The sequence below is a fragment of the Patiria miniata genome, unplaced genomic scaffold (assembly GCF_015706575.1).
Source record: "Patiria miniata isolate m_02_andy unplaced genomic scaffold, ASM1570657v1 HiC_scaffold_1, whole genome shotgun sequence".
Classification (NCBI taxonomy): domain Eukaryota; kingdom Metazoa; phylum Echinodermata; class Asteroidea; order Valvatida; family Asterinidae; genus Patiria; species Patiria miniata.
In genome coordinates, this window is record NW_024037047.1 from 32701907 (window position 1) to 32773995 (window position 72089).

The window sequence follows — 72089 nt, forward strand, 5'->3', positions numbered from 1 at the left end:
CAAATGGGAAAGACACTTCGGAAACATCCAATCAGTTTGAATATGCTTCAAGAATTTGTGAATAAACGAGCACATTTTTAAACAGTATTTAATTACTATTATATTTCGATGTATTGGAGGTGGGGGGGGGGGTCGGCTGGGGGAGGGGGGGGGGGGGCTAGACAAAAGATATATCAGAAGTGGCGCAATAAACCGACAGCGGGCGGATTTTGATTAGGGTTTCAAAAATGTCTACGCGAGTCGTTTATTTACACAAAAAGTGCCCCAACAATTTTGTGGAAAAAACGAGACCGTCTAGTTTAAAATCGGTGGAATCGTGCAAATATAGCCGAGGTTCATCTCCCTAGCTTTTGGGCTATGATCTAAGAGCAGATTTGATAAAATTAGGGTCCACAAATGGGTCCTATTTGCATGAAAAAATGTAGGGATGCCATTGGTAACTTTGGAAGTATGCAGGCTCAGAATTACCGGCAGGCTTCAACCCCATTACGGACACACTCTCGCAAAATGTGCTTCTGCAGCTTTCTATACATAAACCTCGTTGGTTTGGGGTTTTGTGCGTATACCTTATCAGTCAGCCGATCTCGCTAAATTGACTTCGGCCAAACCGCAAGTCCCATCATAAGGAATAAGTTAACCGGACCATTTTTTTCCAAGAGTGTGTCTTTAATGGGGGTGTTTGGTGTGTTTGTTTGTTTGTTTAAGTTTTTTGTGTTGTTCCCATGCAGTACAGAAAACCGGCTGGACAGAATGCTTGCCTGACAAATCATAAAAAAGGTCCCTTTTGGGGGCGTGCCACACTTTTTTTCATAAAAGGGGGCATATTCTAAAATTGGGCCTGCAGGAGCCCATATGCATTTCAGGTATACATTCTTTGAAACTCTCAGGATCACCTATGGACACCTCAAGGAGTCAAGGCTTAGTCCCATTTTTTTCCCAACGCCCCTGGGTTTGCCATTTTGAATTTCCAAATGGCAGCCATTTTAAACATCTGTCCTACATATTGTACCAAGGGCGGATCCAGGAATTTTCGCAGGGGGGGGGGGGTCATCAGCCAAAAAAATCTGAAAATGTACACAGGTTTTTTCTCCGGACACCTGGTCACCGTAAAATCAAAAACTGGATTACACAATGGTGTACCGTATTTTGAACAGGCGGACATTATACCTGTACAATTGTTTTAGGGGTGTCACAGCGGGGGGGGGGGGGGGGGGGGGGGGGGGGGGGGGTTCGACTTATTTTTTAAGAATTTGTATGATAATTTTTTTGTAAGAGCTTTTGGGCGTTGGAAAAAATGGGGCCAAGCGATTTTTTTTGGTTGACTTGTTGATGTGTCCATATGTGACCCTGAGAGTTTCTAAAATGCATAGCCTATGGGCTCCCGCTTTTAAAAATGTGGCCCCACCCCCGAAGAGGCAAATTTCTGGATTTTTTCTAGTAGCTCTTGGGTGAGCTAATTAGCTAATTATTTTCTGAATCATTTCTTTGTTCACGAAGGCCCTCACTTTTTAAAGTCATGACCCCGCCCATAAAAGGGCCAGAAAAAAATGGCATCAAGTGGTTTTGAACTCCTTGAGGTATCTGCAAGTGATCCTGTGGGTTTCCAAAGAATGTACCCGAAAATGCGTATGGGCTACCGGACCACAAGCCCACTGACTAAAAACAGTTTATATGCGATTCACAGAACATATAAGGAGAGAAAGGGCTTTCATATGAAATGCTGAATAAGTTATACCTTCACAGTGGACTACTGTAGTTTGAACATATCTTGAACAATTGTTTTGAGAAATAATGTTCTCAGAAACATATAGCTAGGCCGGTATATCGTTTTTTTTTAATTGAAGCTAGCTGCAAGTATAATGTATAACACTCTCCCCAAAGAGATCTATAGTTGCATACTATTTTCATTACCAAACCCTCTATAATTGTTTTGAATATAAACAATGTTTGATCGCAACATGGGCGTCGCGAGGGCGGTGAGTCAAGGGGGCGCTCACCCCACCCCCTCATTCCTAGAAAGGAGAAGAAAGGAGAAGGGGGGGGGGGGAAGAAAGAAAAAGAGGGGCGAAGTCATATTGCCGTTAATTTAACTGGGTGGGGGGGGGAACCTATCACCGTTAAGGGGGTAATTGTACTCGATGGATCCGTGCACTACAAGCTTGTTCTTTTGTTTCATCATCTAGAGATTTTTTTTTATTTTCTCGGCAGTGGCCAAAATATACACGTTTAGATGATTAAACATTTACGATATTTGATACTTCCAACGCTTAAGTTACTGGCCTTGTAATGGATTCATCGACCTTTGCTAATGGTCATAATTATTTCATATCCATCGAACCTTCAGCTATAATGATCATAATTATTTCATATTCTCCACGGAAGGTGTTATGTTGTTGGTAAAAATGCACTTAAAGAGTTAACCTTGGTATTGGTGTCCTCTTTGAACAATTTAGAAGCCACTTACGTGAGCAATTACAGGCCTAATTGACGATGTTTTGTACCAGTTCCTAACGCTTTGGTCTACACAAAAAATAACAGCGCTGTCGTGTGTAGGTCGTCTATCCGTGCAAAACGTGAGCACTCGTAGCCAACACAAGCCTGCTAACACATCTTGCTTTTACATATTAGAATCACTGAGAATCACAGACCATCTTAGAATACGAAGGATCATATTAGAAAGTCAGGCGAAAATGATACCAACGCCACTGGTGGGTTTCCTGGTGATTTGTGTAGGTGAGTACAATGCTGTTACAATTGTAATGGCGTAGCAAAATTATACTAAGTTTTCTTGGCTATTTTTTTCTGTGGAACTTCCACGATACAGGTGTAAAGTTAACTAATGAAAGCTACATTGTTCTCCGAATGCTGTCATTCAGGAATTGCTGAGAGGAATTCGATCTGTATTGACAAATCTATTATTGATCAAGTACCAAATAGATACATAACTAACATGATTTTGCTCAAAGCATGTCAAATTCTTCTCGGACGAATTTGAATTTACATTTGGTAAATTGAAATGAAAAGGTTTTCAACTTATAATTACCATTAACTTTTTTTGTCAGCGTCACACATCTTGATATTGAAATTAAAACATTTCAAGCGAGTAACTGACAAGTTCCCCACACTTTTTTTTTTTACAATGGGGGATATCATAATCGTTGCCCTCAACCTATATATGAATCTCATGGCTCAGAAAAGGTAATACAAATAATCAAAAACTCGACAATTATGTTTCAATGTTTTTGTTTTTTTTTTGGCCAAAAGAAATTGGTCAAATTTGGTCAGAAATTACCTCAGATCGCACTACAGCGTCTAGAATCCCTAAAGCGGGCACCAAATTTCCCCACCCCAACCCCACTTTTTTCGTCTCCAAAGAAAAATTGCAGCCTAAATATAAATCTATAGCTCAGATAAGTATTAAGTTTTGCCCAAAAAAATGGTTTAGGTGGTCAGTATTGCCTCATTGCAACAAAGAGCGTCAAAAATCCAACATCATTTCGGGGCCCTTAAGCGGGCCAAAACCCCACGCCGTTATAGTTCGCGCTTCGCGTTCGCATAAGTGCTCATCAAGGTATCCCCCCCCCCTAACTCCTGAGAAGCGATTGACGCCGTTAAACCTGCTTATGTTATAAATGCCCGTTAATGTTTTTGCTCCATGCTCGGGTGAGGCTTAGCAGTTTCCATTGAAATGCAAGTCCCGTTAAAAACAAGGTTTTCAGGCATGCGTTCACAAATCAACCTAATTGCGTTTTCTTTTTCCTCCTACTTTCTTTGAGAAATTCACCTCACCTCTGCGAGAGTATGTTACTTTGGCAGCGAGCCGGACCCTCAGCGGGAAAGCAAACTTCGCTGGGTGTTGCGTTCTGCGTCCAACCCTTGCGAGTGCACCAGTATCGTACCCGGCGGATTGAGCAATCCTAAGTTCGCGCTGCCTGCAATACACCAGTTCCCCAATTCCGAACCGGTCTTGTTTTCAACGAACAAGACGGAGATTCGTGAACGGCTCAACTGCCCAGGTGAGGATCCAACTGTTTGTTTATTTTTGTTCGTTTGTTTTTGTTGGACAAGGAACAGTTTTATTGGATTTAATGGGCACGATGGTAAAGGCACCATGCCCTCTTTTTGGCCAGTAAGATGAGAATAAATGAACTTAAAATGGATCAATTTAATTATAAACGGGACCACATTTATCGTCAAGATGTATCTGTGCTCAAAGTGATTTGGGTGTTATGAATGCAGACGAAAAGTCCCATCATAAAAAAACACATCTACGAAACAAGAAACTGTATTTTAAAAACAGGAAAATGAATCAAATTTTTAAGTTAAAATAAATCGGCTGAGTTTCCTAAGTTGTGCATGTATTTGGCTGGCTGGTACTCTTTAAAGGGGCACAAGTCCTGACATCCCCGAAAAATGTCATGTAAAACGCGCTTTGAGCGATGATGTTAATCGGAAAGAACATTTGAAAGTAGGATATAATCATACACACATCCATCCTTTAAAAACCTGGCGTTTGTGTGTTATTTGCGCCCTCTGCCTGTAGCGATGACTCAGTGTACCAAGGAGACCAAGAGAACATCAAAACACGTGTTGACTTTACCTCAGTGATTTTTTTGTGATTGACAGAAACGTAATTCGTCGCATATCTGACGAACCGACGAATAGGCGCGAATACGCGGAAACGCAATTCTGAGAAAAACGTGTTTAAAGTTGAACACTTTTTACTTGTCCCTTTTCGATGCTACTTTCCCCTTTTGTACATTCTTAATTTATGCAAGGTAGTTATTTGATTGTTAAAATACATCTATTAATTTGTTTTTTGCTCGTAAGAGTAAAGGTTTGTTTAATTTTTGCTGTGAAACTTATTCGTCACTTCGCGAGATAGCAATAAACGTCATTGTGCTTATTCGCCACGTAAAATTGTCTTATTCGTCACTTTGTAAGATAACATCTTGACTGTGCGCGCGTTTTCGCATCACAAATCCATTGCATATTCGTCACTTTTTTACAACACTACGCGCATTTTAAAAGAAATGTCTTTGTTTTACAAACATTTTCTATTTTTTAAGGAATAAATATGGTAACACTTAAACCCCACGTTCAAATCCAAGTACTTGCTATAATGTTTTAATAATATTCAGTAGCCTAATAAAAAAGTTATTATAAAGGAAAATATCTCGAATGGACGCAACAAAATAATAGGAACACAAAACTGTGAATGCGAACTAACAACGAACAACACGATTTATTCATTCATTCATTCATTCATTCATTCATGTAAGACAGCAATTGTTTAAAAAACAATCAGTTTTGTTTCATAATCCCATAATTATTGTCTTCCAGTGTACAATAATCTCAGTAAAGGCTCGTTATCATTAGGCATTCTGCTTTAATTAGCCGCTTAAAGGGCTACGTTTTCGAGAATACAAAACCTGGATCTCAAAATGCAGTATTTTGGGTTTCCTATAAAACGTCGTCTTTGAAAGAAAGTGTACTGCACACGTTGACAATTTTATATTTTTATTTGATCTTCCTAATCATCACTCACCAGCTAGGGCACGCGTTATTTCAGTATAGGCTCATTCCAATGAGGTTTCCTGCTCTAATTAGCCACTTAAAGAGGCTCCGTTTTCGAGAATATCTCGAAATGCAGTATTTTGGGTTTCCTAAAAAACGCCGTCTTTAAAAGAAACTCTACAAATAAAACATATTTTATGTCATCATCCTGAGTATCACCTTCATGGGCACTCTTCATTTTCGTTATGGGCTTATTCCCATGAGGTCTTATGCTGAAATTAGTCACTTAAAGGGGTTCCATTTTTTGAGAATATCTCGAAATGCAGCATTTTGGGTCTTCCATAGAACGCAGTCTTTAAAGAAACTGTACCGCACATGTTTTGAATAAATAATATTTGTATTTAATAATCCTATGTTCACCTTCTAGCGTGCACTTCATTTCAGTATTGGTTTATTCCAATAAGGTAGTCTGCTCTAAGTAGCCGCTTAAATGGACTCCGTCGAAATGCTGTAAATAAGTTTTCCTATAAAAAAGCCGTTTATGAACGAAAGTGTACCGCACGCTTAAAAAAAATCCTAGTTTTCATCCCTTAGGGGGCACTTTATTTCAGTATGGGCTGATTAAAATGAGGTTTTTAGCTCTTATTAGCCACTTAAAGGGGACCGTTTTTTGAGATTTTTTTCTCGCAATGCAGTAGGCCTTATGTGGAATTCCTATAAAACGCCGGTTTTGAAGGAAAGTATATCGCACGTTTTAAATGAATCCCAGTCTGTATAAGCCTATCCGTCGTGCAGTCCTTTCCTAGTTCATGTTGTACTCCGGTAATTTTAGGATTACAACTCCATACACAACATTACATAAAGGTGAAGTAGTAACGGTTATCTCTTTTTAGAAATCATTATAATGTTGCAGCGCCGTTAGTTTGTTTTGAAAGCTGACGGAAAGCGCGCGAAACAGAACTTCCCTGGTTCCCTCATACGCCATTCAATTATTAAGACGGGTGTGTGCGTAACCAATGAATAACTGGTTATTCGTCACTTCGTCAGATACTGAATGCGCACTGTTCTGATATGACCAAGCGTCGAATAATTTATTCGTCGGTTCGCAAGACAAAGTTTTTCCAATATGTGCCGATTCGTCACTTAGTGGGTTTCGGAACAACAAAAATGAAGTGTTTTCATGAATTAAAAACCTAAAAATCTGAAAATTCGAATATTTTTAACCCTAAAACTCAATTAATAAAAAAAACTCCAAAATGACCGATTCGTCACTTCGTCAGATATGCGACGAATTGTGTACATTTTAAGTCAAATAAAGTACTCCTCCTCTTCCATCATTCCTACATTTTCTATTCAGATCCTTTCAGATTTGATACAAACATTTGTAAGTCACCTCTGAGGCCGAGGGCGCAAATAAAGATGGCAACGTGGCCATTCCACAGAAGTGGTGTTTATTCAATACATACTCCGATTAACATCAGGAAAATTCACAAATTCAAATAAGAATTATTACAAAAATAAGTTTCGGAGGTGCCTTGTAGCGCCCCGGTCCAGATAGGATAAACTGTCAAACCTCTTGGTATTACTTCAACTTGACCACTGCTGACCCAACTGCAGAACCAACTGTGGGTGTCAGGGCGCCTGACTGTGAAGCCCTATATGAAGCCGGTGAGAGGACGAATGGTGCCTACACCATCTACCCGTCGCAGTATCCAGAGGGCTTACGGGTCTACTGTGATATGGATAATGAAGGCTGGATCGTAAGTTAATCCCATTCCCCAATCAATGATATTTCGTCACTGTTTGAGGGTACTTAATATAGGTTTTCCCGGTTATTTTAATACTTGTATCACAAGAATTCCCTATATAGATACTTTAATTTCGTCCCCGAACATCGCCAAGCTCACTTCTCAATTTGAATTTCAAAAAGCCACCACTAGATTTCATTTAAGGTTCAGTATAATTCACATTTTTAGCATACCGATTCGTCCTAAATTTTTGAAATTCGTCTCGTGTAGCAATCGGCGTTGAATTGACAAAGCAAATTCGTTTTTGTCATTAACTTTAACGTTTCGGTCATTTAAATTCTCCGCATTTTCTAGACCATGGAGGCCTATAAATTTCGGGGTATTTCTGATATGTCTTGTCACTCGTTGTTGAGACTCGGTCGGGGAAAAAAGATGGCTGCCAATGGAGGGCTTCAAAGAGGCCGATACAATAAGGTTTCAAACGCAGACAGAGGTCACATCATAGACGCCTTTGAAGGAGATGAACACGACTATCTGACCGTTGCTGACACCCTTGGTGTGAAGTGCCAAGCTGCTCGCAGCATCGTCTTAACATACCTTCGTGAGAACAGAAGAGATGCTCTACCAAGAGGAGGGAGAAGACGTTCAAAAACGGATCAAGAAATGAAGGATTGCCTTCAACAGTTACTAGATGAAAACCCCTTGTTAACCTTGGGCCAACTAAATGAAGGACTTCGACAAAGGCTGCCTGACAAGCCACGTATTGCAATAAGTACATTAGCGCGGACTATAGATGGCATGTTGATCACGCTCAAGCTAGCTCAGGATGTACCCGAAGCCCGAAATGCTGACAGAGTGATCCGACAGCGGCAAGAATATGCCAACTGGTTCTTAAGACATGGCGTCGTTGGCACTGTATCTTCATCGATGAATGCGGATACAACATTTGGACGCGACGTTCATATGGGAGAGCAGTTAGAGGACAACCTGTTCGCAGAGTGGTGCACAACCAACGTGGAAACAACTGCAACGTTACATTAGCCATAGCTCCTGAAGTCGGACTTGTCCATCATGCCATAAACTTGCACACCACAACACGTGCGTCATTTGAAAACTTCCTGCAGGAAACAGCTGAAGCCTGCCAGGAAATGTTTCCAGAAGAAGAGAACTTGTACTTCATCTACGACAACGCAGGGCCTCATGTTCGTGCTGAACTGCCACCAGGGAATGAGAACATTGAACTGAAGCGACTTCCCCCATACTCCCCATTTCTCAACCCTGTTGAAAATGCACACTCCTGCTTCAAAGCTGGTGTAAAAAGACTCATAGGATTTCCCGAATGGCAAGCAAGGGTATTCTGACCACCAGGCTGCTGCGAGAGAAGGCTTGACCATGCAGGGATGGAGAGCACGCCTACTGGTGGAAGCAGCTCAGCAGAATGTGGATGAGATGACACCCGACAAGTGCCAGAGATGGTACAATCACTCCCAGACGTACCTACCAAGATGCATGGCCAGAGAGGAGATTGAAGGCTAAAAAATGACATTATGAAGCTAACGTTTAATGTCACATTTCTCAGTTTCGTGTTACAATGCAAATACTGATAAAATAAAAAAACATTACATTTTCCTTTTCCCCTATATAATTATATAATGCGTAAAACCACAGAAGTTAAGTTTGTATATCAAAGAGCAACAACGAAGGTGTTTGATCTTAATGCTTAATTTTCAAGTCACAAGTAAAGAACATTAATGTGAAAGGTATAGTCCTGATTCTAATGTTAATTGTGAAACACAGAAAAAAAAATTATAAAATTATAGTTTGACTACTTTTATTTACTCATATAAGGAAATATATGTTGAAATTATAATTTTAGTAATGCGTACACTTCTTCAAATAAGTCCAAAGATTGGACACATTTTCTAATCGTAACGTTTTAATTCACTAGAAACGAAAGGTAATGACAGCAACTTTAAAACGAATGACATAAAACGAATTTGCTTTGTCAATTCAACGCAAATTGCTACACGAGACAAATTTCAAAGATTTTGGACGAATCGGTATGCTAAAAAATTGAATTATACTGAACCTTAAATGAAATCTAGTGGTGGCTTTTTGAAATTCAAATTGAGAAGTGAGCTTGGCGATGTTCGGGGACGAAATTAAAGTATCTATATAGGGAATTCGTGTGATACAAGTATTAAAATAACCGGGAAAACCTATAGTAAGCCTATGCATCACAACGTTTAAATTGAAATTGCTAACAATTGAAAAACTACACTTTCTTGTCACTTCAATAAACAAGAACAGTCGAACACCTTTATAACAAGGTTCTTGGGACTTGAATAATTACCTTGTTATAACAGTTACCTTGTATTATCAGTAATGGATAACGAAGAAAAACAAAGGCTTGGGACCTAAAATTATGCTTGTTATAAGCAGTATCTTGTATTAACAGTGCTCTTCTTATCAGTGCTCGACTTGATGCAACACACATGGTAATGTGCATGAAAACAAGATGAGGTGAATTTCCACTGCACGCTTCCTTTAAGTTCGAATGCTAAAATCAACGCTCTTAGGCCATCAGCCTTGGTCCAAAATTTTGGCAACCGGTATCAAAATGAGGGGAATATTCGTCATAGCCATTTTTGGCAAGGTATACACCTCCAGAGTTGGAAAATATGTGATAGCATTGCAGCGGTGACAGCTTTTTAGGTGTTATCATTTTTTTCCAAAATATCCATCAAAATGCTTGTTACCACTCTTGGGGCGGTATACCTCGCGCATGCGCACTATAATCATTTTATAACCCCTGATTTGATACCGACCAAACCCCTAAGCTGATGGCCTATCACTCTAAACTCTGATCTTGGTTCTTTTGGCCTCGGGCTTTAATTTCCGGGTCAAAATGACGCAAGAAATCCTATGAAATATGTATAAATAGCGGTGATGATGAAAGAAAGATGGCAATCTTACAGAAGTGGTGTTTATTCAAAATATACTTGGATTAAAATCCTGGTAATAAGAATGGTTACAAAGAAAATAAACGATACTTTCAAATGAAACGTGCAGCAGTCCTAATGAAGTCTTTGTTTTCATCGTAATTTTTCTATTCTTTTGAAATCCATTTGATTTGCATAATAGTTATCTTGAATGCGCCAAGTTTAGATTGCACACGATCAGACGGAAAGATAAGTCAGAATCTATATTCCTTGCTGAGGATCTGTTGTTTTGTAAAACATTGCCCAATCGTTTTCAATCTATTTTTTTCTTTAGGTATTTCAGCGACGCGTGGATGGATCGGTGAATTTCACCCGTGGCTGGGCCGATTACCGTGATGGCTTCGGTGATCTGATGGGGGAGTTCTGGTTGGGCAACGAGGCCATCCACCGTCTGACCGACAATCCCGGTCAGACCTGGTCTTTGAGAATGGATCTCCGAAATGACGTTGGAAGCACCGGGCGTGGAGAGTATCAGCCTTTTAACATTGGGGCTATTACGTACGAGCTGCATCTTGGAAGTTCGTACTCTCTATATTACATAGGTAATTGTTTGTAATTGTCATTCATAAATACCTTTAACAGTTTACCCAGGTTTACGTACCCATTCCTTTTGTTGGAGAGTCCGTCACGTTGCCGGTTTTAAACCGTTGATGAAGTGACCGGCTGGCCTTTTTTATACACTGTTCCAGTGTCACATGAAATTTTGACTCCTATGACATCAAGCCCTTGTTACTGTTGTATTGGTTGAATATTCACATTCTCATGCACGTAGGCAGCGCAATACTGCCAGTGAGTCCATATTTCATATTCCTAAATTCACAATACACCAGCACAGCTGCCTTATGCGCCACATCGCGATAAGGAGTTGTTTACGACTTTGCGCGAGATGGACATTCCATAATTATAGTTTTTCGAAAACTATGAAGTGAAATAGGTGAACGAAATCATTGAAAATTCAGAATGACTTGCGTTTACTTCTGGACCGAAAAGTTTGATTTTGGACCGGAAAGGTATTGATGAATGGGTTTGCCGAGGGTAATTATCAGAGAAGTAATTTAAGACTCAGACCGGTCTTAAACAAAGTATTTAAAACCAGTCAAGCACACATTTCGTCACCGTCACCACGAAGTGACCCTATTAACCCCGCAAATTGGCAAATGTGTGTTTCGAGATACAAACGATTAAGTTGACCATGTTTCTTTTTAGCCTAACAAATTCATATTTTGCTACATTATATAGTACGCGACCTATATAACTTGGAACAAACAGTCATCTAATCACGCCTTTTTCTTTGATTTTTAGCTAATCAGGTATCTATCACCGGACTAAATGGCCAGCCTTTCTCCACGTACGATCAAGATAACGATGACGAGTCCATGGCGAATTGTGCACAGCAGGAGAGAGGCGGTTGGTGGTTCAGCACCTGCAGCGGCAGCAAACAGAACTTGAATGGCGAATACCAAACCAGCATCCAACGTGGCATCGGATATGGCACGGCAGCGGCAGGCCGGAAGATCGTGTGGTGCGAAATGAAAACCCGGCGTGTGTAGGCAAAACTCCAAGGCTTTTAAAGACTTTTTGATAGCACGTTGTACCTAAAATATATACTGTATACCGCAGCAGAAAGCTGAACTTATGGTTAGCATTTTTCACAGATATAGGTTTCCCAGCTATTTTAACACTTGTATCACACGAATTCCCTATATCGATACTTTAATTTCGTCCCCGAACATCGCCAAGCTCAATTCTCAATTTGAATTTCAAAAAGCCACCACTAGATTTCATTTAAGGTTCAGTATAATTCAAACTTTTACCATTCCGATTCGTCCAAAATCTTTGAAATTCGTCTCGTGAAGCATTCGGCGTTGAATTGAAAAAGCAAATTCGTTTTTTTTGTCATTCGTTTTAATGTTCTTGTCGTTACATTTCATTTCTGGTGACTTAAAACGTTACGATTAAAAATGTGCCCAATCTTTGGACTTGTTTTCGCATTAATCAAATTTAAATTTCTAACAAATATTTCTCATAAATGAAAGTGTAGCTGTAACTTTTGAGTTTTCTTTGACAATTAACATGAAAATCAGAAATTGAACTTTCACAATATGCTCTTTGCTTAGCATATTGTGGCGGGAATATCTGTGACCCGATCCGTAGTCCCTTTACCCAGACAACCTAGCTAGGATCAGTACCCCAGCAGCCGGGAATGCAGGCCCATTTGGATGGAAATATACCGCCCTATACGCGTAGCAGCACTCACCCACGCCCCTCAACCTCCAAGATGGACAAGGACAAACAATTAAGTACACAACAGTCAATGACCTCCATTACCGATTGATTTATTTACACAGAATCAATGTTATATGATGGACCTCTCGTTAAATTATAATGTTAGCCTCTAATAAGTGATTGGTCTCTGAGCCTCTCAATTATCTCTGTAGGGGTAGCCTCGCATTAGCCGCTACGGTAAGGCAGTGCTGGGCAGCACGGCGATGCCTAGCTGGGGATAGCCTCTGTATCCCGGTTAAGAACCGTACGCCTCTAGCGTTCCTGTGCGCCTCCACTCTCCCGCCCTCCACCGTTTCCAGTCGCGATCCTTTCTCGAGGCGGCGGGTAGATGAGCGCGCCCTTCCGGCTCCGTCACGTTACAATCGGCAGATCGCTGTATGTCGCTCCGCCTCCAGTAGCCTCCGCGGACTCCGTGCCTCCTTATGCCAGCCTAACTCCACCGCACCACCCAGCACGCCGTCAGCGCGCGTAATAGCGTGAGCTCTTATGAGGGCTGTGTCTCCGTCTGCGTCTTCATGTACGTTTCCTCTAGCAACTGCCCCGCGGCCTCTTATATAGGGGCCCGCAGCCGCTAGCGCGCCCTCTTTAGACTCTGCCGCTATAGTAATTTTCGCCACAAAGCCTCCTTCTTAGCATGAACGTCCTCGTTCATAACAGCTAAAGACCTGAGATTTAAAGCAAATTACTATAAAAATCCTTATCTAACTTTTAATCAAAACGACGACCAGGTCCATACTTCAACAAGTCGGCGCCTCTTTATACATGCGCCTTATAAAAGAAATATAGTTTACTTAAGTTTATAAACTTTAATAAAACTGTTTAGGAAACTTGATGAAACCTTTTTGGCAAACGTTAAAGAAACTTTATATAAACTTTATAGAAAACTCTTTTTAAAACTTCAAGAATGGTTGCTTGGATAAACGAGCCTAACTCATAGGAAACCGTACGAAACATGTTGCCTCTGTACTCTTCGGATGCGCTGTTACTTCTTGCGGAAATCTTGGTCGAACTGGACATCGTATATACCCTCTCCAACCGCTGCTCACGAACCTTCACACACCCTTGGTACTCAACGGTAGTCGATACCTCCTTCAGCCGCGGGTAACCTTGCCTCTCAGTACCCCCTTCCAGAGGTGTCACGTGAATTGGGCGCAGATCCTCTCGGCTGTGCGCAGCTGTTGCGTTATTGGGCGCTGAGTAGTTTGGCTGGCGGTTCCTTTTTTGGCTGGGTATACGTAGCGCCTCTGCCCATGTCCCAGTATCTCCAAGATCCTTCACCTTCCGTCCATCCGGTCTCTTTAACACCGTACCGTCTGGTCTCCTTTGACTTGTTTTCTCCATCCGTACGTCGCCTGTGCTCCCGCTCTCTAAGTCATTACGTCTTCCTTACTGCACCCATGTCACGTCCTGGGTCAATTTGTGTGTCTTCCTCTACTTTGTTTAACCCGCCTCTTCCATTGTTTGGTCTATCTGTTGTTCTATGGCATGCTGAACGACATCCTCCGCGGCGTCCTCCAGCACCCTACATTTTTCCATTGCCGAACTTGGGCCCATTCCCTTGACCCTCAATTTTCTCGACGTTTTCAGTTGCTAAGGCTGCCCGTATCGCCTCATCAAGTGTAGAAGGGTTGGCCCGGAATACCCCCTCTCGAATAGACTGACTAGCTATCGCATCAGAGAAGTGTCCTCTTGCAAGGCGGTCCCTTGTGGTTTCCGTAAACTCCGGGTACAAAAATGACGCCAATTCACGTACCGCCTGGCCGAGCTCCTGTATGGTTTCCTTCGGCTTCTGCCTCTTATTCCTTAACTCCAGGAGAAAATGTTCTGCGCGCTCTCCAGGTCCAAAACGCCCATCCAAAAGCTTGAGAAGTTCGCTGTATGAATGCCTCTACTTCTCTCCGTCCCCATGGTGAAGAAGTATCTTTAGTGCCGGACCCTGGAGGCTCGCCGACAGAAACACCGCCGCCTCCTCGTCATCCCATCTATTGGCTATTTTACATGACTCAAAGTGTTCCTTGTAGTCTATCCACGGTTGTTTATCTCCGAAGCGGTCTGGGACAATCCTTGGGCGACCTGAGCTCTTAGTCAGCCTCTCTTGTAACTGCTTCTCACCGATTATTTTTTTATCTCGTTTGAGAGGCCATGGTGTCTCCTTATTTGAGGCTCCTGCGCCTCCTATTTCACGAGCTGGCTCCTCACTTTTCTCTAGTTCACTTATGACCTCCACTGGCTTCGGTAACTCCACGATTGCCTCCACAGGTGGTGTTGTGTCTCCTCTAATGCCAGTAGATTGTGCCTGTGGCATCCAAGACTTATTCTTCTTCATGATACTCCTTGGAGGCGTCCAGTTACCTCCAGTAGCCTCCTGCTCTATGTCCTGCACCTGGGAAATGGAGGCAGTTCCAGTGTGTACACCTGAATCCAGCGAAGTCCCCTGACCTATGCTCTTCCAAGCATCCTCTAGTCGAGATATCCTACTCATTAGTTTCTCTATTGTAGCCTCCTGGCGTGAACTCTCCTCCATTGAACGCTGGAGCTCATCCTCCCTTCCCTGGAGGTCCACTCAGAGACTGTCAACCTCCTTCTGAAGTTCCTTAGCAGTCTGGTCTGTCATTATGAGTTTGTGTCTTCGTCTTAGTTAAATTAAGGGTTCTATTTATTAATTAATAATTGTCCTCGCCTCCCCAAGGACGAGAACGTGGGCAAATGGTAGCTAGGCGTATAATCCCACTTCTGACACCATTTGTGGCGGGAATATCTGTGACCCGATCCGTAGTCCCTTTACCCAGACAACCTAGCTAGGATCAGTACCCCAGCAGCCGGGAATGCAGGCCCGTTTGGATGGAAATATACCGCCCTATACGCGTAGCAGCACTCACCCACGCCCCTCAACCTCCAAGATGGACAAGGACAAACAATTAAGTACACAACAGTCAATGACCTCAATTACTGATTGATTTATTTACACAGAATCAATGTCATATGATGGACCTCTCGTTAAATTATAATGTTAGCCTCTAATAAGTGATTGGTCTCTGAGCCTCTCAATTATCTCTGTAGGGGTAGCCTCGCATTAGCCGCTACGGTAAGGCAGTGCTGGCAGCACGGCGATGCCTGGCTGGGGATAGCCTCTGAATCCCGGGTAAGAACCGTACGCCTCTAGTGTTCCTGTGCGCCTCCACTCTCCCGCCCTCCACCGTTTCCAGTCGCGATCCTTTCTCGAGGCGGCGGGTAGATGAGCGCGCCCTTCCGGCTCCGTCACATTACAATCGGCAGATCGCTGTATGTCGCTCCGCCTCCAGTAGCCTCCGCGGACTCAGTGCCTCCTTATGCCAGCCTGACTCCACCGCACCACCCAGCACGCCGTCAGCGCGCGTAATAGCGTGAGCTCTTATGAGGGCTGTGTCTCCGTCTGCGTCTTCATGTACGTCTCCTCTAGCAACTGCCCCGCGGCCTCTTATATAGGGGCCCGCAGCCGCTAGCGCGCCCTCTTTAGACTCTGCCGCTATAGTAATTTTCGCCACAATATGTAAAGCATTAAGATCAAACACCTTCGTAATGTTGCTCTTTGATATATGTACATGTATATAAATAAAACAACAGAAATAAGGTATGTCTATCAAAGAACACCATTAAGAAGGTCTTTGAACTTAAAGCCTAGTGTCAATGTCATAAGTGCATATTGTGAAATGTCAATTCCTGATATAATGTTAATTGTGAAACACAGAAATAAAAATTCATACCTTACAGCTAACTACTTTTATTTATACATATAAGGAAATATATGTCGAATTATCATTGTTTTTATATGCATAATTCTTCAAATAAGTCTCAATCTTGGGCGCATTTTCTAATCGTATTCAATTTAAGTCACCAGGGACGAAATGTAATGACAACAACATGAAAACGAATGACAAAAAACAAATTTGCTCTGTCAATTCAACGCCGATGGCTTCGCGAGACGAATTTCAAAGATTTTGGACGAATCGGAGTGCTAACAATATGAATTATACTGAACCTTAAATAAAATCTAGTGGTGGCTTTCTGAAATTCAAATTGAGAAGTGAGGATGGCGATGATCGGGGACGAAATTAAAGTATCGATATAGGGAACTTGTGTGATACAAGTGTTAAAATAGCCGGGATAACCTATATTTTAAAAGAGGAATAAAATGTTTGCTAATCGCGTACACCTCAGAAGTACCCCCACCCCCATTTGACTTTTAATTAGAATGTCGCGCACAAGCACCGTTCCAACACGAAACAAATATTATTCAATTAAAATTTAATCGACTGATGGTCAGTAACATAAAACGACAGATCCTGTCCATGCTTAAGAATGGCCTAATGAGCGCTAAAGTGTTTGCCGTCAATTAGAAGTTCGAGTACAAGAGCGGAACCTTCACTAAAAGCTAATTGAGCCGAATATACTGCAAGATCCACAACTGCTTATTACCGTGCATTATGTGCTTACGAACGAGTAATCATGCGCTCAGAAATTATGTTTATGCTTAATTAGAACTTGAGAACAATATATCATTCCATCATTAAACTGTATAGTGAAGGAGGCGGTTTTGGCAAAATGTCAACTTAAGAATGGAAAATCTCATGCAAAGTCTACTTCAGAACGGCAGGTCTTACCACTAATTACAGTTGCACAGTACGGAAGCATAATTGTCATAAACTTTTGTCATAAGTATTTTAACCTTTCTTTAATAATATACATAATTTTCAATGCATTGTGTACCTATTGGTGGTAGAAAAAGTGCGCTATATAAGACTCCGGTATTATTGGTCCATCAACCTCGATTTAGTGCACTTCTAGTGTTTAATTTTGTCTTTTGTCAGACAAATTTCAAATTCAGTTCAAGCAAACTAAATTAATGAGCAGGTTTTCGTCCAGGAGTATTCGATTTCGTCTCGTCTACGCCAAACCTTGTTATTGACAAATCAAATTCGTTTAATTGATTTATAAAAGAGGAATTCGATCTATGATTGCTGCTATTCGGCAACAGCTTACACGAATTTGATCTGTTATGACGAATATTCTTGACCCGGTGACTAAAAAGGGTGACCAAACTTTGAAATTGAATGGTAAATGACTTAATTGGTTTTGTTAAAAGCGTGTGAAATTTTTCTTGGACGAATTTGAATGTTAGAGTTGTTGATTTTGAATAAAAACCGATTTAAAATAGCCGGGAAAACCTATATTAGATTCATGTGCCAGCTTAGCTCACCACTTATTCAGGAAACTTGGAAACAGTGCGTTATTGGCCTTTGTTTTGAAATCCATGGTGCTCGGTCATCCACGGCTGAAGAGATGCAAATCAGATACCAATGAAAAGCTAATGACATACCCTTTAAGATGGAGCCACTTTGACCGTGTTTAAGTTCATAACTTTTGCGCATTAACCCATCATGTTTAGTAGATCTTGTACACTGGGGTAAATTGTTGAACAACTTTGGCGTCGGGTGTTGGTGACTAAACATTTAAAACTGGATTGATATTGAATATTCAGCAATAAGTGGGGACCGATCAAATTGAAATTGCCCTATATAGGGAAGAACAAACATTATACAGGTAAATATTATTGTGTTGCTGTTGTCAGTTATCGCACGCCACTGTACATGTAGTTGAACTTGCACACTTCAACATTCGCATACCATATTTATTAATCTGTACAGTGTTGTAATCTTAACAGTGTTGTACTCCTAATGATTTCAAGGTTTGTCATATAATTGTGCCTTTAACAGTTTTGCTGTATAGTAAAGGAATAACGTTTATAATTCACCTTGTAGTAGAAAGGGCGTGTCTGAGTGGAAAGAGGAGGGCGTTTCGGCCCCTATTTTGCCAAATAATACTCTTGATTATAGTTGTTATAGTAGTTACAGTAAGACTGGTACCTTATTGAGAAGACTTGCACACAAACAAAAACCAACAGAAACCCTCTCATAACCCCGTTAAAAATACTCCCCCCCCCCAAAAAAAAAAAAAAATAAAATAAAAAAACGTTTTCAGCATTTTTCGACGATAGAATTCGTGAAAGCATTAGGGATGTGACCACTGAAATGTCTGCTTCTGACCAGTATTTTGTGTGAAACTATGAACAATAAACTGTCTCCTCATTAAGTTGCCATTTCATGCTGTACTAAGGTACCATTTCCTGTTGTAATAGATTGCAGGTATCAAACATAGTTGTTTAAATAGTCTTGACAGTTGACTTTTTGTACGTTTTCACATTTCGCTGTTTCAATCCGTAATTAACTATGTAATGAAATCATTCTATTAAGTTCATTTTGTACATACGTCAGTAGAATTTAAATATTATAGTTAGTTAGGCCTAATATTATAGTTAGCTAGGCCTGACCCGACATTTTCTGTGGAAATATCACTATTTTAAAATGGTCATGACTAATATGTGTTATTTCCGTACAGTCGGGCGATTTCTTTCAATGTTTGACAGTGTGCACATTCATGCCCTCAAACTCTAAAATCAATACATTGTGAACAATAATTATATTACAAAAAAATGTTGATGGTAAGGTGGTACAAAGATTTATATTATATAACAAAAAATGTGTTCCTGTTAGCATATTAGATTGAATATCATGTGTAATAGTTTACAAATAAAGAATGTTTGTGAGTGCAATGGTGAGAATAATTTCATGAGGTGACATATGAAATGTTTTATTCCACGAGGCGAACATGGGAGTAACGTTCTAGCACATTGACACAAAAGGGGACCTAGGTCCTAATCTTAGTACGGAACACTCGAAATGTGAGGATGCGTCTTGTTAAACATTCATTATGTGTATACCATTCCATAGTTCAGATCAGCAAAAAACAGCATTGTACATAGCTTCAAAATAAGTTTTTAAACTATAGATATTTGTTGTTTGTTTTAAGATTCTGAATAAATATTGTTGATCTGCAGACTGAAGAATATACCGTAGCCAGATCTCCATAGTTGAGAAGGCTCTAATTTTATAGTAACGCTGGGGAACTATAGGTCTATCACGTTTCCTCGGCGTTATAGTAGAACTACAAAAGGCACAGACATTTAAGAAATTGCTAATTCCTCGCCCTGCCTAATTCTTTCAATCTTCGAGTTGACTTAACCAGTTTTACGAAGAGAAACAGGCACCACGCCTTTTTTTTTGCTTTGGTGAACTCTCATTTGTCATCAAACTCGGGGCGAATGGCGCTCCAATTGATATACCTGATGCTGTCCATCGCCATATACGTCTGCGAAATAGAAAGGGAAACATTAACCGTTGAATAATCTTGGCGTATTGAGTGTTGTTGCCACAGTACTTCTCAATAAAGAAAGGGGCACTATTTTCAGTATTTTGAAACCTATACAGTTAAAATGCTCGAAATGAGCCTTCGTGAAGATGCTGGCTATTTTGCCTACTGGTTATGGTAACAGTCTTGTTTATTTTAAAGGTCGCATGTGTTTAAATGGGTTAGGACGTGCTGGGATGGACTGGAGAAATGAGCAGCTCCTCTCCCACTGAAATATCCCATTACATAGCACAGCGTCTCAACATGAGCCTCTCCTAACCAAATCCTACTGTCTGGCTTCTCGCGCCAACCCTGTTTTTTACTGAACGGCAGAGGGTGTCAGCGTGTTCCTGGCGCTATAACCAGGTGCTCCGGGTAGGTGGAGCTCGTAGGCTTGGTCGCCAGTCCACCTAGGAGAGGGACAACTCTGATCTCAAACCCGGGTAGGTAGAACTCGTCAGCCTAGGACGGCTGTCTGCCTAGGAGAAGGACAACTCTGATCACAAACCCGGGCAGGTAGAGCTCGTTAGCCTTGGCTGGCAGTCTATACCCGTAGCTGTTTGCATGCGACAGCGGCCACATCTCCGGCAAAGTAGTTTCAAAGGATTTAGGGTATGTCAGCCCTAGCATGTGAAGACTGATTCCCGGCAGAGTGAGCGGATGAGATCAACAGTGGGTCCAACGGTCGTGAAGGCGGTGTCAGCAAGTGCTTGTGGAGCGCGTAAGAGCATGGACGTGACACATAGTAAGTCCTGGTCATTCACTGCAGCCTGGCAGTCTCCAATTGTAACGGCTTTTCGTGCCATTGGATCTAGACTCACCAGGCCGAGAGAGTGGGATTACCCCCGTGCAACGATTCTCCCACTATAAAACACTCACGCACAGGTCTGTTATGCAACTCATCACCGATCTGTCGTCCCCTTAAAAAGTCCTGCGGCGATGGGCGAGTGGCGAAGGCAACAGGTGTTTGGTGAGCACTGGCAGTTGTTAGTCACAAACCTGCACGTAGGCGGCCTTTGGGAGAGTGGTCGCTCTTCTCCTGAACTTTGAGGGCAACCAGGAGAGCTCGGCAGCACCCAGGGCGACTGGGCAGCCTCTTTAGGTTAGCACTGCCCACCCTCGCATGAGGGAGGGGGTTAGAAAAGGTACCCTAAACAAATGCTTTGCCCTCTTAAGTCTGGTCAGCTTACCGCGGTTGACAGACTCATCCAATCTGCGGTCGAAATAATAATAAAGAAAGTAAAAAGAAAAGAAAACTCATCATGGGAGCCTGGAATGTCAGAACACTCCTCGACCGAGCTAATACCAGCAGACCCGAGAGAAGAACCGCGCTAGTGGCTAGGGAACTCCAGCGCTACCGTGTCGATATCGCTGCACTCAGCGAGACCCGCTTTGCTGACGAGGGATCCCTGAAGGAAGAGGGAGGTGGATTCACTTTCTTCTGGAAAGGAAAACCGCAAGCTGAAGACCGGATCCACGGAGTAGGATTCGCCATCAGGTCAACGCTTGTGAAGAACCTTCCTGTGCTTCCAGTTGGGATTAGCGAACGACTCATGAAGCTTCGCATCCCCCTCAGTAAGAACAGGAACCTTACTATTGTTAGTGTCTACGCACCCACACTCTCAAGCACAGATGAGGCCAAAGAACAGTTCTACCAGCTCCTCGACGAGACCATCAAGACTACCCCCAAGGCTGACAAGCTTGTCATCCTCGGGGATTTCAATGCGCGAGTGGGCAGGGACTACGACAGCTGGGAGAGAGTCCTAGGGCGACATGGTGTGGGCAATGTCAACGACAACGGCCTGCTCCTCCTTAGCAAGTGTGCGGAACATGGGTTGTGCATCACCAACACCTTGTTCAGGATGGCGGATAAATACAAAACCACGTGGATGCACCCAAGGTCGAAACACTGGCATATGATAGACTTTGTCATCGTACGCCAACGTGACATCAGGGACGTCTGCGTGACCCGCGCCATGAGAGGTGCTGAGTGTTGGACAGACCACAGACTAGTGAGATCGGTCATGAACCTGCACATCCCACCGCCACACAGAAATAAACCCAAGACCATCAGAGCCTCCTTCAACACTGCCAAGCTGAAGGACGAGTCCTACCTCGCCAAGTTCCAACAGACTCTCGACGAAAAATTTCAGGAGGGCCCACCCCCTGAGAGTGATAGCACCGGGAAATGGTCTGCCTTCAAGACCATCGTCTCCGAGACGGCGAAGGAGGTGCTCGGCCCGAAAGCAAGGACTCACCAAGACTGGTTTGATGAGAATGAGGAAGCTATCCAAACCGCCCTCTCTGCCAAGAACAAAGCCTACACCGAATGGCAGAACGATCCCATTTCAGTGCCCAAAAAAGCGAGGTTTAAGTCCCTCCGGGCGAAGGTGCAGGCTGAGCTGCGAGAGATGCAGGACAAGTGGTGGCAGGCGAAAGCCGAAGAGGTCCAGATGTACGCTGACACCCATAATACCAAGAAATTCTTCAGCTCCCTGAAGACAGTCTATGGCCCCTCGACCTCGGTATGCTCACCACTGCTGTCCTCGGACGGTGCAACCCTGATCAAGGACCAGGCAGGGCTCCAAGAACGCTGGAAGGAACACTTCAGCACCCTACTCAATAGACCGTCAACCGTGGACCCGGCCGCGCTTCACCAGATTCCACAGCAACCTGCAGTGGAGGAACTCGACTCTCCCCCACAATGACAGAGATTAAGAAGGCGATCCGCCAGACCAGCTCCGGCAGAGCGTCAGGGAAGGACAGCATACCTGCAGAGATCTACAAAGCACTAGGCCCCAACGCCCTTGAAGCCTTCCACAATATTCTGCAGAGTGTGTGGGACGAGGAGAAGATGCCGGATGACTTCCGTGACGCCCTCATAGTCTCCTTGTACAAAAACAAGGGTAGCAGGGCGGATTGCGGCAACTACAGGGGCATCTCGCTTCTCTCCATTGCCGGGAAAATCTTTGCAAGGGTCATCCTCAACAGGCTGGTCACCGTCTCTGAGCGAATTCTTCCCGAAGCACAGTGTGGCTTTAGATACGACAGAAGCACGGTAGACATGATTTTTGCTTTGAGACAACTACAGGAAAAGTGTACAGAACAGAACAGGCCCTTCTATTCAGTGTTCATTGACCTGACCAAGGCGTTCGACACGGTCAACAGAGAAGCTCTCTGGACTGTGCTTGAACGCATTGGATGACCGAAGAAGTTCATCAAAGTGATACGGCTCTTTCACGACGGCATGACCGGTCAGGTCCTCACTAGCGGCGAAGTGACCGAAGAGTTCGCAATCAGCAATGGTGTGAAACAGGGCTGCGTCTTGGCGCCGGTCCTGTTTAACATCTTTTTCGCCCACATGCTATCCCACGCCGACCAAGACCTGGAGAAAGGAGTCTCCATCCGCTATCGCCTGGATGGCTCCCTCTTCAACCTCCGTCGCCTCACCGCCAAAACCAAGTGTCGTTACGACCTCATCCAAGAAGCGCTTTTTGCCGATGACTGCGCACTGATGGCCCACACAGACTCCGACCTGCAGCTCATGCTGGACCGCTTCTCAGAAGCCTGCAAGCTGTTTGGCCTGACAATCAGCCTAAGCAAGACCGAAGTGCTCCACCAGCCTGCCTTAAACAATGACTCCCCTCCTCCAACCATCACCATCGATGGCACCCGGCTCTCCAACATCCAGAGCTTCAGGTACCTGGGTAGCATCATCTCACACGATGGCTCCCTTGATGAGGAGATCAACACCCGCATCAGCAAAGCAAGCCAAGCGCTAGGGAGGCTCCGCAACAGAGTCCTGAACCAGCACAACATACGTCTGATGACCAAACTAAAAGTTTACAATGCCGTGGTTCTCCCCTCTCTCCTCTATGGATGTGAATCTTGGACACTATATCGCAGGCACATCAAAAAGCTGGAGAGCTTCCACATGCGTGCTCTCCGCTCCATCCTTGGTATCCAGTGGCATGACCGCATCACAAACCTCGAGGTTCTCGACCGTGCAAAGTCTAACAGCATAGAATTAGTGCTCATCAAGGCCCAGCTGAGATGGGTGGGGCACGTCATTCGCATGGAGGAACACCGGATGCCAAGACACCTGCTGTACGGCGAATTGGCGTGCGGCAGACGAAAGCAGGGCAGGCCCAAGAAGAGGTTCAAGGACTGTATCAAATCCAACCTCCGGATGTGCGACATACATCCTAAGGACCTTGAGTCCCACGCCAGTAATAGACCACTTTGGCGATCGCTTGTGCACAAGGCCAGCTCCAGGTTCGAGGAGGCCCGTCGACAACATCTGATTGCAGCGAGGGAAAAACGCCACCAGCGAGACAACCGGCCGACAACAACGACACTGACTGACTTCCAATGCCCCCATTGCTCCAGACTCTGTCAATCCAGCTTCGGATTGCGGAGCCATCTTCGAGTTCATCGAGTTGCCAAACTATGACGTCTTCTTCGGATCCGAAGGACCACCACTATGTGTTCAACTGTCATCCATGCGCAACGCTGTAATCATCATTTTTAAAAATAAACAATCATACTGCGCACGTGCAGAGGTCATCCAATCAATGGCCTTAAATGGGAACTAGCTCCCGGTCCCAATATTTTATTGGGGGAGGGGCAGGGACAAGGCTAGGGGTGCAGACCAGTAAATCGGTCCGAAATTGCCTACGCCGGCCAAATCACGATTTGTATGCCCTCAACATCTTCAGTATTTGAGCATGCTGTGGGCCATGAACTTGAGGGTTTGTAAACAAATATGGGTGGAATCCGTGCACAGGAGTGGGAGCTTGCAGTTTTGTGAAATTTGGAGGTAATTTGGACCGTAAAAGCGCTCTATTTTGCAGTGGAGTGTATGCATCTTTTTTTCAATATGGCGATGGGCTCCAGGACTATATTCAGGGGTGATCATCTTCAGATGGAAATTTTTCCAAAAAGTCATCAGTTGACCCCCCGAAAATTAAAAAAAAAAAGATGATGAAATAAGCTTTAATTTGATGTGTGTCTTGAACACCTTGGAGAGTTGTGAGTATTTTTCCCGAATTTTTGAATTTGGAACATTTACCATTGGGGTCTATGGAAGTTTATTTACTGGTCTGCTACCCTAAAACACATATCTATTACTCCCCAAAATGGCGTCGTAACAACGCCCTCATTCGTCAAGTATCTGTCGTCTTTCCTTTTCCCGTCGCAACTTTCTTTTCATCGGGAAAAGGATTATTTCTTCATTATAAAGAAAACAGGATATCAAAATACAAACCAATAGTCAAGTTCGAATCGCTAAAATGGGGTAGCAAAGATTTTTGGTATTTTCTGATAATAAACACTGGTCTACCACAAACCTCACAGCGCAGTCAAGGTACCTATCTGCGGTTCATTTTCAATGGATTTCTAATGATATAGGGTTGATTTTCTGTTCTGCTCTGACCTTGTGAGTCAAGTTGACCTTATAGTAAATGTAGCATTTTTAGCACAGCTGTACTTTAGTTAAGCTTAAGCTTTAAATAAGTTTACGGATGCTTATTTTTAGGTGAAGTGCAACTCACACTATTGGTGTTATTCACTGCCATGCCACTCAGGATGGAGACCAACTCGGTGAAGGTTGGCCTATTATTAGGATCCTCGTCCCAGCACTTGCGCATCAGAGCATAACTATAGCAAAAGAACCAAAAACAAACTATGAGTGGAAAGTGAATTGAAATCAACGATTTTTTTTCTTTCTTCTGATCCTCCCCCGATCATTGTCATCGCGCCTATGATTAAAGTACATGTTTAACAGAAAAAAAATCAATAAATATAGAGTTTAAAGGCAAGTCGTCTGTTCCAAACTACATAACTTTATTTGGAAAGTGAAAGTTCTATTGAATGTGTGATATGTTAATGTTAGTACGGACGAAATTCTTGCATAGGTCTATCCTTAATGCTTACTTTCAAACATAGCCATACGCAATGTCATTAAAACCTAACCGTCGTGTTTTAATTATCAGTATTTTACTTCTTTTTATTGATAATTCTTATAAAAAGGGCTGAATTGTGCTACTTGAACCAGGAGCAAGGGTCACTTGCCCTTGTTACACCGAAAGCACACACCTTCTTGTTCTGTAATTGTGGGGACTTACACTCGTCTGTGCAAGGTATTTGTGGGGACCGAAATGCTATGGGGACAGCAGAAAGTCCCCATAACTCGGTCCTAATTTGCCTAACAATAAAAAACTTCCCCATAACGCTGTGTATGCCTACCCACCTGAGCACAGACATATAATACGTACTGGACACGACTAAACGGAAAGGATCCACAAACGACCCATATATATCATTGTTCAATGAGGAGCCATACACTTCGCAATGGATGAGATGATCAGCACAGACGATGCATTTATTCTTTACGATCGTTAAACAGGTACATTTACCGATCTGTGAGTAATACTGTTACTTTCCTTTTAGAAAGCTAAATTCTGTTCTTCTTTTGGAAACCTTTTACACTATTCTTAATACCTGTGGTCATCACAGTTGCTCGGCTTAGCCATGCGGTATCCTTGCAGCAGCTTTCCGGGCAAAGAATCGCTGTCAATGGTCGGGTAGGGAGTTCCCCCTTCAAAAGAAAGCAATCACACGAGGAGAGATTTATAAAGGAGAAATTGTGTTTATTCGAAGTGTTATGAATGATTCTGATAATGTTCAGCCAGTCCGTAAGACAGGTGCCAAAATAGTTTTAGTAGATGATACAAAAATTAACGTTGTCCCTGAAAATGTCTACGTGGTCAAAGCTATTATGAACTCATGTTTGTTTTGTAGAAAACTAATCTGTGTAATTTAATATTGTTCAATGTTAAAACTCAATGTATAGCCTATTATAAATGTTATTAGGATTAAATGGAAAAGGATGTTTCTCTGTTTACTTTATTTCATTATTCTATCTAAGTATTTAGGTGGTATACAAATCCCATTGTTCATAATATTGGGTTGTAATAGCTTACCAACAGTGGCTATTTCCCACAGAAGTATTCCAAACGACCACCTAAGTGAACAAAATAAAACTTAATTAATTAATTAAAAGGTATTCATTATTCTTGGCTGAGAAGGGAGGAAGCAGGCACAAATCCGAATGAAAAAAAAAAATCAATAACATAATCTAAAAAAATCCAGCGGAGGAGGTGGGGCACCAAGGGCCAATTTCCCCCTCCCCCTGCGCATTTGATGACGTCATTAAACATTTAAAACATGACAGTATTTTTGAGAGGGCCTTCAGACTGTTAATTCAGACGTTGATACAGTCATTTTACCCACCCTGACACAAAAAGCTGGATACGCCACTGGTCTTCAATACACGACAGAGAAATCAAACTTACACATCACTCTTGGTGGTGTATGTATTGTGCCTGACGGACTCAATTGCTAACCAACGAAGGGGAACCCGCTTCTGTAATTTGGAAGAAATACACAGATGGTACCTGTCAGAAAGATAGGCACCACATTGAACGAAGAAGGGCGGTTACCATTCTCTGGGTAGCCTTTGACCTGTGATTCCTTATATTCTGCTTACCATTTTTCACACTACATTTTGTGTACATTTGTTTACATTTTGTTTAAATGCTAAGGTGAACAATAGCCCAAGGAGTATGACCATGGTCATGTGCAGATATAGCCAGTTTAGCACTATAAATGAGGTCTACATGAGCCAATCAGTGGTTTACAGCAGCTTAGAGGGGTAAGGAGCTTGCTACAAATCAATGTCTTGACAGGAGATGTTGACGCACCCTACTTTTGAAGGACAGACTGCCATTGTCTTTGATTGCTCCAGCTACACATTCTGTGGGAGTCTGTTCCAGATATGGACTGCAACTGGTGTGGATGAAAGTTCTGCCAGTGGAATAGGTCCTAGAGACTGGGTCAGCAAGTGCGTGGCTAGGCGTCGACAAGCTGAAGCGTGTTGCACTTTGTCTCTCATAGGGCTGTGTAGCATAGCCTTCAAGTCTGATAGACACAGACTGCCATGCATCTTGAACAGAACTATTGGAACATTCACTTGACGCCCATGATGAAGAGATGAAATGTTGAGATTCACTTTTGTCTCCGCATCATCGGCCACGCCGATGATGTGGAGAGCTTTGCTCTGGATATTATCAAGGAATCTATAGATATAAGTGTGATGGTAGAAGCACCCATCCAGCACAAAACACTGCGAACCTGTGCCTTGTAGATAGTCGCTCTTTCTCTTTCATTCGGCTTGTTAGCAACATCTCCTTAAAGCTCCCAGCTTCTGTCCAGCTCTAGCAGACATATTGGAAATATGCCTTGCCCAAGTGAGTTTCTCATCAACTGTGACACCCAAGATTGACAGCTCAGCTTTCTCAGCTAATCTGGTGTTCCCCCGAAAGAGGGAGTAACCTAGACTGGTTCCTCTTTCAAAAAATTGTAAGGGCCTTGCACTTGGTTGGTTCGAAGACCACGTTTCATCTGTGTGCCCAGATCCTCATTCTGTCCAGGTCCCTATTCGGGCTCGCTGTTATATATGGCCTAAGGGTCATCACCTGATCTAATCTCGCAGTAAAGGGTAGAGTCATCTGCATATAGGTACAGTGTGTTCCCGCACTCATCTCCTAGATCATCTATAAAGACGGAGAACAAAAATGGGCCCAGCGTAGATCCCTTGGGTACAGACGCAATTATGAAAGATTTACATGAGGACTGGCCAGATATAACCACTTTGATGGACCGGTTTGATAGATATCTGTCAATCTATACAAGCAACTTGCCAGAGACTCGTTGTGCCACACTCTGTCAAATGCACCTCTCTGATGTCCAAAGCTTTAAGAAGCACTTCATTGCCTCTGTCCAGTGCATTGGACCATTGATGAGAAATATTTTAAGAATTGTTTCGGTTTTGCGGTAACACCATGTGGTAATAACTACTGCTTAGAAGATATTAGTTCTGAGAAGAACTTGTCCTGCTTATTATCAACTTGCTAAGTAGTTTTTGTTCTGTTTAGAACAGTCCTGCTGTAAGTTCTAAAAGAACTTGTCTTTGGTCTCAACGTTTCGACTAGCCTGCTCTAGTCATCGTCAGGAGACTGCTTTATTTTAAGAATGTCGCCTGTGCTATGGTGGTGTCTAAATCCAAACTGTATGTCTGATATAAGTTGGTCTGCAGCAGATATTTCTGAAGTTAACTCTGTATAACCGCCTCCATAACCTTGCTGACGTTATTGAGAAGAGAGATGGGACGGTATATTGGTGCATGGATCAGACTTCGAGTCCCTCTTGTGTATCGGTATAACCGATGCTATTTCCCATTGGCTTGGAAATTCTCCATGTGAGAAGCAGTAGCATTGTCAAGCTGTAACTTTCTCAGGAGCCTTTTGATATCCTTCGGTTTAAAGGATACTGTTCTTGGAGGTGGTTGTTGTCGGCTGAACCTCAGGTACAGGCTCCTCTGTATCCTCTTGCTGACATTTCTTTGCAAAGGTCTGGACCAGTTTTTTTTTCCAGCTTTTCCCTTGGCTGTGGTGTATACTAGGTTGTCTTTCTTTAGGACTGGTATATGGTTCCTGTTACTCAGGTATTTACTAAATTCCACCACTTTTTACTACTGAGGTTGCCGTCTGAGAGCTACTCCTTCAACTTGTTATACACAATTTTGTTTTGCTTCTTGTTTTCTCTGATTGTATTCCCTTCTAGCTTCTGCAAACTTGTCCCTGTTTTTTTTAGTGTTGCTTTTCTTCCGTTTCCTGAACAAGCGGACGCTTCTAATGCTGCTTTTTTGCAAATATCGTTGAACCATGCATACATTGTCTCGCTTTTTATTGGAATTAAGGTTGCTAGGGATATATATTTCCATTGCATCACAGATGATGTTGGTGATATTGCTGCAAGCCTCTTCCGGGTCATCGCGTTTAAGAGCTAGGGACTAGTCCTTAGAAGACGGGTAGCCTCTCATGCCCCAGTAGTCGGCCTTGTCGTATCGCCTCACCTTCCGTCTCTAAGGCTTATTTATGTAGAGAGGGACATCCAGCTTAACTAAGACAGGATTGTGGTACGATGTTCCCAGCCTTGCAAATGTTGTTGAAAAAAGAGGTGGATTCCAGATCAGTCAGAACCAGGTCGAGAATCTGATCTTCCCTCGTTGGTTGAGTGACTATCTGAGTCAGTCCAAGAGAGTTGCAAAGCTCAAGAGTTCGACGACCAGCTGTATCTGTAGAAGTAGAACCGCTGATTGGGCACTAAATTTGGATAGCATAGACAAGATGGTTGGGCTAGGTAGCTGATAATGTCACCATTGGCACTTGGTGGTCTGTACATGGCGGCAAATAGGACCCGTTCTGCGATAGAGCCACTATACCGCGAATTCCAAAACTCGGGATCGACATCTCTGTCATGGAAGATAGGAATTCCTTCCAAGCTGTAAACAAATCCCTCCTCCAGTTGTGTTGGGTCTGTCTATGCGACAGCAAAGTGAGTAGTCAGGAATGGAAACTGTAACATCCAGAAATGTTTCCACAACAACAACACATGGTTTCAGTTCATGCCACACGAAGCGAATGCTTTAACGCGTGACATAATATAAAAGTCGTGATTAAAATGATTACGTACCGATGACATCTGCACGTAGAAATCTTCTCCTCTGGACAGTCCGAAATCGGAGACTTTTGCAACCAACTCTTCTCCAACCAGAACGTTTCTCGCGGCCAAATCACGGTGAATCACCTTTTAACGAGAGGGATAAAACAAATCATCGACATATCAGTCAGACAAGCCCCGTCCTCTGATCACGTGGGCAACAGCACCATTACCTAGACGCGCGTGTACTATGTCGGACTTAAGATTAGTAAAATGTCATTGGACGGCTCTTAATAGATAAGTATATTATCTGAGAAAGAAAGCAGAACAGTTTATAAAGTACCAGGGCATATTTAGATCGCTTTGTAGGGATTTTACTTTAGCCTTTGAACGTTTGTCTTGCTACGGAGAAATTATCCTTGCAACACAAAAATCTATTATTATGTAGCTGTCACAGCAGCTGGATTTCAACCGCATGACAAACATAAAGAGGAACTTATATGCAAATACCTATAATTTTCTTACAGAAAAGAACTACTCAGGCGGGACGAATGTTCCGCCAGTCACAACAGACGGAACTTCGACTTACCCCCGCTTGAGCAAGGTGTTCCATTCCCTTGGCAACATCCAGAGCAAACTGGACCAGCTGACCGGAAGACAAGGCATCCTCGTCTGAGTCTGACTGTGAGCGAGCCGTCCGCAGGTAGCTGCGCAGATCGCCGTAGGGAAGATATTCCAAGGCGACGTACAACACATCTTTGTAAGGTATCAGCATAAATTGAGAGGTCAAAGAGGAAGTGTACAGAGTATCCTCTGCCCCAATTTGTTCAGTTTTATCTTACGGATCACGAGAAGGAGTTTCGTATTACAATGTTTATTTTATATGCAGCAGTTTCATATAAAGCAAAGCAACGATGATTTGTTTTGGTAAAATGTAAAAACAAATTTTCACTTTCATTATCAGAAATTATCCAGAAAGTAATATCAATTAACCAGTGATTTTACAATGAAAGGTGAAGTTTAATATTAAGGTTTATTTGACTAATACCAAGCCACTGTAGAGGGTGAAGTAGTCCACATTTTCCAATCAGCATTAAAAAATAATTGTAACAAAAACACAAAGTAGCCTATGTTTACTTAATTCTTCTGCACAACCAGTGAAGCTAGGTGTCCTTTGGAGTTTGGACTCCTCTATGGAATCTGGTCTGTTTTGCCTTATATGGATTCTAACCCCACACGTGATCTTTTACTGTACTAAATGTCTCCTCTTAGTCATGCGCAACGCAACCAGGGAACATAGAGTCCAAATTTTACATTACACCTCTTCAGCCTGTAAGAAATATTGAACTTTCAGAGACACTTTAAATTATGTGGCCAATAAAATGTTTCCTCTCACGCTAACCCTGTTGCTTTTGCTTGGAGATTGAACATTTAATGTTTTCTATTGACATTACCTTGATGCTTGCATGCCCCGAAGAGGCAAACGATATTAACATGATGGCCGATAGAGGACATGGTCTTGAACTCTTGCATAAATTCGTCTTTTTCAGAACTTGACGAGTGCTCTAATTAACAAAAAAGAGAAACTCAGCTATTACATAATACAAAGGGTATCCACCTCATGCCCAGTCATAGACAAAATTTACTTACACCTCAGTTTGTGGCGCCAGGAAGAGAAGTGTTGCTTAAGATATATCCAAGCCTAAAGCTATGCAAATTGAAGTCTTTCATGATTATCTTCGTGAATGTTTGCCCCAAAGCACATCTGATCCAGTGACTATCCCACCCCATTTAGAGGACAAACATTTTATCTTCGGGCTGTACAGTTCCATCTATTTTTGCTGGTCCCAGAGAGCAAGCCTCGTTTCCTCTTCCCCCTATCTCGCGCACTGACTTAGTGACTCACTGACTGTCACTTGCGAGGCGAGCAGTGCTATCGTATAGGACCCCCTAATGCCAACGAATGGGCTAGACGGCCTATTGTGTAAATCTGTTTGCAAGTAAATCCAAGCGAATAACCATTCCGAATCAATTGAACAAAAAAATTCGTTGGAGGCTGGTTTTGTTGGAGAGTAACTCATGTTACCTTTGAGCATTTTGATGGCCGCTCGGATCACCTTGCCTCCAATTCTGACGGCCCCCGATCTGACTTCTCCAAAGTTCCCTCTTCCCAGTACCTCATCATCCAGCAACAAATCGCTCCATAGGATCTCCCATGGTTTAGCCCAGCTCGGGAGACCACCCCCCTTTGAAGCCAGTTCACGTTGCCTCGTACTCTCGATTTCGTAAGAGGCTGCAGCAGCCCTCGCGATCCTGTCTTCGTATGATGTTACGAGCTGGGAAAACAATACGGTGTATATCTTAGCAAAGACTCATACAAAATGTAAAGAGCAAGAATCAGTGCTCACTATCGTTATTGATAACCCAGCTTTCGAAGACGAGCTCAATATTCAGGGCAAGATATCTGATTTCAAAATGAGAGGGACGCCAAGGCTATAGCGCGTCCGTATCGAATGGTGATCTATAAAAAACACTTTTTTCGATGGCATAAACAGACGTGGTTTTTTTTCGAAGTACATGTAACATCTTCATATTTTGTCCGTTAATTATACACCAAGTTGTTAATGCTTGTGTTTTATGAATTTTGAAATGGAAATAAGTGTTAATGAATGAAAAAAAAAGTAATATTAACCCCCTTTTTTGCAAATGTTATCTTTTATTAGGGTTGAAATGAAATTGCGAACATTCAGTCAACGTGATAATCCTACCTTCGCTCCAAAAAAAAATGTAACTTTCGCTAAACAAAATAATTATTTAATTGTGAAACAAAATACATACAGATAAACCGCCCATAGCAGAGTCCGCGTCATTTCCCTCTGGCGATGTACCGGTAGTTATTATACAAATGCAACATGGTTTGTGGGGCAGTAGTGAAAACTAATGACCCCGAGGTGTTGGATGATTGGGACTGTCTCCCGAGGCGAAGCCGAGGGAGATAGTCCCAATCATCCAACGCCTGGGGGTCATTTGTTTTCACTATTTACCCACAAAATCATGCTGTATTTGTTTTACTAAACCACATTAATATTCATCAGGCAGCTGCGGTATTTCATTGGTACATTCCACCATTTTTTTGACTGTGCAGTATTTGGATTAACTGAAACATTAGTTTTAATTTAAGGAGACAAACAGAATGGTTATTGTTGTGTCATTATTGTAATAACTTTAACATTCACACATGCACTTGATTTATTGAGTGGTCGGACAAAACCCGACCACTCTCTATTATTGTTCCGATTAATCTTTATTTTTTTTCCGTACGGCACGTTTCCGCGGGTTTTCTCTTAAACGGTATATGGTATGAAATTGTAACTTTCAACATATATCGGCCCGCATCCCTAGTGGTGCATATTACTCTGACGTCATGATGACGTCATCGGGTGTCAAATTGCAAGCAATTTTCGTTGAAAAAATGATGATATTCTGTCACCTATAACTCTTGAACAAACCAATCAATTGTTTTCCAACCTTGTAATCAGATAGGCCATTTGTAGATGAACATTTTTTGTCGTGTACGTTAACTCGCTTGACCTTTACTTCCGGGTCTACCGGAAGGTCAAAGTTAGGTCAATTCAAACCGAAGACTTTAGCCTGAAATCAAAACAAAGCAACAATTCTTCCAAAGGGTTTACGGTATGATCATAAAACCTTGTGTGAACTTGTACCATGTAACGAAGATGTTGTAAATTTTGTAACGTCATCATGACGTCATCAGGTATCAAATTACAAGCGATTTAAGGGCAACTATTGACAAAATAGTTTGCGTTATCTCTTTTAAACTAAATACAGTATCGTGGTTTTTTTTCGTGAGGTTGTAGACTATGCCGTGAGAAACATTTCTTGTTCCCGGACACAAAACCGCATGACCTTCACTTCCGGTGTTACCGGAAGTGCAATAAAAACCGAACACAACTCAAAAGTGGAAGCATTTTACTACACACATCAAATTAGGAAAGTGTTTAGTGAGGAATGTCAGACAAATAAAACAGTGTGATGACGTCATCTTTCGAAAGGGCGCCCCCTAGCGGCACATAAAATAGTGTGTGCTTTCTTTAATTTGAAAACCATCCGTTCAAATTTTACCAAATCGCTCCTTGATATTCTTTGATTAACCACATATAACTTGGCAAGGTTTCAAATTCATGACGTCATCAGACCAGAAGTTACTTCTATGAGAATTTGAAAACAATCATATTTCAAATGTAATTTCTATCAATTGATCCATGTCGATCTTAGCCCCCCAAAAGATATCCATTACAATGTTCACCTTTGTTTCCAAATACTGTGTCGTCATCAAACCGGAGGGTGGGTGTTATGAATACATACGTTATTTTACTTTACAATGAACATCACTTTCCGTTTTTGAATAATGACGTCATCAACCAAGAAATAACTTGCATGTGTACATAGACTGCTTACTGAAAATGATCACACCGTTAAAGATGTATTTTTGTACTTGAAGATAAAAATAATTGATTTTACTGGAAATGATTTTATTTCGAAATCCTTTGTTCTTACATAAAAATATTCATAAATTAAAGGAAACATGCAGTGGAAATTCAGCTCATCTTGATTTCATGCACATTACTATGTGTTGCAACAATACATACAAGATCTTAATACTTGTTTTCATTGGAAGTGACAAGAAAGTGGTAGTTTTCCAATTATTAGTAAATCCTTTCATCAATATATAAGAGGGTGCTATTTTGCTTTTGTCACACAAGGTACTCCTTGCTAAAGGTGTGTTATGAACAGTACAAAAATTCGTCCTTCAAAATTAGCCACACAATTTTTTTGGAAGAAATATTTGCCACTACGATTGTCAAAATAAGCTGTTTTACATGATAAACAATAAAAAGTGGAATTTACTCCAAGAAAATAAAGACAGCTTTGACATATATTTGTATACACAAAGCTATGGAGACACTACGGTTTTGCCTTGAATGACATCACGCTTTGGCTCATGAATATGGAAATTTTCATTAGCATCAAAGCTTAAATGTTGAAAATTCTCTCTTTTATTGCTACAAAGGAGGTGGAAACTTCGTAGTTACATGGCAAGAAAGCTGTTTTAAATGTATTTAAGTCATATAAATCCTATTACATGTTCCCGTTAACTGGACAGTGTTTCATAAAATAGTTGTCTACCCGACCACTCTGCGTTTGTAACAACAAACGCGAAACTCTAGTTATTATTGTCCAACATTTTGGAAAATTGCAAAGCGAACGCCAGCGGTCGCCATTTTGATGCTTAACGCATTTTCATGTTTACCGTATACTAATAGACTAGACAGCGCCTACGGCGCTATGGGAACATTTTGGACTAGATTGTCACAAAAAATGGATGTCCTCACCAGTGATCTCCAGGGTACGCCAGTGTGCACAAACTAGTCTTGGCCCAAGACGCTAGTGATCGATAGTGAATGGTCCTACGCGCGTGCACGCATGACGGACTTTTTTTTTGCACGCACGTCGGATATAAATCACGGCTGTGATTGGTCAGAACACCGTGTGCCGACGTTGAACACGTGCGCAGTGGGCGGGGCTGCAGAGAAGTTCCCGGTCTAGACTCACCATTGCAACCGCTGACTCTGCCGCTTCCGTGCTAAGCATTGCGTTCTGGGTCATCGATGCCTGTCCACGCATTCTCTTGAAGCTCAAAAGAGCGAAGACAGCGAGTGCGACTACCACAATGACCAACAAGACCACGGAGGCGCATACAGCTATAACTGCACTGTTTACACCAACACTCCCATCTAGGTTACTCTCTGACAGATGGGTATGAACAATAAATGCAGTTGATTTCTAATTGAAAACAAAAGGCACACCTTCAGGGTTATCACCATAGAGCCATATTAAATTACTAGAGCGGCTACTCCTCATTCTTGCGCACGGAGACGCTTTGAAGCCGTCCTGGGCGCAGACAGTTTGAATTCCCGTGCGTGTTTGAAGAACACAATAAATTTAAGCTCTGGCAGGAACTTATACATATCACTTGGTGGTTGTCGGTCGTCGGATGGTCTGTCTGTCTGTCTGTCTGTCTGTCCCAAAAAAAGACCAACAGTATGGTGTTCCATAGTGCCATCGGCGTCACATTTTTCGCCAGAGCTTATTGTGCACTCGCGCTGGTTTTCAATGATCCAGAAAGACTATTCACCGGATCTCTTTCATGCATGTTTTATTAATAATAATAATAAAAATGGCGTCTTGTATAGCGCTCATGTCCGTCACGAAGTGACGCTCCTGGCGCTCATTTTTTTTACCCTGGCTTTAGCACGGCTGCCATTACTGGGTGGAGAAAGGTAGTCGTAGTAAAGTGCCTTGCCCAAGCGCACAAGCAGCATGTTCCCTGTCAGGTTTCAAACCCATGTATCAAGGCACACGAGTCGAACACCGTAATCACTGGACCCCAGCACCCCACGTGGTCCAGTGGTTACGGTGGTAATCCTATACGATGGGTTATCCTATACGATGCTACTGTTTCCACCAATCTGCAATCAGTCACAAGTGACAGTCAGCAAGACAGTCAGTCAATCAGATGAGATGCTTCTCGTGTAGTGTCATGTGATGAAATCTTCATCATTGTCAAGTCAATATAACCGAAGAATTTGTTATGTAACAATGTTTCAACTGTCAATGTTTCACCTTTCGGAGTAATCACATTGCAAAAAAATCATAAAACTTGCAGTAAATTAATCTTGAAGCTATATGAACGAAACAAAATCCTCTTTTATATACAATATAGAGGACACTTTAAACAACTAAACGCGTAGTTCACAAAAAGAGTGGAGTTGACGAAAAATTACATAACAAACTGAAAAATAGTTACTTTGGCAATTGCCTGTAGCCTCGTCCACAGTGAATCCATCCTTGCAAATGCAATCGAAACCATCAACCAAATCCACACAGTCAGCGTTGGCATCGCAATCGTTCGTCGAGTCATCATCACATTCGTTCATATCTGAACAGTGTATAAAGACGGTACTTTTTGTCAAATAACCTTTATTCCAACCAGTGGTTGTGATATGAATACACAATTTATATCCCCAACTTTGTTCACAATCCCCGAAAACTATCGCAGTTATAGCAAGCTTGTTCACATACTGGTTTACCTGTCTTTAAGCTTTGGCATGCAAGAGCTTATACATGTCACTTGGTGGTCGGTCTGTAGGTCGGTAAGATAGTCTGACTGACCAAAAGTATGGGTTTCTATATGTTTCATCGGTCTTGCATTTTTCGCCATAGTTTATTGTGCACTCGCGCTTGTTTTTCAATGATCCAGAATGACTATTCACCGGATCCCTTTCGTGCTTGTTTTATTTGTGGTAATCCTATACGATGATACTGTTAGGTTGTCTTCACCAATCTACAATCAGTCACAAGTGGCGGTCAGCCACAAGTAACAGTCAGTCACAAGTAACAGCCGGGGAGACAGTCAGTCAGTTAGACGAGATGCTTCACGTTGTCAACATTGTCACTTGGTCAAGTGGTGAAATCTTCATCATTGCCATGTCTATATAACTGAAAAAATCGTTATGTAACAATGTTTCAACTGTCGATGTTACACCTTTCGGAGTAATCACAACGCAAGAAAAATCACAAAACTTGTAGTAAATTAATCTTGAAGCTTTATGAATGAACAAAATCGTCTTCTATATACATTACAGATGACACTTTAAACCACTAAACGCGTAGTTCACGAAAAAAGTGGAGTTGACGGGAAAATACATAAATTGAAAAATAGTTACTTTGGCAACTCCCTGTAGCCTCGTCCACACTGAATCCATCCTTGCAAATGCAATCGTAACCATCAACCAAGTCCACACAGTCAGCGTTGGCATCGCAATCGTTCGTCGATTCATCATCACATTCGTTTATTCCTGAACAGTGTATAAAGACGGAACTTTTTGTCAAATAACCATTAATTAGTGGTGCGCAGGGACAGAATTGTGCATTTTGTGATAAAAGCGTGAAACTTGGCATGTGAAGTCTTCACACCATAACAATTATTTTTTTAATATAGAGGCATTTCATATCTGACCCCTGGTGACCTCTTAGGGGTCAATGACCTTTGAATATTCTATTTATACCTATTGTTCTTGAAAACATCACTTTCGTATGACCTTAGTCAATGTATAGTTTTCATACAATGTAAATAACGACCAAATGCCTAAAAATTTCACAATTGACTTCTGATGACCTTCCAGAGGTCAACTACCCTTGTATTAACTGCACTAACTCTATTTATAGTTACTTTTTACGATTTACCCATTTCAACCCCAACGTTTTCAAGACCCAAGTCGTAATGGTAAGTTGCTCATGCTATGAAAATAATTTCCTATGAAGGGAATCTCGTGTCTGACCTCTGTTGACCTTCGAGGGGTCAATGCACTTTGTGCATCCTATTTAACGATAATAAGAGGATTAATTAACTATTCAAAACACCACTTTTTTTACCCATATCTAAATTGTGGGTATTCTTGCCATGATATTAATTTTCTTATATGTAGACATTTCTACAAAATGTCATGAAGTCTGACCCCAAAGATTTTTTTCATGACCTCCGATTTCATTTTTTCCTTTTAATAAGGGAAGACGCATCACTGATAGCACTAACAGAATTTCATGCTATGCAAATAATATAAACGGCTTTATAGACTGAATACATTATAGAGGACACTTTAAACCACTAAACTCATAGTTCACGAAAAGAGTGGAGTTGACGGGAAAATACACAGCAAACTGAAAAAAAAATACTTGTGCAATTCTCCGTAGCCTCGTCCATATTGAATCCATCCTTGCAAATGCAATCGTAACCATCAACCAAATCCACACAGTCAGCGTTGGCATCGCAATCGTTCGTCGAGTCATCATCGCATTCGTTCATATCTGAACAGTGTATAAAGACGGTACTTTTTGTCAAATAACCTCTATTTCAACCAGTGGTTGTGACATTAATACAAAATTTACATCCCCTACTTTGTTCCCAATCTCCGACAACTATCGCAGTTATAGCAAGCTTGTTCACGTACGAACAATAAATGCTGTATGAACAACAAATACAGTTGGTTTCTCATTGAAAAAGAAAAGACACACCTTCAGGATTATCACTGATAGCACTGACAGAATTTCATGCTATGTTAATAATCTAAACGGCTTTTATAGACTAAACATATGGGGAAAAGTTGAGTACAGAAAGTGATTCTATAACCGCCTTTTTTACCGTGTTGTCCAGTTTGTCCGAAAATGTATTTTAAGCTCTGGCAGGAGCTTGTCGGTCGGTCGGTCGGTCGGATGGTCTGTCTGTCTGTCTGTCCCGAAAATAGACCAAAAGTATGGTGTTCCATATGTGCAATCGGCGTCGCAGTTTTCGCCAGAGCATATTGTGCACTCGCGCATGTTTTTCAATGATCCAGAATGACTATTCACCGGATCTGTTCTATGCATGTTTTATTAGGGGTAATCCTATACGATGCTACTGTTCGGTTGTCTTCACCAATCTACAATTAGTCACAAGTGACAGTCAGCAACAGTGGCGTCGCCAAGGGGGGGCCAGGGGGGGGCACGTGCCCCCCCTGGAAAACCTAGTGCCCCCCCGAGTGCCCCCCCATCTGAGATTTGGGTTGGTAAAAAAATATATATATATATTGTTATATTCAACTCCCATCATCTGAGTTGGTTAAATAGCAATTTCTGGAGATATCTTCAGATCGAATTTAGCATCAAATGTGGCACCATTTTGCATCTAGCCCATCCTCCGTATGCGAAAATTTTCCAAAGGGGAGGGGGGCACCCCCTCCCCTTAGACCCCTCTCCCAGGACGGCGATCCGTATCCACCTAAGTGCCCCCCATCAAATGCTGGTGCCCCCCCTGTGCCCCCCCAGACTGAAAAGTCTGGTGACGCCACTGGTCAGCAATACAGTCATTGAGTCAGACGAGATGCTTCTCGTGTACTGGTATTGTCATTCGGTCACGCGGTGAAATCTTCATAATTGTAAAGTCTATGTATAGGGCCTGTCACATTATATGCGATCTCATAAGAGACCTTACGGCGACCAACAATATTTCATAAATTTAACAATCGCAGCGAGGACTCAAGAAAATGACAACTTTCTGTCTCAAAGAAGCTCAAGCTATGCTAATACTGTGCTCTTCCCGCACTTACGATGCGCTCAACTTGCTCTCTATGCACCCCTGCCAAGCCCAATTACTCAATCTAGTCGCTGCCGCTGCGCTGTCACTGCGCTCACAGTACGCTCTACTCGCTGTTGATACGTCCTAGTAGCATGCGTCGCGCTCTCTATTTGACCAAAATACGCTCATGTGACGTCACTTGCGCTGTATAAATACCACAACAAAACGGTCAATACACAGTCCAGTTTCAAAATTATTCTACAAGTTCATCGCAGTCGAGTTACTTTCTCATGGAGACTACATCATGTAGACTGGCTTGCGCCTAGGCTGCGTCAATGCCACTTCAATGTCGCACGATTCATGCTCGCACAGCGCCCGAGATGCGTCATTACGGCGCCCTGGCCAGAGCGCAGAGGTGTTGCGATTGTTTTGAGCATCTTCAAAGACCTCCACGCTCATCGGAGACCATTAAGACCCCCTGGCGCCCATCTGGCGACCTATGTAGTTGTCGCTGCGATATAGTAGTTGTTTTTGCGCCCCAGCTATTTTTCAAGGACGCGGTGAGAGCGCATATAAGATCGCAGACAGTGTGACAGGGCCTGAAACCGAAGAATTTGTGATGAAACCATGTTTCAACTGTCATTGTTACACCTTTCGGAATCACATTGCAAGAAATTCATAAAACTTGACAGAAGTGAAATAATCTGGGAGCTACATGAACGAGACAAAATCCTCTTCTATATACACTATAGAGGACACTTTAAACCATTTAAACGCGTAGCTCACGGGAAAAAAAGTGGGGTTGACGGGGAAATATACAACAAACTGAAAAAAATGTTACTTAGGCAATTGCCTGTAGCCTCGTCCATATTGAATCCATCCTTGCAAATGCAATCGAAACCATCAACCAAATCCACACACTCAGCGTTGGCATCGCAATCGTTCGTCGAGTCATCATCGCATTCGTTCATATCTGAACAGTGTATAAAGACGATACTTTTTGTCAAATAACCTCTATTTCAACCAGTGGTTGTGACATTAATACAAAATTGATATCCCCAAATTTGTGTGCGATCCCAACAAATTATCGCAGTTATAGCAAGCTTGTTCACGTACGAACAATAAATGCAGCATGAACAATAAATGCAGTTGATTTCTAATTGAAAAAGAAAGGGTACACCTTCAGAATTAACACTGATAGCACTAACATGCAAATAATCTAAATGGATTAATAGAATCAACATGTAGGACAAAAAGGTGAGTACAAAAAGTGTTTCTATAACTACCATTTTTTTAGTGTGTTGTCCAGTTTGTCCGAAAGTGCATTTTTAAGGCCTGGAAGGAGCTAATACATGTTACTTGGTGGTCGGTCGGTCGGATGGTCTGTCTGTCTGTCTGTAAATGTCCCGAAAATTGACCAAAAGTATGGTGTTTCATACGTGCCATCGGCGTCGTATTTTGCGCCAGAGCTTATTGTGCACTCGCACTACTTTGTCAATGATCCAGAATGACTATTCACCGGATCCCTTTCATGCATGTTTTATTAGCGTCAATCCTATACGATGCTACTGTTCGGTTGGCTTCACCAATCTACAGTCAGTCACAAGTGGCGGTCAGTCACAAGTGGCGGGCCAGTCACAAGTGGCGGGCCAGTCACAAGTGGCGGGCCAGTCACAAGTGGCGGCCCGTCACAAGTGACAGTCAGCAAGACAGTCAGTCAGTTAGACGAGATGCTTCTCGTGTACTGACAATTGTCAATTGGTCATGTGATGAAATCTTCATCATTGTCAAGTCAATATAACCGACGATTTTTAAAGTAACAATGTTTCCACTGGCAATGTTACACCTTTCGGAGTAATCACATTGCAAGAAAATCATAAAACTTGTAGTAAATTAATCTTGGAGCTATATGAATGAACAAAATCCTCTTTTCTATTCAATACAGAGGACACTTTAAACCAGTAAATGCGTAGTTCACGAAAACAGTTGATTGGAAAATAATTAACAAACTGAAGAATAGGTACTTTGGCAACTCCCTGTAGCCTCGTCCTTATTGAATCCATCCTTGCAAATGCAATCGTAACCATCAACCAAGTCCACACACTCAGCGTTGGCATCGCAATCGTTCGCCGAATCATCATCGCATTTGTTCATATCTGAATAGTGTATAAAGACGATACCTTTTGTCAACTCATCTCTATTCCAACCAGTGGTTGTGACATTAATACAAAATTTATATCCCCTACTTTGTTCGCAATCCCCATAAATTATCGCAGTTATAGCAAGCTTGCTCACGTACGAACGATAAAAGCAGTATCAACAAACAATGCAGTTGAATTCTAAAATGAAAGGGCACACCTTCAGGCTTATCACTGATAGCACTAACAGAATTTCATGTTATGCAAATAATCTAAACGGATTAGAATAAACAAAAGGGGATTACAAAAAGTGTTTCTATAACTACCATTTTTTACTGTGTTGTTCAGTTTGTCCGAAAGTGCATTTTTTAACTTCTGGCAGGAGCTTATACATGTCACTTTGTGGTTGGTCGGTCGGATGGTTTGTCTGTCTGTCTGTCCTGAAAATTAACCAAAAGTATGGTTTCCATATGTGCCATCGGGGTCGCATTTTTCGTCAAAGCTTATTGTGCACTCGCGCTTGTTTTTTTAATGATCCAGAATGACTATTCACCGGATCCCTTTCATGCATGTTTTATTAGTGGTAATCCTATACGATGCTACTGTTTGGCTGTCTTCAACAATCTACAATTAGTCACAAGTGACAGTTAGTCACAAGCAGTGTCGTAGTCGAGACCGGATAGTCGGAAACCGGGTCACCGAGACCAAGACCGAGACCTGAAGTTTCGAGACCGAGACCAAGACCAGCCCCTTCAAGGTGGACCAAGACCGAGACCGATATGGTCCGAGACCGAGATCAAGACCGCGGATAAAAAATTACAATGATCTAAATAATAATCAAGAAAAACAATTACAGCTGAACAGTCTGTTCTTGAGATGATGAAGTTGATGGGGATGTGAAGGAAGTAATTGAAAGCTAGGAATTACTTGTACCTGCTTGTGTCATGGGGGTGCTCTTCATGTTCGCTTCATGCTTTAATTTACAAAATGACATCAGGGTTTGTTGTTGTTTGCACCATCATTTACAAAACTTGGAAACAACTCCATATCTCGTTGCCACTTACAAAAATAATTTTGTTTAAATATATATTTTTTTAATCTGATGAAAAAACTTTAACTTAGGAGTGCGATGTTTTAATATTGCACAAAATTGGTAAACATTTTTGCACTGTGCGAAAATGTTTTCTTATTTTTTGCAATGTTAAAACTTGACAAAAGTAAAAAAAAAAATAAAGGTGGATGTTTCATCTGTTATAGGAACTCTGATCCTAAACTTAACCGTCACCCCTAGGTTTCAACTATGACTACTAACGGATATGTAAAGATGCAATTGTAATTTTACATTGGGCCTCCTTTTCCTTAAATAATAGGAGGACTTAACTTCTACCAAAACTTGTAAACCTGAATTTTACAAATGGGAGATAGAAAATATTGAATAATTTTTTTAAATTTCTGTAATGGGATATAGACTTTTACATACATAGACCCACAAGATGCGAGGTGGTAACCAGATATGGATTTATATTTTTTTCTAACCGGGATTTTGCTTTTTGAGGAATGGGGTACTTCAAATGAGCAGCCAGAAAATGGAGTCTTATCATACACTTTAATTGCAACAGTGAGTGTTAACTGGTAAGAGTGTGTACATTCATTGCTGGAAAATCAGGTAGACAATTTTACTTTTTCTCCAAAAAACTGTCCCAAATTAAAGAGAAGATTTTGCGGGGTCGAAAATGTCACTATTTTGGAGCAGCTCATTTAGTTTAAGAATAAAATATACAAGAGAATACGCCCAAAAGGGTGGGCCAAACTACACAATCCCCGAAAATGGTGGGCCCTTGATGCAGCTAGCTGCAGTTTTACATGTACTTAAGGGACTTTCCAACGTGCAGTTCGAACCAACAACGATATATTACTATTCGTTAACAAGGTTTACAACATGACCTACGGGCTAGCCAATGTTTTTACTATCAGCTGTACTGAACGGCCCTTGATGCAGCTAGCTGCATCAAGGGCCGTCAAAGACAGTCAGTTAAAGTACTTAAGGGACTTTTCAACGTGCAGTTCGAACCAACAACGATATATAACTATTCGTTAACAAGGTTTACAACATGATCTACGGGCTAGCAATTGTTTTTACTATCAACGGTACTGAACGAAGTGAACACAAAGTAATCGATCAAGCTGTAAATGGTTCATATTGCCGGTCTCGACTCGAGACCAGCCAAAATATCGAGACCAAAAGGGACCGACACCGAGACCAAGACGGAGACCACAGCTCCTGAGACTAAGAGCGAGACCGAAACCAGCACAAAGTGGTCCGAAACCGGTCTCGAGACTATACAACACTGCCAGCAAGACAGCCAGCAAGACAGTCAGTTAGTCAGACGAGATGCTTCTCGTGTGGTGACATTGTCAATTGGTCACATGATGAAATCTACATCAGGTGATTGTCAAGTCTATATAAGCGAAGAATTTGTGATGTAGCAATGTTTCAACTGTCAATGTTACACCTTTCGGAGTCATCAGATTCCAAGAAAATCATAAAACCTGTAGTTAATTAATCTTGGAGCTATAATGAACGAAACAAAAAATCCTCTTCTATGTACAATAATTATACAGGACACTTTAAACCACTCAACGCGTAGTTCACAAAAAAAGAAAGGAGTTGACGGGAAAATACACAACAAACTGAATAAACATACTTGTGCAATTCCCTGTAGCCTCGTCCATATTGAATCCATCCTTGCAAATGCAATCGTAACCATCAACCAAATCAACACAGTCAGCGTTGGCATCGCAGTCGTTCGTCGAGTCATCATCGCATTCGTTCATTCCTGAACAGTGTATAAAGACGATACTTTTTGTAAAATACCCTCTTTTCCAACCAGTGGTTGTGACATTAATATAAAATTTATATCCCCAACTTTGTTCGCAATCCCCGAAATTATCGCAGTTAAAGCAAGCTTGTTCACATGACTTTTTTTTAAATTTAAAACTGCAGGTTTATTTATTTGTCCGAAGAAACTTTGACATAATACACAGGTCCACATTTAAATTTCGACAGTGGCTTGATGCTTTTTTCAGGTCTTCATAACCGCAGTAAAGGACATATAGATCTTGCATTTGTGTAATCCATAGGATGAGATTTTGAGCTTTTATAATTTTATGGTCTGAAAACTGTTTGTTACAAACATAACTTTCTTATTCCAAAAGAGGTGAGAAATTATTAGGATTAATGTATTTATGCACTTAAAAAACCTATTCTGGCCACAGAAATTAGAGAAATATGAAAGTGCAACAAAATAGCCACTCCCATTTTATGTTCTAAATTTGGAAAAAAGCAAAAATTAGCTTGACAAAAAAAGCCGCATTGGATTCACAATCCAAAGACTTAATTACCTTAGCGCCCCTGCAAATTGAATACTGTGGTCACTTACCGATAATGAATTTTAGCTTTTGGGCGAATACTTGCTTCCCGTCAAAATACTGGCACTTGTAGATACCCACGGACGAATTGTCCACTGGCCCGACTGTCAGGTTGCAGCGCCTCTCATAGACTCCCTGTCCCGTAAAGGACCCAGGGAACTCCCCACTTGAAAAATTGCAGAAACCCCGGACTTCATTCTCAAAGAGCCATCTGAGTATTAGATCATGATGGACTGCGTCCCCGGCCACTATGCAAGTGAGAGTAACATTAGTGTCTGGTGAAGCCAACACTTCGGGTCCGGGCAGAATCATGAGAGATGATGAGGCTGCAATGGATTTAAAAATTCATGAACATTCAAGACACGGCAAGCCCGGTAAAAATAAAATCGACCCCAAAAGTACAGTATTATACTGTTTGGATACATTGATGTCACGAGGTAATCCAGTACGATGGCACTGCCCTGCTTACAAAAGCCCAAAGGCGTTCGTCATTATTCGCCCGTACGCGATAAACGATCGTCAGCATATCTTCGTTATGCAGTGCATTAAAATACAGCGCGGCCACTATTATATGCAAATCATTTGGTAGAGTGGTTAAGGACGGGTAATTTGAATAGGGAGTGGCACAGGCATGTGTACGTGTTTGGATTGAAGCTAGATCACTTCACGCTTGCGAGCAGTAAGGACAACACACAATTTTTGTGGCGCTGTTCTTCCATTGCAATATAGTGCCAATTTCAGCAAATGGGAAAGACGGGCAATTTTGCTCTCCTAAAGTCAATTCGACATCTCATTTTACGAAGCTACATTAAAATCAAGGCTACTGACGACGGAGCTCGCCCCAACGTCGGTATCAGCCATGACAAGACAGTTGTCAATAGCAGAGGGACTGAAGACCGGAAAGCCGAAAGCAGAAAGCCGGGACATAGTATACAAGGCTAAGTTAAAATTACAGTCTTCTATAATTTGCAAAAAAAATGTAGTTGTAGATGTTGAATTTACCGTATAGTAGGGGGCCAATGTATAGATTTGGGTTCCCATGGAAACTTCATGTTAATTCATGGCAACCATTACAAATGTAATCTTATGAGAACTGGGAACAAGAAAATCGATGTTGCCATTTTTTCCATTGACCTTTAGTAATTTGCCTTTTTTCATTTGCCTTCCGGAAGGGTTTGCAAAGATTTTGAGGCAAGTGAGCACATAGTTTACTCGGTTGAGAGTTTTTCCATTAAAATAAATGTTATTATTAATGTATTTATGAGTTTTGCTGAAGAAAACATGGGAAAATGTCACTTTTACCCGAAAAGGGCCGGGTTGTTTTGACCATCTCACGCAGATTCCCCCCCCCCCCCTCCCATGACCTCAACCATCGAGTGACGAAAAATAATGAAACTCGGTACATGCATAGAACAACTTAACATTAACATACCCAAGAAATTTCATGTCTATAGGTCAAAGGGTTTTGGAGTTATGGCTAACTAATTATTCATAAGCACGTATGGGGAAATTCGGTTTTGACGGTGTGTAGCGCCAACAATTATATATTTTTGCTATCAAAAAATGTGCAAGACTCGCGGCTAAAAAGTCAGGACAACTCGGGCTGCGAAAACTCGCGGAAAAAGTTGAGCGGGGCAAATCCACCCCTTTTAGGGCTAATGTTTATTTTGAAGACCTGTATTTATTTAAATGCAAATTATGACAAACCCTTTAGAGCCTGGCATCCAAATATGAAGATGCTGTACAGTGTCCTCTGCAGTACCGCACTCACACAGGGTTTGTCGGTTGGGGAAAAACCCCTATTCTTCATGGTGCTTTTGATACGAGTCACTCCAGAGCAGGGGCGATTTAAGCACCTCCAGGTCTTCCATCCTGCATTGCATCCTGTAGGTAAGGCTTCTGCAGGCTTGGTAGACATCTCATGTGGTGGGGGAGACGAAGGAGGCACACACTTGGGTCTTAATAGCTGGGTTGATCGTTTTCAGGTGACTTACTGTGTAGAACTGCTGCGACTGGTGTGAATGGTTAACAGTGTCATAAGCAGCTGTAAGATCAACAAAGACAGTGCCTGTGATCTATTTTTTTTTTCTGATGGAAGCCGTCCTCAATGTACTGAGTGAGGTGTAGAAGCTGTCCAGTTTTAGATTTGTCGGGACCGAAGCCTGCCTGCCTGTTCCTGTTTCAGTTGTGTCTCAATGAATAGTCAAGACAGTTGAGGAGGAAATGTTCCAGCAACTTGAATGTGTCACTTAGAAGGGATTTGAGACGATAAGTTTTGACCTGCAGTGGGTCTTTCCTGGGTTTTAGGAGGGTGATGACCTTCGACTTTTGCCACGCTTTAGGTATTGTTTGTGTGGTGAGGCAGGTGTTGAAGAGCTGGAGTAACCAATTTGAGGCGTTTAGTCCAAGATGTTTCAGTTCTTCGGTGAACATTATCCAGTTTGGTTGCTTTCCTGTTCATTTTTTATGCCAGTCGCAGGTTCATTAGCACTGAGGATTTGATGAAACCAAGGTCGATGGCGGGGTCTTTCAGGCGGAGCTTGGGTTTCGGTCGCTTACGAGAACGTGCTTTACCGTTAAATAGTAATTGTTGTGGGCTATTTGGTTGGCGGATGTTACAATGCTGTTTACTTGTCTCTGAGCGGTCATTGCTAAACTTTTCGATTATACTCCAGGCTTGGAGGCCATATTGGCTTCTTGGCCATATTGGTGGTTACCACAAGGGTTTGCCACAAACTTTGAAGCTGTTCTGATATTGCTGTTATTAATTCGTCCCGAGTTGAAATGGTATCGACAGCAAGAGGGTCGTTTTCTTACAGACATTTGTATTTCCTGTAAAGTTCAGCACTACTGGATGCTTAGCCTGGGATGTAATCAGTGCGGCAGCCCCTAGGGATGTAATCTGTAGAGACATCTGGAATTTGGGGAATCATCTTCTTCCTCCGTCGATGTTAATCAGATGAACAGCTCTGGTTCTGGTTCTGGTTCCAAGACAAAGGTTTCTGGAGATTTTCTTTCTCACCAGGAATTGTGGGGATCTTCACACTGATTCTTATGTTATAACATGTAACCAGTCCCAGAAAATGGTCAATTTAAGAAACTGCACACTCTCTTTGTTTTGAGACGAAATACATAGTCCCTAGATTGAATTGTTGTTCGGCCATATACAATCGATTGGAAACCCATACTAAAGCCGTTTGTCATTCATTCTTTGTGTGTTTCAATTTATTGACAACAGGTGAATGTCGTTGGGATAAGAGAACAAATAGTCCTGGCATCAATCAGTCAAATATGGTGATATGCCCATAATAGCTCTTTTATTCCTTGTAAATATCTTGATTCACGTTTAAGTTTGATCTCAAAATCTTAATATCACCATGTGAGTGCTTGACCAAGCAGGTAATTCTCGGTTTCACAGAGGTTTTTTTTCCATTTTAGTTCCAAATCCTCCCATCATAATGTGCCTTTAATTTTTACCAAACTAATACGACCGCTGGAAAAAGGGGCAATTGCAAGAACAAGGAAAGTTTTCTTAGAAGACAGCTTGGGACACTCCAGTTTCCTTCAGAAAGCCATAGACTAGAGAGCACAGTGCTCAAACCAAAAGTTTTTGTTTCTAATGCATAGAACGGGGTCGAAGTGGTGAGGTCAGTTGGTTCAGAAGTAGAGAAAATGCATAATTATGCATACACGTGTAGATGACTTGTTAACGACGGTTTAGAGTATTGCCAATTGCATTCAGAAAGTCAGAGAGCGCATGCTCAACTCAAGCAGATCCAGCCACGCGGAGAATGTGTTTGGATTAGCAAAGTGTTTTAGTGCAAAGTCGGAGAAGTGAAGGAATACAAGATGTCTTTTTTGACTACGATTAAGTTTGCCAGTTCCTTCAAAGCCAGAGAAAAACTTAGGTCTACTATACTTGAGAATCCTAAGTCCAAAGGTATTTAGAACCCCGTTTCACAGATGTATCTATACATCTCTTCTCAACAATTCCACTGACGTGGAAACACTGGCAGTACAAAAACGCAATCAATAGGCTATTTGGACATTGATAAGATAGCGAGAAGACTCAAAGCTCGACTCAGAGAGAGTTCGAGGGCATTAAAATTGGCCTTAACCCTCCTATGGAAACATGCATTGTCAGCCTGGTTTTTTACTTGCTCAATATTAGTCAAGGCCTCCATTGGTTTAATCTGAAATCAACGAACATCAGCATACTAGATTAAAGTGGTTTACTGGCAATTAAGTTAGGGTCAGAGTCGTATCTGACAGAAGTATAAAACGAGATGCGTTCAGAACGCCAACAAGACAGTCTCAGCAGACTTGCACCAAAGTATGGTGATATCCTCAGCGGGTGTTTGGTATTGTCAATAAGTTACAATGATATCCCAAGCGGATGATTCAGATTAGGCAAATCAGCATTTCTTTTGTTTTCAGAGTATAGCTGCAGCAATAAGCATTGGAAAATTCGCTTCTAAATGCTGTTTATTAAGTTGACGCATGAATTTAATCTCGTTAAAGTAACCCTCATTGTTTATTTCCTTTTTGAAGCTCATCTTCAACAGCAATAATTGGAGGCAGCAGTTTCCTTAATCAGCCAAAAGTCTAGAGCTGGATGGTCTCGCCAGTCAACTGCCTTCCATACTACTCAAGGCAAGAGCCCCATCAACAGTCTTGCAGTACAGCTCATCCTTCACGAGTTAGCAACAATGGGCAGAGTTGCACGGAATATCATCCCTACCCTCAGATCCCAACTAGTACAGGCAATATAAGGTTTGACCTCAAACAATTTGCAACAGATTTTTTTTCACCACAGTGCATTTCTATAAGGTCCCTAAAATGACGTACTAAAAGTCTTTAAAAATGCAGGTGGTGGAAATATGCCTAATTTGCAATAATCCAAAGTCCCGCATATGTTAGGACTTTCGCATTGATTTGGCCATATTTCTCATACTAGGTAGATTTTGCAGGTACCGTAATTTTCGGAATATAAGCCGCGGCTTATACGTTGAATTTGCCCATGAAAATGTTTACTGCGGCTTATACACAGGGCGGCTTATACGCCAAGACTTGAAGAATAAAAATGACATTTACATGTGTATTTAATGTACTGGTACAAGAAGAGATGTGTTGCTGAAATAATTATCAATTAAGAAAGTCATTAACAAACCGAAAGCACGTCCCACAAAAAGGTACAGAGCGGTAAAAAGTACGGCTAGTGAAAGCTGTCCCTTGGACATCGACAACCGGGCGTACGTGATGCTGCCTATGCTGCATGCATGGTGCATGGATTCCCCATGGACCACACCATTTGTGGTAATAAAGGGGTGCACTTTCTTGGGAACAATAATTACCAATATTTCCCCTGTTTAAAAAAGAAAAACGACAACTAATACTTTTTATGGAGTTTGAAACATATCTTTATTTGATAATCAGTTGTTCAACGTCACAATATATTTTTTTTGTTGAAAGGTATTCAAGAAACGATGTAAAACTCAAAACAGGGGTGAAATCACCCCTAGGACAAAACAACTCAGCGTTTGTTGCCACAAAGCAGGATTTGTAGCGCTCCAGTCAGACAACACACGGTGGGTTGCATACTTTCTCAAGTGCTGGGGGAAAATAATGTCATTCGCCGGCAAGCCAGCGGGCAGCAATTCCCATTTTTTATTTCTCATTATCAATTTCCATATTTGTTTGTATGAGTAATCGACTGTAAATGATTTGACATAACTTTTGTGGCCCTTTTATAGCTTTCGTAGTGTAAATGGAACTGGTTCAGAGCATTTTGACTAGAATTTGGAGGCCTTACAAAATTGAACCGCTGCGGTTGGTGCGACTTATACGCCGATGCGGCTTATACGCCGACTTCAAATCTTAATTTGCAAATTTTTGCGTGCTGCGGCTTATACGCGGCTTTTAAACGACAGTTTGAGTCTTTTTACATTGATTTACACATTATTCTAGTCCTAGTTAAATGTAAAGATCCCTTTGTTTCTGAAATTATCCAAATGCCGTATAATTTGCATAAATGCCGTATATCAATTTGCCTAAATTAAAGTTCAAATAATGGATGCCATGTGTGCACATGTACCAATTGAATTTTCCCTGATAATCCAAGTCAAATTTTACACCAGAGTTTACCTCCCTAAGCCGAAAATGCATTGGAGACATTTTTTCCTAGCTGCCATGTGGCGGCCATCTTGGATATTAAAATGGCTGCCATTTCGAGCCTAATTTGTATCATGTAACTTCAAACCTGATTGTCAGATGAAGTTCATTTTGATGGCAAACCCCATGTTTTTGATACTAAGGAACCTGAGTAGATTATTGTTTATGGTGTACTCAAATAAATGGCAGCCATCTTGGATATTTCAAAATGGCCACCATTGTCGGTTTATTTGCATAATAAATTTGGACTCGAATGTCGTACGAAGTTAATTTCAGTGGCAAACCCTATACATTTGATACCAAGTAAACTTAATGACCCATTGCTTATGATGTATCCCAGATGGATGGCAGCCATCTTGGATTTTTCAAAAAAGGCGCCATCTTGAATTTCATTGATAATAACATTGCACCTGAATGTCCTATAAAGTCCATGTTTTTGAATGAACTCAAGTAAAGCACTGTGGACGTGGTACTAACAATTGATGTCAGCCATCTTGGATATTTCATAATTGCCGCCATTTTTAAGTAATTTGCATATTAAATTTGGACTTGAAAGTCGTATGAAGTCACTATTGGTGGCAAACCCCAAAAATATCCAATTAACATATTTAGGCATCCCAAATGGATGGCAGCAATATTGGATATTCAAAAATAGCAGCCATCTTGGATTTTAATGTAAATAATAAGCTGGCACCTGAATTTCGTATGAAGTCCATTTTGGTGGCAAACTGCATGTTTTTGATACCAAGGAACCCAATTTAATCATTATTGATTGGGTACTCCACTGGGAGTATACCCCATTAACAATGATTTTCTCAGGTAACTTTGTATCAAAAACATGGGGTTTGCCACCAAAATGTACTTCATGTGACAACCAGGTCCGAAGTTAGATAAAAAATTAGGCCTGAAAATGCAGCCATTTTGAATTCCAAGATGGCCGCCACATGGTAGTTGGAAAAAATGTTACCAATCGATTTTCAGCTAAGGAAGGTAAACTCTATCCAAATATGAGAAAATTTCCTTCTTTAGCAAAGAAAATGCAATTGCCGACATTATTATAATATTTAGTAATAACTCTCGTCCGGAGTTGCTTTTCGGGGTACTTTAAACAACATTTTGTCATTTGACATTGGGGTCATTCAGTGTCAAATCACCGCCCAAAACTTTTACATTTAAGACCCCAACCTCTTCAAATTGGTTCATATTTAGTTTATGGGGTAATTTCGGCTGAAAAGCCGAAATTTTAAGTTTTAGCACCATCGGACAAACGGTTTTCGCGCTACCGCCTAGGCAATTTTGGTCAAAATGGAAATGCTGCCATTTTTTCCATGACCATATCTGTGAGCCAAATTTGTTAATCTTGATTTCTTTGAAATAACCTTTCAAAGAAAAATCCAAACTTACCATTGATTTTTTTTATGTCGGAGTTACTTGAAGTATAATGACATTTTGATCTTTACTGTGACCTTGAATTTGACCTTGTGGATCACCCGACATTGAGACAAACTTGGATGAAAATTAAACCCCACCATGTTTTCTACAAAATATCAAAAAATGGGTATAATATCTTTTGTTTGGTTTTTGGCTCATCTCAAAGTTGGCATACGTGTTGCAAAATGTGGTATCCCTATGCAGTGTACTAGTGGATTTAAAGTAGGGATTTTTTTTGTCCTTAAATGTGTTCATGTACAGGGTGTCACAAAACTGTTAAAATTATTCCCTTTATTTTCTGAGATTATTTATTAATCACTAAATTTGTACGGCCGTAAAGTGTTATGTTACTTCGGAGGTGGATGCTAGGTGAATAATGCAAATCGTAATTCATATTCCCTTTGTTGCATGCCAATTCCGGGCTTGCACCCATAATTATGGGAGGGGTATTAAACTCTCGCCCACGTGTTTTCGGATTGAGTTTTGCGGTGCGGATGCCGGAGTAAGTGTGTCTCGCCGGGTTGGGTGTTCGCTAAGCGGATGGGTGTGGACCTTTAGTGCTAAGGCTGTCGAGTTGGGAGCCGCCAAACGCTGCTTGTCGGGCGGACTTCTGTGTACCCTCTTTTCCGGGATTGTTTTTTTTTTAATCCCGCTTGTGGGCGATTGAGGCCTATTGTGTAGTACCTCATCGCAATCTCCCGGGAACGCCAGACCCACGGATAGGCCTGTACGAAGCCGAAGGCCTTGTGAGTAATTATTAATATTAGCTATGTATAATCATTTCTGTGTATTGTATGCTTGGGAAAATCTGTATTTTCACTTTTAAGACGAATTCCGTTTCATGGATGTTGTATTACAGGGCTTCCCGTAATCCTACCCTACGATGGCTAGCGGGGAGGCCACTGTCGTTTTCATATTTCACTGAAGTTTTGACGTAACGTGACGTGTACTCCACCTACTCTCCGGCGGCGTCCCACGGCGACGCTCAAGCCGGACCCAAATACTTATGTTGTAATTAACAGAGCTTTGTCATACTTATATTGGTAATAAACAGAGCTGTGTCAGACTTACGTTGTTTCTAGTGGCAATGTAACGCGAACACTAAAATATTCCGGGATCACATATTCTGGATAATCAAACTGATGTATATAATTTCATTTTGATTTATTTCTTTCCCGTAATATGTAATTTGATTTTTGTGATTGATAAATCCTGTGTTGAATCCTCTGTTCTCTTGAATTATTTCTTGATTTTTGGTCTGAGTAGAGCGGCGCAAGGGTTCGCTCTGCGACACAGGGATATCACATTTTCCAACACTTATACCAACTTTGACAAGAGCTAGAAACCTAACAAAAATATTATACCACATAGGAAACATAGGATCTCAAAAGGTACCCAGGACGGGAATGATGATGAAATCAATGTCAAAGGACAAATTGTTGTTCAAAGTACCCCAAAAAGCAATTCAGGACAAGAGTTTTGGCAAAATAAAAAATCATGTAATTAGTGGCCATTTTTAATTTATGCAAATTAGGCGTATTTACACCACTTGGATTTCTTCCCTTTGTTAAGGAACCTTAAAGCAATGCACCATGGTGTGAAATTTATTTATGTACATGACTGAACTTGGATAATCAGGGAAAATTCAATTGTGATATGTCCACATATGCAAATTAATAAATGGCATTTATGCAAAATATTATCGGCATATCGCAAATTTGGGAAACATAGGGATATTGAAAGTTACCAAGGTCTAGAATAATTAGTAAATCAATGTTACAGGACCAAAATTGTTGTTTAAAATATCTCAAAAAGCTACCTAGTATATGAAATATGACCAAATAAGTGCGAAAGTCCTAAATTATGCGGCCATTTTGCATTTATGCAAATTATGCATATTTTCACCACCTGGATTTAAAAAAAAAAATTAGTATGTCATTGTAGGGACCTTATAGGAATGCACTGTGGTGAAAAAAAAAATGTTGCAACTTGTTTGAGGTTCACTCAAAAAAAAAAAAATAATATTTTGCCTGGACTATACATGGTATCCTTATACCTGATCCATCTTGGGAACTGCAACATCACCATGCACCTACAGTCACAAACTCTCTAGCTCCCATGTCATCGGTTCATCGCACGTAGTTTTGGACCATAATCCAACTGAAGACCCTCTGGTGTCACACACTGCGCTAAAGGTCTGACAAAAACACTGCCTGAGGCAAAGAACAGGACAGATCCAATTACACCAGAAATTCTTTCTGAGATGGTACCGAAATAGGGTAAAGACCGATCAGTACACAACTATTTCATATAAGAATCCTGGCCAAGGCCCTCCTTTCCTTCATGTACCGGGTTTTTGGGGTTCAGTGAGTTAGCTGCACTTTACTTGTTATCTCATGCACTCGGCCAATTGAATTCAGTCATATCGACAGTGAAATTCAGTTATTAGTGCGAGGTTATTTTTGTCAACACGCACAGTTGCAAAGTTAGAATTGTATGTTAAGTGAGTCCAAGTCTCTACTTCAGATAATGACCTTTTTGGCTTCCGAAACTTAACAAATGTTTAAGAAGAGTATTCGTTACATATAGGTATAATCTGATGAAGTACTCGAGAGTTCGAGAGGGAAGGTTAGAGGTTTCCATGCAGTACATCCCCATGCTGCTGGTGGAACCTCTGCGGCTATCAAAGCAGATATCCAACAGGCTGTTCAAGCGTCACGGACGCTAGAAATCAGAGAGATCGAAGGATACTTTAATATATCCAATATCCAATATCTAAATCCTTATGGGGATTCAACATTACAGACCCGTTCTTTTGAGTTCATACCCGGTTGCTGCTGCATGCACAAATACCTAAATCAGGATGATTTGATTGTTAATTGTGAAGAATGGTGTTGATAAGATAAATGTTGATTTATTCGGTTGAGTACCAGGACGAATTAGAATAAGTCTACTTTAGCATTGATATGTAAATGAGACTTGGTAGAGTGGTTAAGGGCAGGTAATTTGAATAGGGAGTGGCATATGCATGTGTACGAGTTCGGATTGAAGCTAGATCATTTCACGCTTGCGAGCAGCAGCAACACACAATTTTAACACCCGCAGTTGTCAAGTCTTGTTGGAATTTCAAAGTTGTTCACTGTCTCAAACAGTAATTATAAAAGACGAACATTGCTACCCTTGCCTGAAGGAGTTGTCTTGCATAGTTCAGGTGTACGTTTCCATTTTTTCCAAATACGGTTTTTGGTTGTTCGTATATGGCAGTCAACACAGCAATTATAAATGGGGTATTAATTCAGAAACAGCCATTATAGACGTGTGTTATCTCGCGATTATTCAATTATGTATAGTGAAAGGCTTAAGGCTCTTAGTCCTAAAAGATAGTTCTGTAAAGCGTGCTTATATCAGGTCTTTAAGGTTAAAATAAAATGAGGTCAGAGTAGTTTCTGCCGGAAGTATAAAACGAGATTTGCAGGTTGGCAGTAGGATTCATAAAGTTCCGATCTACTAGATCGAATGAGAGATGCTAGAATTGTTCTAGCGATCTAATGCGTTCAGAACGCGAACAAGTCCGAGTAGACTTGCTCCATAGTATGCGTTGCCAGTCAGCGGAAGGTATTTGGTATTGTACAAAACCAAAAAGGATAGTTCTGAAAAGCTTGTTTCTATCAAAAGGTTCACATTATTGAACATGAGCAATGAGATCAAATATAATATCAAATGTGGTACGAATATTCAGAATTAACCATAACAATTGAAAAGACGAGTGTTTGTCTCAAGGTTAATTCTGTTATTGATTACGCAAATGTGCTCAATGAAAGGCTCTTATGCCTAAATGGTAGACCCTAGTTCTGTAAATATTGTCTCTATCAAGATGGTTTTAAGGTTCAAATTATTGAACGATCGTAATTAAAACACTGTCGTACCTGTAGTCGTCACAGCAATAAGATTAAACATAATATCAAATGTGGTACGAATATTTATAAATAATCATGACACCTGCAAAGACGAGTGTACATTTTCTCGAGGTATAATTCTGTATAATTAATTGATTACTTAAATGTGTCTATAATGAAAGGCTCTTACGCCTAAATGATAGTTCTGTAAATACTATCAAGTCTTTAAAAATTCGAAGTATGAAAGATTAAAACATGTAATTAAAACAATGGGTCATTTTACCCGGTTGCTGCTGCATGCACAAATACCAAAATCAGGATGATTTGATTGTTTATTGTGTAGAATGGTGTTGAAATGATGATTATCTGCATTCGCATATGAGGTCGTGCGCTGGAAATTCTAGCGCAAAATAAAGAAAACATATGCTTTTGTGAACGATTGGACCAAGGCATTCGTCGGGATCCAAATGATTTGCATAAAAAAAGTGGCCGCATAAGGTCGCTGTTCGCGCTGTATTCTTAATGCATTGCAAAACAAGGAAATGCCGCCGATCGTTTACCGCGTTCGGACGAATAATGACGAACGCCTTGACCAAGGCAATGCTTACAGTCAGTCAGTCCGGCAGTTGGTATTACGGGGATACTGGGCTGGCAGGGGCGAAGCAAAGCCATTTTTATTGGGGGTAAAAATTTCTTGAAAAGGGCACTCGCACATCCATGCTAAAAAATGTAGACACTTTTTGCTCTGGACACTTGCCTACGTAGCATCAAATAGTTGAGGAGGGGGGTATGGCGCTTTTCAGGGCTACACATTCGTGAAATTACAAAAAAATACCACTCGTAACGGCCGCTGCCACAAAAAGGACCCATTCATTTTTGGGGAAAAAAGGGCACTTGTTCAGTAAAAAAAAAGAGCACTCGTTAAAAAAGGGCACTCAATATTTATTTATGTTTTTTTTTTTTTTGGGGGGGAGGGGGAGAAACGCTGGTGAAAACAAAGACACTTGATAATTGAATGGATGTAAATACCCCCCTGCTTGTGGCTGGACCTTTGACCAGCACAAACACTAAAATCGAGGCGTTTATAGAAGTAGTATTATTATTTCCTGCATGACGTTCACTACATACACTATGTAACCAAAATGCAGCCTATAGCCATTCCTGACGAGCCCTTTAAATTGTGGTGTAGGAGATAAAAAGTAAAATAGAAGTTCCTGATGAAAAAAATGGTCACGTGAATTTTGGCCACACTATACTCCTTAACCAAGAACGGCCTGTTTTCTTTAAATAATAGTGTTTACAAGATTTCATTTTGTTAAAACAATTTCTTACCTGTTGCATGTGTGAAAAGTAGCGTTGTAATAACGAATAACGCCGCCATGCAGGTCACAGTGTATTGTACTGTCTTCATTTCACAAGGCCCATTCAATAACAATGAAGTAGGAATATGTTCACTGTTTTAGAATAGTGATATCGAGACTCGATTCTTCATCTGTTTAACCTAGCTTTGTATTTATATGCGGGCATAGGCTTTTTGCGGTTGTTTGTTTCGATACCTTCCGCTTTTACTACTGAATAATAACATTCTGTGATTGAACTATGTGAACTTTGTGCTCTTCACGTGAACGTAAAGTTTGCTTTTATTAGCACGCAGGTTCAAATTCCCGTCCAAAATAAAAGTAAAACTGGAACGTTTTAGTTTTGTTCATCATGTAATGGTTTTCTAGTAAGCTTTTGTTAAGTGAGAACATACTAATTGTAGTGATCCTGCGCACAAATCTATATTGGAATCCGCTTCAGAAATTGGGACGTCATTTCGATAAAAAATGTTGACAGATTAACCGTTGGTTGATCAATTTGGCTGCCATGTTTTTGTAATGAAACAACGGGCTACCTCGAGGTTAAAGGAAACATGCAGTCCAACATTTTCATAACGTATTTTATTTAATATATACATTCATTTATGTGTATTGAATGTGAATTAAAAGCAGAACTGGTTCTGGAGTACGTTTAGTGTGGTAATTTGCCGTCCAAAATTGAACCCCCCCCTTTTTGATTTTCGCGGCAACTCCAAATGAGGGCGCTGTTCATGACGTAAACAAAGGCAGAGAAATCCAGGGCCCGTAAATGACGTCTGGGTACGAGACGGATTAGCGAAGCTACTGTGCTGTGTGTATATGCAGCCGCCGCGTACCCGTACGTGGCACACGTGCGAATGTGTCTACATGTACATGCACACGTGGACGTGCCACGGTGCCACCGTTGTCGAATGAAAACAACGACGACCGTCATGACCGTGAAAGTTCCGAAGACTCTTCCTCTTCTTTCCTTAGCGAATCCGATGAAAATGGTACAGATTCGTCCGATTCGAATCAGAGTTCTAATGATTCAGACACTGACTCTGATGTTTTTTTAGGGGCATGCCGAAGTTGCTGTACAAACCAGCATCAAAGCACGACGGCTCAAAGTGCAGCGCAGAGGGCCGCGAACTCACTGGGCCCGGACCACTTTGCTCTGGTATTTACCTTCACTTTGGCTCTTCAAATGCTCCGATATTTCGGATTTACTGGAAACAAATGAAGGCTTACTCCATCCTTGGTAGTTTTGCAACACCCAGCAGCCACACACCTTGTCGGCATGGCCGAAAATTGGGTGTTATTTCTTCTCGATTCCGAACGAAACACCAGAAAATTTTTCAGTGCCGCAATGTATATGTACATGTATTATGATGCACGCCGCGCGGCAAGTCTCTCCCTTGATTTGCGTCATACCCCTCGCGAAGTTTCATGTTAATGAAGCTTCCCTTTGTGGGGCGGAGTAGTTTGACCAAACATGTTCACAAATTATTTCCCCCATTTATCCCAGAAAATAAACACCGCCATACACAAAATATTGTTAAGAACATCATCCTTTATTGATTTAAGCCAAAAAAAATGCAATCAAAATTTTATTTCATGTTCCCTTTAATACGTCTTTTTTTATTTTTTATATTAATCGCTGAATCTGCTTGCATGTCATAGACCCTTGCTCGCATGTATAGACAGGTTGCTATCGTGTGCATTGTTTTATTGAACGTTATAGGTTCAGGGGGAAAACAAACAGAAAAAAATAGGTATCCGTTTTTGATGTTTACATTTTGTACAGCTCCAATTCGTAAGCTTAGTAGCTGGTGATCCAGAGTGCATTGTTTATAAACCACACATTAAGTATTTCGGCCTTTTTTGGAGGTGGAAATTCATATTTCTTTATTCTTCATGCAATCCTTCATTTCAGGAAGTAGATATACTTTATCGTCCATGCATAGTTTTATAATAATATTCTAGATTGTTGCCACAACTGTTTGCACAGGATGTCATTTCATTTTCTATGGTTCTATATGGTTTAGAGTTCGATGAAATCAGCGGTGTAGCCAGGGTTCTCATAATAGGGGGCGTGTTGGGGGGCCTTGAGTAACAATGGAGGGACTCTCAAAATTTTCATCCATGCTGAAAGGTAGACATGTTTTGTTGACCGGACACCCGCCCTCTGTAAAATCAAATAGTCGGGGGGGGGGGACATCATCTTCCCGTGGGGGCGCTGTTCTAAACGTATCTCATGGCTAAAGACTCTGTGCGAACTCCTCGCAGACGGCCGTGACGCACTGGCAACGTGCTACGTCGTGAAAACTCCACGGACGTGCATGCATCAGGACTGTGCGTCTCCTCTGCGTCTCCTGCGTCTATGCCGTTTCAAATGTGAAGACTCATAATGACTATCGCCCGTTTTGGCCCGAAGTACACACGCCGCGCTTCTGGCTGCTGAAGTCACACGTACGTTTTAATAAGGGAATAAATATGTGTTTGGGAGGTATTATAACACTCTGTTTAAGACCGGTTTGGGTAATTATCGCCCGTCCAGACTCAAACCGGTCTTAAACAGAGTGTTTAATACTGACCGAAAACACATTCATACCCATTCATAAATACCTTTTCGGTCCAAAAATGAAAAAAATGTCAAAAACTAGACATTGCAAACCATTTTGTTCAACAATTTAATCCCTTAAGAAAGACGTTTTAGAAGATTCAAGTAAAACAAGAACATATAAAAAATACTCAAACATTATTTTAAAACAAATACAAATACTTATTAAACAAAAAACTAACGTAACAACTGGTATATGTCAGGGGAAAAAAAAAACCTAAAATGATAGAAGTATTAAAAATGTTAATATAATAATTAAACAGTTCAGTATTAAAAACAGGAAGCGACCGTGTAACTCTAAGCTGGGCATCAAAACTATTCCAAATTTTGGCTCCAGTGACTGCCAAACCTTGAGAATAATATTCTGTTTTAGATGTGGGAATCTTCAAGCTGTTATTTGTATTCTGTCTAGTTATAGAGGGAGGTGATAATTGGGATGAAAATAAAAAATTTGGAATATAATTGCGCTCCACTTCAGAGGTGATGCATTGGGTCATTTGAGGGATATTTTGTATAGGAAGTGGGTATCTAGCATGAAAAAAAAAACACACACCCCACCCAAAATACTGAATCTGCACTGCACGCACAGTGGACAGTGAGTATTATTGCGAAATGAATGCCTTTTTTCCCCAATTTTAATCGCTTTGACATAGTTTATATTGAACACACCACTGAAGTCGGTAAGACTTTCATAGATGAACACATCACTGACAATTTAGTATATTAAGAACATTATTAATGCACTAATATCACTAAATATCACAGACAGTCGGGGCATACATATAGATATACATATGTTAATGATTGTATAAAACTGATATAGGCCTAGGGGTCTTCCACACAAAGGGTAACAAAAGTGTGACATTTAGAGGGAACCATATACAAAAGTCAATACATGAAGTACTCCGTCATGTTTTTTTCTCTTTCTACATCCCATGTCCTGGTAAGAACATTGTCCACCAACAAGTTTGATACATTTCTCAGGATTCCAGAGATTACAGACGACTATCTTCAAGAATAAAGTACATAACATGGACAGACATTTCATTTTTAAGTGTTGGAAAGCAGTATATGAAATGCATGAATTATCCCAGATTTGTTCCTAAAGTAAAAATATCCATTGAGGGATTGCCACTGGCCTATCTTACATTAAACCTCTACCGGTAGGTAGTTTTAAACTACAGGGATGTACATGTTCAAGACTTCATACATTTTCATAACAGGAACAGAAATTTATCACAAATCTGTGTCCTTGTTATGAACATGTATCAAGTCCCATCTCAATTTCATCAATGAAATAGGTTGCTTTAGTGTTGAATGATACCAATTCTACATTGAAATAATGGAACAAAAAACAAGAGCTGGATTAATCATAAGAATGAAAGTAGTATGATTCAAGAATGTCCATCCATGTCCGTCTTTTCATCTTAAAGATGGCATAGTAATTCCATACATATCCATTGAATCAGCTTACTTATTTATCAGTGCAATCACGAATAACACAGGAATGTTCATAAAAAAAAATTCAAAAAAAGCAAAAGACCTGCTTTGAAATCCATCTCCCATGTCTCACCAAGGGGGTCAATCGCTTCTCAAAAGTGGGGGACATACCTTGATCAGAATGCGATCGCAAAGCGCGAAGCCCTAACGGTGTGGGGTCCGGGAAACTTTTTGAATTGAAGACAATCTGTGTTGCGATCTTATAGGTAATTTTTGACAATTTAAACAAATTATTGTGAGCAAAGGATAATCTTTTAAACATTATTTGTTCGAGTTTGAAGTCCTTGAATCAGCCTTTCTAAGCTTAATTTGGCTACAATGTTCATACGGGGACGAAAAAAGTACTATATAGGGGGGACATTGATATCCCCCACCCACTTTAAAAATTGTTTGGGGGGGGGGGGCTCGGCTCGGCTCCAGCCCCCCCCTCCCCCCCCCCCCCCCTCAATTAGATTTTACGGAGCCCACGTGTACTGACAAAAAATGTGTCTGTATATACATTTCAGCCTGGATGTGCAAGTTCCCTTTTCAAGACATTGTTATCCCCCCAATATACATGTAAATGCCCTTGTGCTAAGCTCCTATTGTCTCGTTCAAGGGTAAACTTTCAAGGCAGCTCTTCAAGCTAAGCATCTTTCTGAGTTCTTTCTATATTCTTTCCATGTGCCTGAATGTTTCCAATTTGAAATAGTAAGTCTTTGTTCATCATTACTATAACATGACTAGTCAGGGTATGAACAGCAGAATACTCAAATAGCCAGGGAAAAAGGGCCATTTTGGGGGGTTAATTTTGAATCTCAAGGGGTGGGGGTTATTTAAGAGATACAGCGTTAGTTTTGGTGTCAAAAGTCTTGTATTGATGGTGTTAACCATTTCCCAGATGGGCGTCTTCATATTTTGACATTGGATTTCACCACCCCCCTCTACTTGTTAATTGGTATTGTGCAAAACATGAGAAGAAATCAGTCATGCATTCAGGAGCCATAAAGTTTAAACATTTAAAGACAAAAACTCCTTTCTGAGAGATTTCTTTGAATATGGAAGCCATTTTAGCGAAGTAAACATATCAGCAGACGAAGTTGTAAATGGGCAGTCTAGAATTAATCTGGCTGCTCTTATAAGCAATTTATTGAGCGTATTATTGTGGCGTTCATATCGGCCTCCCATCCCGCACTGCAATAATCTAGAGTAGGCATGACTAGACACTGAACAAGAGTGCAAAGACTAGTTCTTGGAATACAGTGACCAATTCTATACAACATGCTTAGTTTGGAAAGGATGGACTTTTGAACATGTTCAGTATGAGCAGACCAAGTAAGTGACTCAATAATAACGCCCAAACATCTAAAAGTGCTGACCTTCTCAACTAAGGAGTCACCAATATAAATATTCAAGTCATTTGACGTAATCTTATGCTTTGATCCAATGAGCATTGCCTTGGTTTTAGAAGCATTGATTGTTAACTCATTTCCCATTGCCTAATCGTTTAATCTAGCCATTACTTCGTTGAGGCTGCTCTCGATTTCTTCTAATCTTGAGCAGCTACATGTTATTGTAGAGTCATTTGCGTACATGTACAATTGACAATCCTCGGGAATTATAGAAGGAAGGTCCATAGTATTGTGGCGAAACCGACCCCTGACCAATTGTGGCGGAACCGGTGATTGGCAGAACCTAGGGGGGAACTGGTCTTCTTTATCCCAGGACTCTAGCCAACTCCTATTATCCCACAAAAATATTTATTAACCTCGCGCAAGGATGAGCGGTTACCCTGACGCAAGGGGGATATAGTTAACGAACGGCGGACTAAGCCTAGGGGCAGTTCGTTTGGTGGAAATATACCACCGTTTTGTGATTGCTTGACTCAAATGCGAACAGAGCACTAATTAATTATAATAACCTTCACGATGATACAAATAATTATCACAGAGACAAATGTTTTCAAGGACGATCAATAATTGGTCTTATTCTCTGATCAACTATTCAATTATCTTTATATTCACAATCAATCAATTTATACAATTATATAATACGCAGTTGCAATAAACCTAATATCACAAATAAGGGTCAACTGCACCCTTTGGAATGATATAAGCTTACAATACTCCTCACAGGTGATAATCCTCACTTGTGATAAACGTAATAGTGGTCAACTGCACCACGACTAATAAACAGGTTTATTTAATCTCTGTGGTCAACTGCACCACTTAATAACTTGAAGTCTCTACTTAATACGAATCTATAATTACCCTCACCTAGATTGGGGTAGCCCTCACAGGAATTGCACAATGGGGTACTGAACTATAATATCCTCACACGGCCCCGAGAACGCTACCCCGGTAAACCTCACAGTGGACAGGAAGCTCAAGGAAACTAGGGTTGCACTGCACCGGGAACCAAACCAATAGGTCTAGAACAAGCGGCACAAGCAATCCCTCCAGTCAATCCGAGCTCCACTTATCCCCCAATCAAAATTGGTTTACCCCAAATGTAACCTGCACCCAATACACAGAATTAATGAGCCTTAATTATCCTCACACGGAGATTAATGTGGACCGCAATTAACCTTACACAGCATTAGCGGAGGCAAGCTTTAAGTGTACCTCACAGGAACCCAAGGCAGAGTCAACCAGTCAGGCAATTTGTCCAGTGGTTATGCGATCGCCTCAGCGGTCAGGCCCACCGTTCCGGTGTTCAACAGACCACAAGCAATCCCACACATCCCAAAGTCCTCCCAGCCTTCAACCAATTATTTCCAACTCGTCCCCTTTTGTTCCAACACTTATCCAACCCACTAATTACTCTGACCCACGAGTTACGATGAGCTGAAATTGTAATAACAATTATCTCAAATACTCGGCAGTCTTAATGCACAAATTGCTGCACAACTGGTCGCACTGAAGCTCACCTAAGCTCCTTGATGCAGTCGCTGCAATTATTGCTCCGGCCACGGCTCGCGTCGTTCGTCAGCTCTTTTGTTCCTGCAACAATAAAACAGTTATTCTACACTCGACGCCATCTTCCGAACTGCCCGGGCGATGTCGCAACACCACGCTAAATCGCCCAGACCAGTGCAAATGCGCGTCTGTGATTGGTCAAGGCGCGCACTATTAATATAAATGCTCTCGACGTGCATAAATAATTCATGATTAGACTCGCTGCAGTCTGTACTACCCTGTTTCGCCACAGTATAGACAATGAACAACAGTGGCCCAACGAATAAGACAGCAGGGCCGACCACTACAGAAATATGGCGTCGTAGACAGGATGGAGGCCATTCCCACGCGACCAACCTAGCTTTCATTTTTGGAAATAATAGTATTATTGGAAACCCCCGACTTGCATGAAGAGACCTGATTTCGAGTAATTTTTGTAGATTATTAGTGTACATGTGTACATAGCTAGTGCATTAATTGTGTTTAATTCTAAAAAGTATAGTGGCCCATAAAGTACACGCGTGTTTTGAAAATGTTGTGTGCATAATTGTACGCTTGTAACTTTTACCTACTGTGATGCTTTTATATTAGTTAATGAACCTAACACATGTGACCACATAACTGTTAGGGTTGATATTGATTTTCTTGTTGAACCACATGTTCTGACATTTTGTCAGAGCACATGTTATTATTGTAGGCTTATTGTTGTGACCCATGTCGTAAATATGACTGGTTTTTAAACCGATTGATTCTGGTCAGCTGTCAAATAGCCTAAAAGTGTCTGTTGGCACTATACTAATTTTTTTTTTTGTTTCTTATTGCAGCTATAGGCTGCCTGCACCCACTCCTATCACGTGACTCGCAACATTAAGTGCAGTAATTTTGCTGATGGGCTTTTGTACCCTTATTTCGGTGCATCCTGCGTAGGGATTCTGGTGCGATTACGCGGTGTCTCGCGCACGACGCACTCTGCATGCGTATATTTTTTCGTTCCATTGGAGCTATTTCAATTTATTGCTGTTTGACATTGCAGGTGGAACAATATGGCCACCACTGAGCTAGCTGATACACTAGCTGGAGCGTTTGAAAACCTCCAGATAAAGCGCACTCCAACTATAAAATTAGAAAAGTTTTGCGGCCAACCAAAGAGGTCGGGTGATCCCACTTTAGGGGGATAGTTGAGCGATCTTGATGCATACTTGCGACCCTTGGGTCTAACTGAAAAAGAACAAGTAGATGTGGCCCTAGACCATCTGGGGGGTCCAGCAAAAGAGGAGGTGTTGTGTTGTCCTAAGGGGGAGCGTGATACTGTTGTGAAGCTAGCTGCGCTGTTGACACTTAGGTTTGGGGCAATCGAATCACTTAGATCCTTGAATAGCACTTTTTATGCTAGGACTCAGTTGGAAGGAGAAACACTAACTGAGTTCAGTCGGTCGTTGATGCGCATCTATGATCGCATGGAGTTGGCGGCAGACCCTAAAGAAAGGGAAGCGCTGCTACAGTTGCGCGCGAACGCCCTCAGAGAGCAATTTGTAGGAGGGGCACGAGAGGCCTCCACAAAGCGAGAGCTGAGAGGACTTAGCCATGATAATGCAGTGATGCCATTTTAAGCATTCCGTGAAATTGCATTGGAATTCTTGCGGGAAGTGGAATCTACAGATCACACTCAGTCAGACGACTGGTCATGCCCTGCAATTTGCAATGTGGCTGCTGCTCAAAAACGCAGTAAGAGCGAACATGAGTTGCTGGTTTGGTTGACTGAAAGCCAACAACAACTCTCTGCTGCTGTTGGATGTTTAGTACAACAGCAAGCAGAAACTAACAGCAAGCTGCAGCGCTTGTTTGAATCCATGGAAGACCACCAAAGGGAGGTCGCGTCAAGTACCCGAAGGGGTACACATTCGAGCATACAATGCACTTTTTGCAAGAAGACGGGTCACTCATACGAGAAGTGTTATGCACGAATAAATCAAGAAAATGGACAAAGGGGTGACCCTAAGCGCAGTACGGATCCTGTGGCTCAAAAGCCGCTCAGAGAAAAAGATAAGTCGGGAAATGTGATTCCTCCGTCATTGAGGGCGCTATGACGGGGGACGAACAGTCGCCCACAGGTTGCACACCTAGCGATACCCTAAATGTTTTGGCCAGTAGTTTTGAGAAGCCCCCAGAGGTACCAATTGATAAAGTAATGATGGAAAAGGACCGTCATAAAGTACTAGCCAGTAGTCCTACTGGGAAAATCATAATTTGTAGGGTGCCTGTAAATTGTATCTTAGATACAGGGGCGGAGACATCTTTGATGTCTTCCAGACTTTACCATGACCAATTAGTGCATAGGGCTGGCGATTTGGGTCAGGTGGGCAAATTTGTAGGGTTGGTGGGAGCCAACAACCTTGACATTCCTGTGGAGTGATACATAGAGGCTCCTGTCTGTATTCAGGTTCAGACATTCAGTGCAGTCTTTCTTGTGACCAAGGATGACTTTCTTGATTCTCCAGGCGGAAGGCGGGATAAGTTTCCAGTTCTGCTTGGCTGTAATATTCTTCGAGTATTGGCTCAGAAGTTGAGGAATGCTGAGCGAACTAAGATTAGTCCAGATTGGGATCTGGCACTCCGATGGTTCAGATCCAATGAACCTCCAGTACGGACACAGGGTCGTACTGAATCTAATCATCAGATGATGAGGGAAGTGAGGACTTGTAAGTCTCTGACCATTCCTCCGGAGACTGCAGTGCAAGTTCCGTGTAGAGTGATGGGAGAGTGTTGTCCACAGTCGGACACAATATTGATCATCCGGATATTCCACAAAGTTCTCAGGATGTGTCTTGCGGTTGCCAAGTAGTAGAGGGTATCCAGCATGTGGGCAAAGGTCCCATGCTTATTTTAGTTGCCAACGTTAGTGTTGAGCCGTTAGTGATTCCTGCTGATACCAAAGTGGCTTTGTCTTGTGAACTCGTCGCTAGTGTCGAGATTTTTGTTGATCCATTATCTGATGGAGTGGAAGTATCTGTACACTTCGTGCATGCAGTTGTTGACGACATAGATGTGCCGCCTGTCTTGTTTGATTCGACCGGGCAGAAACCCGATCATTATGTACAGGAGGACTTGAAAGATGTCCAGTCCACTGAGCTGCGTGAAGTATTCGTTTTTCCTGATGGGACGACGTTTGAATTGCCCCCTGGTCTGAGCCTCAAGAGTTTAGATGCCACTGATGCGGTAGCTGCAGCGAATTTAATACAGAAGCATGTAAGTGCTTTTTTCTATGGATCCCTAAGATCTTGGTTACTGTAGCCTCATGCCCCACGAGATTAAACTCATTGATGAGTCTGTGGTGAACTTACCTTATAGGCGAATTGTTCCAACTTGTGTCACCGAAGTCAGGCGACTGTTGCAGGATTTGCTTGATCGTCAAGTAATCCGAAAGTCAAAGAGTCCCTTTGCGAGTCCTGTTGTGCTGGTTAGAAAGCGCGATGGAAACTTGCAGATTGTGCATCGACTATCGTCGCTCAACGCAAAATACAAAAAGATGCATTCCCGTTACCAAGGATTGAGGAGACCTTGGAGTCTTTGGGCGGCTCTAAGATGTTTTCCTCCATGGACTTAGCCCATGGACTTAGCCCATGGCTATTTCCAGGTTGCGGTGCACCCCGATTCTGTGGAGAAAACCGCATTTAGAGTGCCCTGGGGATTATACGAATTTCTCAGACTACCGCAGGGCCTATCCAACAGCCCAAGCACATTCCAGCGAATAATGGAATCCATATTCGCGGATATGAACCTCTCAGAAGTAGTTCTCTACCTCGATGACCTGCTGGTTTTCTCCTCTACTTTTGAGGAGCACCTCAGTCGGCTGGATAAGGTGCTGTCCAGACTTGAAGACAACCCTCTAAAGCTCAAAGGTGCTAAGTGCAAGCTATTTCAGTCCTCTGTGTCCCACCTTGGTCACATCGTGAGTGGTGAAGGTGTAAGGATCGACCCTGACAAAGTTGAGCGTATTAGAAACTGGCCGAGACCAACTAGTTTGGAACAACTTAGGTCATTTTTGGGGCTAGCCTCTTATTATAGGCGCTACGTCTGCGGCTTTGCTAAAATAGCCAGACCCTTGCATGACCTGACCGCTAAGGCTAAAGAAAAAGCAGGGAAGGCGAGGGAGTTGTGGCCTTGGACTCCGGAAGCTGACACTGCGTTCCAGACACTGAAACAGGCGCTATGTGAGACCCCTGTATTAGCTTACCCCTGCTTTGACCGGGATTTTGTTTTGGAGGTCGACGCTTCTTTGAAAGGCCTAGGGGCCTGCTTGTCCCAGTATGACGAGTCTGGAGACCTGCATCCAGTGGCCTATGCCAGTCGGTGTTTGAGAGGTTCTAAGAAAAATTACAGCGACCTGTCTAGCTTCAAATTGGAGTAATTGGCCCTAAAATGGGCAGTGTCGGAGAAGTATAGGGATTACCTACTCGGGAAGCATTCTGTCGTTTGGACAGATAAAATCCTGTTGCGCATCTTCAAAACGCTAAATTGGGCGCAACAGAACAGCGATGGGCGGCTCAGTTGGCATGCTTCGACTTGGAGATTAAGTATCGCTCTGGCAGGACCAATAAATGTGCAGACGCTTTGAGCCGTAATCCACCAGAACGCTCGGAGTCGGAGGTAGCAGAGGTCGTGAGCACTGCTGTTCCATTAGAGTGACAACCTGCAACTTCATCTAGGCCTTATTGTGCTGATAGTGCCTTACCTGGTATTCCTTCTTCAGTCCTACCTTCTTACTCCTTTGAGGAGCTGGCCTCTATGCAGAAAGCCGATGAGGTACTGGGCAGAGTCTGGCAGTTGTGGGATCAGCATTGGGAGCCTGGGCAGGACCATCCCTTGGTGTCAATGGGCGAGTTGATGGGCTGGATCAGAGAATGGCCGCGATTGGTAGAGGCCCATGGTGTTTTGTACAGGTCAGTAGAAGAGCCTGGTGTCAGACCAGTATACCAGTTCCTGGTTCCTAAGTGTCTGTGCGAAGCTGTCCTGGAAGCAGCCCACGATCAATGGGGTCATCAGGGCACTGGGAGGACGTTGGCCTTCATTAAGAGGCGCTGTTATTGGCTTGGCATAGCAGGTCATGTTCGGGAGCACATAAAGAACTGTTTCCACTGCACCGTAGCTAAGGCCCCTACTCCCAAAGTCCGACCTCCAATGAGGCATCTTCTGGCATTCAGACCATTGGAATGATTAGCTATCGATTTCGCAAATTTGGATCCTGGGCGTGGTAAAGTGGAAGATTTCCTCGTGATGACGGACTCTTTTACAAAGTTTGCCATCGCTGTGCCTTGTCGGGATCAAACTGCCGCCACAGTAGCCCGTATGCTGCGCGACCATTGGTTTGTGCACTATGGGGTCCCTGCCCAAATCCATTCCGATCAGGGCGAAATTTCGAAAGCCGCCTTATTCGAGAACTGTGCCTTCTGTATGGCATAACTAAAACGCATACTAGCCCCTACCACCCGCAGGGGAATGGTCAAACCGAGAGGTTCAACCGCACTCTGTATGGGTTGATCAAGTCGCTTGAGGGTAAAAAGCAAAACCAATGGCCAGAATTGTTACAGCATTTGGTTTTCATGTACAACTCAACGCCCCACGTACAGCGTCACTGGTTATACGCCATACTCTCTAATGTTTGGGCGTGAACCAATGGTACCCCTTGATCACTTGCTGAACAAAACACACAATAGCTGGGAAGAAAGTGTTATTCGATTCATTCAATGTGCAAACCAAGTGGCAGCAGAGCGGCTGAGACGGGCTGCTGAGGCAAATAAACGGCAATACGACAAGAAGGCTAAGGCTCACCCACTCGTGATTGGGGATCGGGTTTTGACGAAGCAACATGCCTTTAAACAAAGGCACAAGTTAGAGGATCATTTCAGAGAGGAACAGTACGTGGTCGTCAAGTGTAATGCAGAGCAGGATCTGTTAGCGGTCCGACCGGCTCTTGGTGGTCCGGTGAGTGGGTAAACAGAGGTTCCCTAGTACTGGACCCAAGGAGCTTGTTGC

General features: G+C 41.8%; 2 protein-coding genes across 2 annotated transcripts; one reads left to right on the plus strand and one right to left on the minus strand.

The window, feature by feature from the left end:
- Nucleotides 1–2690: 2690 nt before the first annotated feature.
- Nucleotides 2691–11817, plus strand: LOC119732983 (fibrinogen C domain-containing protein 1-A-like). Its single transcript, XM_038206566.1, has 5 exons — nt 2691–2733; nt 3777–4016; nt 7135–7277; nt 10542–10785; nt 11570–11817. Exons 1-5 carry the CDS (start codon nt 2691–2693, stop codon nt 11815–11817), a joined length of 918 nt encoding a protein of 305 aa, XP_038062494.1.
- A 7909-nt stretch (nt 11818–19726) lies between these two features.
- LOC119732989 (fibroblast growth factor receptor-like) lies at nt 19727–47089 on the minus strand. Its single transcript, XM_038206574.1, has 13 exons — nt 46987–47089; nt 46174–46488; nt 37290–37421; nt 36035–36228; nt 32487–32736; nt 31855–31965; nt 30990–31156; nt 30434–30547; nt 27193–27263; nt 26821–26861; nt 26339–26435; nt 25390–25495; nt 19727–19798 (listed from the first exon to the last, which is right to left on the minus strand). The coding sequence occupies exons 1-13, from the start codon at nt 47087–47089 to the stop codon at nt 19727–19729; spliced, it is 1773 nt and encodes a 590-aa protein (XP_038062502.1).
- Between the last annotated feature and the right edge of the window lie 25000 nt (nt 47090–72089).

Excerpts from the sequence above, each read along its gene's own strand:
- LOC119732983 (XM_038206566.1), top strand. The coding sequence starts at position 2,691 with ATGATACCAACGCCACTGGTGGGTTTCCTGGTGATTTGTGTAG. Across the intron at positions 4,017-7,134 it reads TGAACGGCTCAACTGCCCAG|AACCAACTGTGGGTGTCAGG; the intron begins GTGAGGATCCAA and ends ACCCAACTGCAG. Across the intron at positions 7,278-10,541 it reads TGGATAATGAAGGCTGGATC|GTATTTCAGCGACGCGTGGA; the intron begins GTAAGTTAATCC and ends TTTTTTCTTTAG.
- LOC119732989 (XM_038206574.1), bottom strand. The coding sequence starts at position 47,089 with ATGTCCCGGCTTTCTGCTTTCGGCTTTCCGGTCTTCAGTCCCTCTGCT. Across the intron at positions 31,966-32,486 it reads GGCCATCAAAATGCTCAAAG|AGCACTCGTCAAGTTCTGAA; the intron begins GTAACATGAGTT and ends TTTGTTAATTAG. Across the intron at positions 19,799-25,389 it reads CAGTGAATAACACCAATAGT|ACGTATATGGCGATGGACAG; the intron begins GTGAGTTGCACT and ends TCTATTTCGCAG.